The 62,829-nt window shown below is 38.6% G+C and overlaps 3 protein-coding genes and 1 pseudogene across 3 annotated transcripts; 2 read left to right on the top strand and 2 right to left on the bottom strand.

The window, feature by feature from the left end:
* Positions 1 to 9,104: 9,104 nt before the first annotated feature.
* On the bottom strand, positions 9,105 to 20,772 carry LOC137049906 (uncharacterized; annotated as a pseudogene).
* A 162-nt stretch (positions 20,773 to 20,934) lies between these two features.
* LOC137049416 (L-rhamnose-binding lectin CSL2-like) lies at positions 20,935 to 23,457 on the bottom strand. Its single transcript, XM_067427966.1, has 9 exons — positions 23,411 to 23,457; positions 23,243 to 23,316; positions 23,145 to 23,168; positions 22,992 to 23,048; positions 22,714 to 22,849; positions 22,485 to 22,594; positions 21,598 to 21,642; positions 21,258 to 21,378; positions 20,935 to 21,073 (listed from the first exon to the last, which is right to left on the bottom strand). The coding sequence occupies exons 2-9, from the start codon at positions 23,271 to 23,273 to the stop codon at positions 20,950 to 20,952; spliced, it is 648 nt and encodes a 215-aa protein (XP_067284067.1). The 5' UTR covers positions 23,274 to 23,316; positions 23,411 to 23,457; the 3' UTR covers positions 20,935 to 20,949.
* Positions 23,458 to 32,353: 8,896 nt separating this feature from the next.
* On the top strand, positions 32,354 to 40,499 carry LOC137049224 (polyunsaturated fatty acid 5-lipoxygenase-like). Its single transcript, XM_067427699.1, has 15 exons — positions 32,354 to 32,627; positions 33,729 to 33,865; positions 34,077 to 34,260; positions 34,361 to 34,439; positions 35,271 to 35,390; positions 35,504 to 35,613; positions 35,798 to 35,970; positions 36,122 to 36,268; positions 36,381 to 36,584; positions 37,473 to 37,559; positions 37,923 to 38,092; positions 38,236 to 38,348; positions 38,480 to 38,580; positions 38,668 to 38,838; positions 40,037 to 40,499. Exons 1-15 carry the CDS (start codon positions 32,498 to 32,500, stop codon positions 40,214 to 40,216), a joined length of 2,106 nt encoding a protein of 701 aa, XP_067283800.1. The 5' UTR covers positions 32,354 to 32,497; the 3' UTR covers positions 40,217 to 40,499.
* An 11,956-nt stretch (positions 40,500 to 52,455) lies between these two features.
* LOC137049324 (gastrula zinc finger protein XlCGF57.1-like) lies at positions 52,456 to 59,043 on the top strand. The gene is made up of 2 exons (XM_067427841.1): positions 52,456 to 52,604; positions 57,622 to 59,043. Exons 1-2 carry the CDS (start codon positions 52,481 to 52,483, stop codon positions 58,533 to 58,535), a joined length of 1,038 nt encoding a protein of 345 aa, XP_067283942.1. The 5' UTR covers positions 52,456 to 52,480; the 3' UTR covers positions 58,536 to 59,043.
* Positions 59,044 to 62,829: the final 3,786 nt, after the last annotated feature.

Here is a 62,829-nt window from a genome sequence, read left to right as displayed (position 1 = left end):
AAAGTGAGAAGTAGTACGTACACATCTTCCTGATTTACGTACTATTTCTCACTCTGCATGTATGTCAGCATAAAACTTTTAAACCTGAAGGTAAACTGTTAAACAAAATTGCATCTGTTAACTGGGATCTCCTTTCTTTTGTTGTATGAATGTGATGTATGAATTTTTTTCTTTTTTGTTTTGTTTTGGTTTGTCATGGCCCCCTAGTATAGCTTCTTTGGGGACCAGTTCACATGATGATTATCTTAAGTGCATATGAATATATGTATGTGTATGTGAATAAACTTGAAACTATGATAGATTGAAACTATGATAGAATTGAAATTGAAATTTGTGGTAATACCTATAGTCCTAATTAAAACTTCGTTTTAACTTTAGACTGAAATTTATTAGGTATACTTCTGGATTGGTCTATTTTATATTAGGATCTCGTTCATAAGCTCTTTTAGTTCTACTTTTGTAAGCCTTTATAAGTTGTTCTGATTCTCATTGACAGTGCTTTAATTAGCCGTACTCTAGCGCTCATTTCTTAGTGACAAAGAGGCTAGAATCATTCTTTACCACAAGTCCAAAGATACACTCCTGAACAAAATCTTAAGACTAGGGGATTCATTGCAAGTTTTACACATTTCACACTTGTGGATCATAACCGGGTTGTAAGTGCTGCTTCAAAATGCCAAAAGAAGAAACAGGAGCAAGAGACAAAAAATAGAGAGTAGGCAATTTATTGAAAACTGCATTTAAACTCAAACAGGTCGTTCATCAGCTGATCAAAAGTTTAAGACCATAGCCCAAAAATAAACGCATAACAGTACTAAAAGTGTCAAAAAAGGGCTCAGTAGTGAGTAGCCCCAACGTTCTTGTTGATCACTTCAAAAACTTGTTTCGGCATGCTTGATGCGACTGGTGGGAACGTTGCTCAATGTGGTAAAGATTGCTTCACGAAGGGTATCCACGGTCTGGAATTGACGTCCATTTTTGTAAACTTCCCTTGCCATCCATCCCCAAATGTTCTCAATGGGATTTAGATCAGGGGAACACGCAGGATGGTCCAAAAGAGCAACATTATTCTCCTGGAAGAAGTCCTTCATCAGGCGGGCTTTGTGAATTGCAGCGTTGTCCTGTTGAAAGACCCAGTCATTACCGCACAGACGGGGGCCCTCGGTCAAGAGGGAGTCCACCTGCAACAGATCCACATAGCCAGCCGCCGTTTGACGCCCCTGCACAACCTGAAGCTCCATTTTCCATTGAAGGAAAAAGCACCCCAGATCATGATGGAGCCTCCTCCACTGTACCGCGTAAAAAACATCTCAGGTGGGATCTCCTTTTTTTCTCGTCAAAGAATAAAACTTTCTTCCACTTTTCAATGTCCCATGTTTGGTGCTCCCTAGCAAATTCTAAACGGGCAAGTTTGTGTCGTGGGAGGAGACGTTTTTTTCTTCTTGATGTGCAAAAGCAAAGCGGTATCATAGACATAACCTATCGTTTACCCATTCAGACATCTGCTGAACTTCAACAGACCGGTATTCCAAACGATTAGACTATCCGTGCAGTCCCCTGTAATTTTACAACAAGGCGGTATCCATAGTCTTTTACACTATCCCGTCTAACTATTCAGACCTCTGTTGTTTATGACAGAGCGGTATCAAAGACGTAAAATTCCCATGCCTATCCATTCAGTCCTCTGTTTTATAGCAAAGCGGTATCATAGACATAACCTATCGTTTTACCCGTCAAGTCCTTCGTGTTATACTTTGATAACAGAAGCGGTATCCGTAAAACTTTCCTTTTCCAGTTTGTCCTGAGCAGTCACTCACTAATTGAACCGGTAACCGGCAAACTTCATCTGTGTGCATGCATTTACACAGATTAACCTTTGTTTACCCTGATCAGTCCGTAATATAGCCGAATCAGTAACCAGTGAACTTACCCTGTATTCATGCTTATACAGATCATGCAATTATTCTGAAATCAAAGATCCTCATTCATTCCTTCTTCAGTTCTTTAAATTTGGAGAAGCTTTTTTAGTGACTTACCACTTCCAAGTGAGCCCTGGTGATCAACACAAACATGAGAAAAAGCAAAAATTTGCTCACCTCAAGATAGTGGCCACTTGGTGTTTGTGTTGATCATTCAAGGTCATCAAGCTTGCAGTGGTTTATCATCAGCTCCAAAGCCAGTCCCATCTGGGGTGCCAATAATGTTGGAAATTTTCTTCTTGCAAAAATCATTTCCCAAAGATCATTTGATTTCAGAAAGACTTTATTCAAATTAACAAAGCCGAGTTTCCCCTGCAGGAGACCACTCCAGTTCTTTGGTTTACCTAGCATATATACATAGCTGCTTTCCCAAAATGGTAACAACCTTCAGCTAGATTTCCAGTTGGTTTCCTGACTCATACGTCACAACATTCCCAGTTCTTACTGGGGATACTAAAGCTGTGAAGTCTGATGTTCAGGATGAGAAGGACAGTGTGCCTTGTACTTCTACTGCCAGTGCTTGTGCTTTAAGCAGCAGTCAATGTGGGGATACTAAAGCTGTGAAGTCTGATGTTCAGGTTGAGACGGACAGTGTGCCTTGTACTTCTACTGCCAGTGCTTGTGCTTTAAGCAGTGTGCAGTGTGATGTTCATAGTGAGAAGGACAGTGTGGTTTGTAGTGATTGTACAACTGAGAGTACTACTAATGAGAAAGAGGGTGTAGTTGAACACAATTTTGATGACATAGACTTATATTTGGAAGAATTGGATGTCGAGAATAGATAGGGGGCTATATTTCTTTCTTCCTTTTTTTTTGAGTTTATGACCAGGTGAAAGTGTACTGGTGTCTACTGTACTTTTTAGTAGAAAAGGCTTAGTAGGTTTAGTAGAAAAGTTTTTTTGTTGTTGTTTTTTTTATACTCAGTACATTGTTAGAAATGTTTTCACTTGGAAAATAACACAAAAGGGTGATTTTGTTATATATATATATATATATATATATATATATATATATATATATATATATATATATATATATAGTATAATTTATTTTGTTATAGTTGTAAATATTTAATATTTATTCTGTTATAATGTTTTAAGCAAATGTTGTGTATTTTTTTGGCATAAAAAAACTTAATACAGTATTAGTTTCATTTTGAAAATATTTGAAAAAAAAAAAATATATATATATATATAACATTTTTTATATTAAAATGTACATTACATTGAATCTTTCTTCTATTATTATCTCTTAATTGAATTTTGTGGAATGTGTACTTTCAATTAAACAATTTTCATAATTTTTTGTATGTTTTTATTATTTATTTTAGGTAATTATGTATTGAATTATTTGATATTAGTTATACAGTGTATATGACCTTTCCTCTCTCAATGATTTCTCATATTTTCTCTGAAATGAGCCACATCATAATTAATGGCTTCTATTGTAGATTTAGGTTTTCTTTGTCACTTAAGCAGAGATAATATACATTAAAAACACTATTTTGTTCATAGTCTTTTTATTGATGTATGGATTAAATTGTATAATGTCCTCAGTGCAATGTAATCAACTTCTGCAAGAAATATATCTGCAGCGGTTAGGGCCTTAAATTGGAGTTAATAAATAAAACTAGGACAGGAAAAAATATTATCAAATTTACTGTAAATGCAGACGTAATATTGACATTAATCAAACTTATTGTTTCACTTTTGTCACACAGAAATGCACTTGTACGTAAAGCACTGAATTTGAGATAGAATGCAGTATATTTACTGCTAATAAATTTTGTCTAGGGATGGGTAGCTCGACACCCTGTGTCGACACACGTCTCGGGTTTTCGAAGCACTAGTGCTTTGAAACAGTGTTTCGGAGCATTGCTTTGAAATGAGGCTGTCACGTGACCTGTGGAAATGAAGCTTCGTTATGTCACTGACACGTCATCATGACGTGCTCAAATACAGAGCGCATCGATTGTGCTGTCCCATATCTGCTATCCATTTAGTGTGATATTCTAATTAGCTTAATAATGTAATCATTTTTACCTTGGTGCGTTGTTGCTAATTAAAGGGCTACAATTAAATACATCTGAATGAAATTGTCTGAATGTAAATTAAAACACCATGCAATTAAGCTCAACCACTGTTCCCAGAAAACTGAATAAAAGTCCTTTCTCAAAGACAAACTTATTTGCTGTTTGTAAACGCTGTCCTCAGTTGTCAACAGCTCACATTGTGTTTAATTTCAATATGGAGAATGCACGAAAGAGTCCACGTTCTCAAGTGTGGAAACACTTCAGTCTCGACACTCCTAATAAAGTATCATGCATGATATGTGACCAAACTTTATCTTATTCTAATGATACATCCTCAATGCTTCGACATCTACGCTCCAAACATCCAAATGCTCTGGCCAACGAGACTCCTACAACAGAGCACCAGTCTGCTCCAACTGAAAAAGGTCAAATTTGGGACTAAAAAATGTTATGTACTCTCCCCAAATGAGTGATAAAGTCATTAAAATGCATGAAAATTCACCCTTTTGAAGTTCAAGTTTTCATTTTCTATTCTGTTTCTTTATGTGGTGGAATATATTTATATTCAGAAATATTAACTCATCACAAATAGTGTAGCCAAAGTTTCAAAGGAACTCAACCAATCCTATTTCTAATATTCATGTCTTTCACAATGACCTTTATACACATAATTGTTACTTTTAATATCCAACTTTATGTCTCTAATAGCCTGTGTTTATGAAATGTAGGTCCTTTGCCCACCTCTGTATTTTACTTTCCATTAGTGGGGTGGGTTGATATAGGTTATGTTGGATTTTTAGGCCAACTCCAAACAAACACTTTTGTATTGCCAATGAAATATTTTTTTGTTACTTTGTTTAAACACTGCATGGGCTTAGTTTACATTACTTACTTTGACTTACACTGCCAATATGAATGAATGGTATAATTGTGCTGTGTATTATTAGGAAGGAAGAAGGAGCTTGATGAGGCCCTTGTCAACATGGTTGTGAAGGACTTGCAGCCTTTCTCCATCGTGGAAGACGAGGGATTTAGAGCATTTGTGAACAAGTTGGACCCCACCTATGTTCTGCCAACCCGGAAAACTGTTAAGACGATGGTCAGAGAGAAATACAAAGAGGTGAAGCAAAAGGCTATGGCACATCTGCAGAACCTCCCATCTGTCTGCCTCACAGCTGATATGTGGACCTCCCTCACTATGGAGTCCTATCTGGGGGTCACATGCCACTACACTAACAGCAACACAGAACTTGGGTCAGTGATGCTGGGAGTATCAAAGTTAATTAAATATACAAATAAACCTTGCCAATGAACAACATCTGAATGAATGACACTGTTGGTGTAGGAATTTTTATCGACCACCAGATGGCAGAGTAGAGCACTGTGTCAAACGCTTCGAAGCACCAAAACAGTTTGTTGTAAAAGCCTCACTGCTTCAGAAGCTTCGTTTGGCACATCCCTAGTTTCAGGCAAGGTCAAAACACATGCAGGCAGTCCAAACAAACACAACACAACAAGGCAGGGAACGCAGGCAAGAGAGTAGTTCCAGAGACAGGCAGGTAGTGATGTTACGTCTGACACCGATGCTCCGAAGCTTGCTTCAAACTCGAACGGTCCTTGAAATGAACCACTGCTTCGGAGCTTGTATCATTACGTCACTAGTCACGTGAAAATGCCTTCTGAAGCAAACAAACTGCTTCACTCCTGTAGTGAACCACCTGACTGCTATCACAGCCCAATCAGTGTTGACAGGTTTGAAACCTGCCGGCTGTATTTCTTATGTGCTTTCACACATGATACTGCCATGCTAAAAAATATATAAATAAATAAAACAAAAAAATAAATAAATAAAAAACACTTTTACTGAAATTCTATTGCATTTAATGGTTTTCATGGGAATTGTATTGGTTGTAATGGGAATTATTGTGGTCTCTGCGGGTCTCTTCTGATATGTGTTGGGTTCTATTGGTAGGGGCATCACATCCTAATGGAATATGTCCCACACATAAAGAAAAAAAAATCTGTGGTGGTTTAAATTGTAAAAGCCAACGGTTCCTATTGGTATTTTAATAGAAACCAATAGAATTTCTGTGATGGTTTCCAGCTTTTTAAAGCTGGTCTGATCTTCTGTCCTTGTCTAAATAAATACACACGCACACATCATTAATGTTTTATTATCAAGGTGTACACATGAAATTCCTCAGTATCAGTAAAATGTACCTACATAAATGAGGTTCACAGCACTAACACTGTTTCAGCTTCGATCGCCTCGGTAAACACGTAATAAACGGGGCGTGAACATAAGCCTACTTGCATTTTATGGTTGTCAGCTTTGTTGCATTACATTTACTTCACCAGAAGATAGTGCTGCAATTTCTATCTGAATGAAGCTTCGAGTAACGAACCATTTTTTACACAATTGTATCAGAAAGCAATAATGCTTTGAAACGCTTCATTTGGCCATCACTACAGGCAGGTGATCCAAAACCAAGAGACAATAAACATGGGAGACCGCTCAGAATTGCAGTGTTACACTTTACAAGACTTCACCGTGAATGGCAGAGTGAACATGGTTTATGTAGACTGAGGTGAGGATGCTAATGGCACACAGGTGTAAACAATGATGGCTGATGAGTCAGGGCAAAGGATTACGGCCGTTTCACACCGCAAGCGTGAGCGGCGCGTGAGCAGCGCGTATTTTTTTCGGCGCCCATGTTAATCAATGAGTGCATTCACACCGGGAGCAGGAGCAGCACGTGAGCGTCAAGCAGGAGCGTCGCGTGAGCAGCAGTGAAGCGGGGGTTTCGGCTGCGAGCCTATTTTTGCTGCGCTGCTGACGCTTCTGACGCTCAATTAAAGTGAAAGCACACTTTTAAAGGACAAAATAAATGTGATTTCACACAAAAAGTGCCTAAAATGCACACAGGAAGCACGTGTAGTGTATTTGAACAATAACTGGAGTATGTCAGAGAAGAAAACGAAGAATAAAAATATCTGTGGAAGATTTTAGCAATTTAAACTTGTTTTGATTATTCAGTTTGGGTGAAAGTATGGTTATGATTATAAAAAATAAAGTAAACTAGCCAGAAAATATAACAAACTTTCGTTTAGTTTAGTATTTAATACTCAGACAGGTAAAGGCTCTCGGTCTGCAGCTGCAGTCACGGTGCAAAGCGAAAGCACACTTTTTATTGGCCAAAATAAATATATCATCACAAAAGCGCTCAAAATGCAGAAAAAGAAAACGAAGAATAAAAATCATCTGTAGAAGATTTACCCATTTAAACTTGTTTTAATTATTCAGTTTGGGTGAAAGTATTATAAAAAGTAAAGTAAACTAGGCAGAAAATATAATAATTTATTTTAGTTTAGTATTTAATACTCAGACAGGTATAGGCTCTATCATTGTGGGAGCCGCTGCTGTGACGCTGCACCAACGCTTCCAGTGTGAATACTCTCGCGCGTCTGCAGCTGCTGTCACGGTGTAGTTACGCTGAAGTGCAGCTCACGCGCTGCTCACGCTTGCGGTGTGAAACAGGCGTTATGGGGAATGAAGTCCGAAATGGGGATAAATATTGAGGTGAAGGAGCCCTCTGGTGGCGAGAGGCCTGATTTGTGACGATAACATTGATCTAAATCACCAATCATTTATTCTCAGATCAAAGATATCAGACTGAAGGACCACAAACTACAGACTGCAATTGCAATTCATAACTAAATAAGTATATAAATATGATTGTTTCATTATAAATATGAGTAATATCTCTAAAGTAATAAGCACCTGAATTATAATTACCATTTGAATCTAACCAATGTTATGTCAACAAATGGAAAAGTCAGCCGCTGTTTCTCATGTTAATGATTGTGACTTTCACCCCAAACACCACACTTTTACATATTCTTCTGTTGTTGAAAAACTTTTGCTTTAATTACACTGAACAAAACTGAATATCATTAAGACCTTTGACTCAAAATATCACTTTATTATTATAAAAATATAATTTAATTTTTTTTATAAATTCTCATTAACTATTTAAATCTACAACATATATATTAAAAAAACCATCAAATATTAAATCAAATTAACACAGAATCAACTTTGTTTGTTGCCCATGATGGCGTTAAAGATCAGACACATCTCCATGTGCATCTTGAAAAGCAGATGTTTTGGAAAGTGGAAAGCCATCTAGAGCGCTTTTCCCTCCGCCTGTCTGTCAGGAAGCTGATGATCCACTGGCAGATGGAGGAGGGCACAGAAGGCTGTGGGTATCCGTGATGATGGTGTTAAAGCGGAGCTGAAGTCCAGGCTCCTTACACGAGTCCCAGGATGTGGAGCAGCCCCGTGTCGACAGCACCATCCACTGATAAGCAAACTGCAGGGGGTCCAGAGATGTCCTTCAGGCGGGCCAACATCAGCCTCTCAAATGATTTCATGAACACAGACTCGGTTCATACACCAGCGGGCTACAATTAGCCACAAAACTTAACTTTTAGGGAGAAGGAAATCATCCGCCCTAAAAATGACGACTTCTTTTTGGGTTCTTGAGCTGCTCTTTCCTCAGTATCACCCTTGCTCTTCATGTCCTTTTTGGACCTAAAGGGATTCTTCATCTGCAAACAAATGACACTCATGATTTAAAACAGTAGTGTTTAAAACAGAATTAATTTCAGCAAGTATAGGTATTAGGTAGAACATTAAACATTTATACAGAGGAGAAATTACCTTTTTAAGGATGTTTGACTTCATCATCTTTAACCTGTTCCTGAAGGTCAGCTTTGGCAGATCCTCCTGAACCGACACAGCCTGACTGTTCATCTCAATCGGTGTCAACTGTTCAGCCAGTGGAAATTTATTTTCCAGTGAGTCAAAAACTTGGCTGACCACCAACTCAGTCAGATGATCCACCACTGTCAGATCGAAATCTTCTTCTTTCATGGTGAAGGGCATCACTGGAGTATTTTCAGGGAGTTTCGCAGGTTGGGGGAATCTGGAGGACACAAGAAGACGCTGCACGAGTTCCTCCACAAAATAATGGAGAAAATCTGTAACAGTCGTTCTGACCTCCTCAGAGTCTCTCTCTGTCGGCGGAATCTCACATCTCTGGACACAGTTCATTAAATCTGTGAGCCTTTGCAGTCGTCCTGAAGCTGCGTAACTGATGTCCTGCCCGCTGACGTGACCGCTGCACTTCGACATGTAAAGAGCGGTCATCAGAGAGTCAAATAAGGTTATGGTCTTTGGCCCGTCACTGTCTGAGGGTTGATCTGACTCCAGCAGGATGAGTGACAGTCCACCCTCACGTGTCTCAAAAGTCGGCCGCAGAACTGGAACAGGCCCACTTCTCCATGTCCTGGACGCTGCAGTAGGATCCCATGCCCGAATGAGTTCCTCCACAATGTAGTCGATTACATTGCTTGTGGCCTCAACCGTACGGCTCGGTCTGAGAGCACAAGGGAGTTTGGCCTCTATTGCCGCGGGTGATGTGGCAATGCAAAACACTCAGCTTTCGGATGACCCTACTGATCAGTAATTCCCCAATATTAGAGCAGGACTCATCCGGACAGAAGTAAACGAAGCACGATGACGAGGCCGCGTTGATCTTCAGGATGTTGTTGTGCATCACCACATTCACCTGATGCCAAACTTCCTCCACCACAATGCCAGCGAGTTCACCGTCTTCACCCAGAGAGTTGCTGAAATCACATTCACCGCTGCTGAGGAGAACATCCACCGTGATCCCAAAAAGGGTTTCAAGTGGATACACAAATGGGAGCCGCTCCGTCTTCAGGATCACTGGTCCTTCTTCTGAAGGGTCCTGCTGAAGATCCTCAGTGGATGTGGATGTGGATGGCCTGTTTGGGTTCACCACTGCAGAGGTATCCATGCCCACTACACCAGATAGTTCTGACATTAAACCAGCTGCAGTTGTGGTGGCTGACGCTGCAATGGCAGTCAGCATTTGATGGATTTGCTGTCTGGAGAACTGTGTGTGTGAGGGGGGAAGCTAAATTAGTTTGTTCTAATGAACAATGTTTTTTCTTTGAGCAGATCGTTTGCTTTATTCCTAAACATGGACTTATAAATGATAAACATGTATTAATATGCAAAAGTAGACTTACAGGGTAGCTCAGTGCCGCCTGTATCACTTCCAAATTCCTGAAAAACACACAAAACCATGAATATAATATAAGACAAGTAAATGTATCTTGTTAGTTAGCTAGAAAAATAATAACTGATTTTGCTAAATATATCCACTCTATTACATATTCATTATATGTTTACTTAACCTGTTAGTGTTTATATTTAACCAACAAATTGGAGTAGAAACATAATAATTGTATTAAAAAGTATATATTTAAAGTACCTAATGTGTAGTAAGGGTATTCAAATGTTTGTATAACTGAGACTTATTTGATTGATTATTTAATATGTGATTAATTGATTTTTAAATAAGCTTTTGTTTTCCGAAAGGTTTTATGATTCCTTGTGCTGTTGTTGTGCTGAGAATTGATTAAAACATTTATTAGTTTAAAAAATAAAAGCTTTTAATTTAAGTGAACTTAGAATAATCTTCAAATAAACCCATTATAAGGGTCATTTAACTGCAGGCCTTCATATATAATCAATATACAGATAAATTATAAACTAAATATAGATGAATCCTTATTAAAGCTGCAATTTTCTCTTGCTACCTTTGTTTTTTGATAAACATTAAATGTGCACTATGTAACTTGTCTGTCCTCTAGAGGTCACCTATTCAAAACAAAGGCGTAGTTTAAAGACGCCAAGTTTGAGTATCTTGGGACATGTGGTCTTCACCTCACTGCCGGTGGGAAATAATTGGGATAGACTCTGGCAGAAATCATAGTCATGGGTGCGGTTATTAATGTTACTGTAGTATAAAGCAGAGCAGGAGCGAGTGTTGTGGACCTGAGCAAGGCCGCTGGAGCGATTGTTATTGAGATGAACACACGGTTCGTGAGCAGTGGGACTTTTATTATGCCACAGTCGACGACGCCATTTCCGTTTTTCTGGTCATGAGTATGAGGTAACGCAGCTCTGTTTGTCATGTTAGATACATTCGAGTGTGTTGAAATTGATGCTATGATGTTATTCAGTGGCTGCTGTGACACTTGTTGTTGCACACAGCTAAGAGTAAAGTGTTTCTGCAAAATAAAACCAGAAACTGAGGGAAACACAGCTGTGACGCAACTGAGAGGCGACTGCAACACACTTCCCGGCTCCTTCGTTAAAATAGCAATTTTCTCACATTTACAAATATTTGGAAACATTTGGAGTATTATAAGTACTCAACTGAACCAAATGTAAAACACAGACATAGTAGTTTTTGGATATTTTACTGCAAAAATGTTACATAGTGCAGCTTTAATGACAGAAACTGGTTTATTAGGCAGCTGTCACTCTAAGATCTTCCGCTGCCAAACATTTTGCAGATCTGACGCGTTTTCTCTCTTAACTCTTTTAGTTAATTTAAGACGTTATTTAGCTAATTTAAGTTTAAGACTCATTTAAGACTACTCTTTTAAGAATACTTGACAAAACGGGCATTTTGGCTTAATTTTGTGTTTTACTGTTTGCTCAAGCGTGAAAGAGGACTCATTAACACAATTACACAAAAACTACTTTAAGTTTCATCACTAGAATATAATAGATATCTTTATTTTTATTGTACAAATAAATAAATAGACATACCTCTCAGTCAGATTCCAGAAGAAGTTGTCGATGACTGATTGAGTAGTGACGTTCTCCGGCTGTGGTACAGAGAGTTTTGCAGCTAAACGCACCGCATAGGCCAGTTCTCTGTAATGGTCTGACTGAACTCCAGTATTACAAGCCATTGTAAACGATCATCAAACACCAAATACTGAGGAAGAATGACTTTACACCGAGACTGCAGAAAGCGATGGGCTTCAGGACTCCTGCAGCGGCAGTTATAGTGTGTTCTGACTGTGACATTACAATAGAGATGGGCTTCAGGACTCCTGCAGCGGCAGTTATAGTGTGTTCTGACTGTGACATCACAATAGCGATGGGCTCCAGGACTCCTGCAGCGTCAGTTATAGTGTGTTCTGACTGTGACATCACAATAGAGAGATCAGCACTGCTGAACATTCTAATGGAACGCTGGAGGAATGTGGCGGCACTGCTGCAGATGCCTCAGAGTCTGGGATTATTATTATATGTTCTTCTATCACTAATTGATGGAGTGTGTAGCTTTTCGTTTATTAAACAATCAGGTAGGAAGACACATCATGGCCATATTCCAGGATGACCATGTCAAGATTCATCAGTTCAAACTGTAAAATAGTTGTTGTGAGGGAGCATGAAGAATCATTTTCACACATGAATTTACAGACCTTAAAGGGTTAGTTCACCCAAATTCTGTAGTTACTCTTCTGATTGTTCATCTTCAGGGATATTAACAAATTAAGATATTTTTTGTTGAAATCCGATGGCTCAGAAAGCCCTTCATTTATACCAATGTAATTTCCTCTTTTAAGACCCATAAAAGGCACTAAAGACGTTGTTACGAAGCCCATGTCACTACGGTGGCTCTACAATCATTTTATGAAGTGATGTGAATAGTTTTTGTGTGCAAAAAACTAAATAACGACGTATAAAGTGATGGGCCGATTTCAAAACAAAGCTTCAAACCGTTATGAATCAGTGTATCGATTCATGATTCGGATCGAGTGTCAAATCACCAAACTGCTGAAATCACGTGACTTTGGCGATCCGACTCAACAATGAAGAAGGATATGCTTCTAAGTTTACTTGTCTTGGAAGACGTAATTAAGAAGAAGAAGAGAAGACGATGGTGTGTGCGGCCGCTGAACCAGAAGAGACTTGTGGATGGGGACTTTAGCACTTTTGTGCAAGAGATGCGGAGGATGGACACCGAAAAGCAGTTTCAGTATTTTCGAATGTCTGCTTTCATGTTTGACGATTTGTTACATCGAATTGTTCACAATCTTCAACACATCGAGCTCCAGTTGGTGCAGTGGAAAGGTTAGCAGTGACGTTGCGTTTCTTGGCTACAGGGTCCTCGCTTCATAGCATAGCAACAAACTACAGACTGGGCAGCCGGACTGAGTCTAAAATCATTCCTGAGGTGTCCCAGGCTATATGGAATACGATTTTCACATAATAAACATTAACTTTTCAATGACATTCAATTTATTGAGATGCACCTGTGTGTGTGTGTGTGTGTGTGTGTGTGTGTGTGTGTGTATGGGAAGTATTCAGTCCCCCTTACATTTTTCACTCTATTATAGCCATTTGCTAATTTGCATACGAACTTGCTCCTTTTTTCGTCAACTGGCTCAAAGTCTGCTATTCATTCCCAAATCCTTTAATGAACGGTTCTTTCAGTAATCCTTGTGTAGGTGCTTCCCCCGATGGCCTTGTTTCTTGTGACTGTTTTGGTGTTATTGAAATTAAATGTCCATTTTGTGTAAAATCTGACAAGTTTGACAGTGCTACAGGATTGTACTTGGACAAAGATTGTGAAGGGAAACTGGCATTAAACAGAAACCATCAGTATTTCTACCAGGTCCAAACGCAGCGTGGAGTGTGCAAACTGGAGTCTGCCTATTTTGTTGTTTGGACAAAAGAAAGATTTGCATGTTGAACACATTTTGTTTAATGAAGAGTTCTGGGACATATGTAAGAAAAGCAAGCACATTATGCCTGAACTAGTTGGCATATTCTACATTAGGCTTTCATCGACCATGGCTAATGTGTCAGCAGGCAAGGAAAAAGCTGGTGTCACTATGGCCAGGTTGAGTTTGGCCAAATGATTTTGTGTGAGAATGCAAAATGTCACATTGAGTGGTTTCACTATTCATGTGTGAATGTTCAGGCTGCTCAAAAGGAAAATAGGTTTGTTCAAACTCCCGAAAGCTACCTCAGTTTCCAGAGGTGGGTAATAACGAATTACATTTACTTGAGTACATTTTTTGGGTAACTTGTACTTTTAGAGTATATTTAAAAATGGGTACTTTTACTTTTACTCAAGTACATTTCTTGTGAAAAAACTGTACTTTTACTTCGTTACATTCGGTGGCGTTCCTCCGCTACTGTCAATGGTGATAATTAATTATATATTTTAAAATAAGTTATGACTTGTTCGCAAGTCTCGCGAAACGTTGGAGAGGCTGCTTCGCGAGAGGTGGATACGCATCACCCGCATAAAATTAGCGCGCGTTTAGTCAGAAGATGATGGCCGAAGCAGAGGGAGAAGTGTGTGAGCTACGGCAGATCACCCGTAGGTGGCCTCAAGTTCAGCCTGTTTTCAGTCCAAGATGTCAAAAAGAACAGTTTCATAATTTAATGCATGCTGTGTGCACCAAAATGAACTGACATCTAGTACAATAATTCCAGCTCCAACCTGAGAAAACAGCGGTAAGTGTAACAATGATGCCTATATTTGAACACTATTAATGGTAATTTGGTAACTATGGGCACTTTTCCTTTATTGTAATACTATTTCACAAACTGTCCGAGTGTTTTCCTCATATGCGCTCTTGTGCAAGCATTGACAAATCATTTGAATCCTCCGAACACACCTCCACAAACAAACATTCACATCTGCACATTTACATATCTTATTTTTCTCATAAAACGAGCAACCTCATTGGCAAAATGTACCTGTGGCAATGTTTTTGCAAACCACAAAATACGTACCAATACACACTGCATGAATTCCAACAGAAATGAACACTATAGGCAGAAAAACTGCATTTTTTTAGTCTATGGTTTGTAAACTAAAACATTTTGAATTTTGCGTCACAGCTCCATATTCTGCTTTTCTGATTCACCAGACTCGATAGCTCAGCTGATACATATTTGTATTTACAATGCGAAAAGCTTGAGAACGAACCCCGTGACGAACGAGTCATGATAAGAGCTCAAAGACAAGTTCTAAACACAAGCTAAAAATACTTGGACACAATTTTATTTCTGTCACATTTGCTTTTGTTAACACTTTCGGGTAGGTTTAGTGTGGGTCTACTTTAAAAACACAACGTAACAAAACATGTCAGATTCACGCAAATCTGTTCTGGAAAAAAAATAAGCTTTTAGCGCCACCCAGTGGACATTTCACTTTGAAACTGTCGCAATATATATGTATTGCTACATTCTTTGTGGTTTGCATAAACGTTGCCATAGGTACCAATGAAATCAGGCTAAAAACGAAACCAATTGAATAGCCTAATGTGACATCTTGCATTTATACACATATCTAGACAGACAACAGTCTGCAGTATATACATACATTTAAAAATGGGACTGTATTTTTAAGAATGTATATACTTATAAAAATATAAGAACAAAGTATGTTTTTAAAAAAAGCTGTGGTTAGCCCAGCACACCATTAATTTACACTGTTTAACCATTAAACACACACACACACACACACACACACACACACACACACACACACACACACACACATATATATGGAGGTGTGTGAAAGCTCTCTAAGTAGTCTGAAATTCAGGGTTTTTGGATCTTATCAATCAGATCGAAAGTAACTAGTAACTAAGTACTTGAGTAGTTTTTTCATCTAATACTTTTTTACTCTTACTCAAGTAACTATTACGATTGTTACTTTTACTTTTACTTGAGTAAATATTTCCGTAAGTACTCGTACTTTTATTCGAGTAAAGATTTTGGCTACTCTACCCACCTCTGTCAGTTTCTACCTCAGCAGTGGACTGAGTCTGGAGTAGAAACATCCAGAGCCACCGTGCACAGGCGTGTGCAGGAAATGGGCTACAGGTGCCGCATTCCCCAGGTCAAGCCACTTTTGGGCTACAGAGAAGCAGCACTGGACTGTTGCTCAGTGGTCCAAAGTACTTTTTTCGGATGAAAGCTAATTTTGCATGTTATTCGGAAATCAAGGTACCAGAGTCTGGAGGAGGACTGGGGAGAAGGAAATGCCAAAAATGCCTGAAGTCCAGTGTCAAGTACCCACAGTCAGTGATGGTCTGGGGTGCCATGTCAGCTGCTGGTGTTGGTCCACTGTGTTTTATCAAGGGCAGGGTCAATGCAGCTAGCTATCAGGAGATTTTGGAGCACTTCATGCTTCCATCTGCTGAAAAGCTTTATGGAGATGAAGATTTTGTTTTTCAGCACGACCTGGCACCTGCTCACAGTGCCAAAACCACTGGTAAATGGTTTACTGACCATGGTATTACTGTGCTCAATTGGCCTGCCAACTCTCCTGACCTGAACCCCATAGAGAATCTGTGGGATATTGTGAAGAGAAAGTTGAGAGATGCAAGACCCAACACTCTGGATGAGCTTAAGGCCGCTATCGAAGCATCCTGGGCCTCCATAACACCTCAGCAGTGCCACAGGCTGATCGCCTCCATGCCACGCCACACTGAAGCAGTCATTTCTGCAAAAGGATTCCCGACCAAGTATTGAGTGCATAACTGAACATAATTATTTGAAGGTTGACCTTTTTTGTATTAAAAACACTTTTCTTTTATTGGTCGGATGAAATATGCAATTTTTTTGAGGTTTTCATGAGCTGTATGCCAAAATCATCAGTATTAAAACAATAAAAGACCTGAAATATATCAGTTGGTGTGCAATGAATCTAAAATATATGACAGTTTAATTGTTATCATTACATTGTGGAAAATAATGAACTCTTATCACATATGCTAATTTTTTGAGAAGGACCTGTATAGAATTGTTATCTGCAGTGAACCGTTCTGTTTCACGTTATCATTTACATCTCTGATGTAGCCGAGCATAGTTACATGTTTTTCCTTAAGTACTTTAGGCACTTTTTTCACTTTTTTTGTAGTTTAAGTACTTTAGGCACTTTTTTCACACTATTTTTTGTTGTTGTTGCCGTTTTATTTAGTAGAGTACATTATCACATAATTAGTACATCATACAATAAAGTAAAAAGTTGTGGCATACCATACCCAACTCCTCTGTGTTTGTACTACACAACTAAACTATTTACAATGAAATCACAAGGATTCTTTTTTACCAACAGCCTAAAACAAGCAACTTCAGTCAAAATCAACAACTGATGGACAAAGGTTCAACAGACAAGCCCAATTTTGTCGCTATAATAAATGAACATAAGCTGATAACATCACTGTTTTCTCCAGAATTGTCGCTATAATAAATGAACATAAGCTGATAACATCACTGTTTTCTCCAGAATGACTGTACATCCAAATAAATTTTCTTGCAATATTGTCCTGTTTAACACTGAAGCTGCTTTGAAACAATCGTCATTCAAAAAAGCGCTATATAACTAAAGTTGATTGATTGATATTGTACAAAAACAATCACCTTCTCATAAAAAAAAAAGAAAGAAAAAAGGCAATTTTGATTTCCCCCAATATACAAGATTTCTAGCACACACTACCAATCACAGGTTCAACATGAATCCTAACATGAGCAATTTTCCCTGTGGTTTCTAAGTCAACTGAAGCAAGCTGTGACTTCCCACGGGTAAAGTTGGGCATTTTTACCCGAGCCATAATACAACCTAGTGTCCTTAATATCAAAGCCACGGTCAACAAGAACTAAATCACCGGTAAAATGTGGTCCAGAAAGCCAAAATTTTCAGTTATGTACGTAAAGGGGTACTTCAGCGCTGGGAAGATGAATCTATATTTAAACTGGGTCATTAATGTAGTAGAAATGTGAAATTATATTTGAATTTGGTGCCTTCTAGACCGAGAAAAGACAGAAAATGTATTTTTGTCCCATGGGGATGAAAGACTACCATTCCCAGAATGCTTCGCTGCCCTGTGAGGCCATTCCCAAAGCCACCGCTACTGGATTACTGTGACTGAGTTGGAGAAGACACTACAATTAAAAACTGAACGTGTCTGTTCAATAAAATGAGTGAGTCACCGTGCAAGTATCACAGCACTGAGCACTAACTGCAGGATTGAGATAAATGAGCTGAATGAGCTCTCGTGATGATAGCGGAGGTAATCAGGACTACACTCGCGGCATACATTCACAACCCGAGTTCAGTCTAGCGCGTTTCAGTTCATGCCTTTGTAAGCTTAACTTTCATAGAAATTAATTTGAGAAGTTAAAAGACTTACATTGCTCACCATAGCTCCGTTTAAATGAGTGCCTGTAGCTGCGAGCTCCATGAGTGCCTGTAGCTGTAGCTCCATCCCCCATGCGCGGGTTCAAAACATGAGGAAATGGCTCCCTCTGCTGGCTGTAGTCTTTAGCCTTTGGCCAAACATTCCTCCTATGATGCAAATAACGTCAATTTGTTTCATAGGAGGAATTTTTCCAGAAATAAAATGCATAAATCTCTTGTCTTAGGGGGATATGAGAGGGGAAAGCACAATCATGTGATTATACTCCAGGGTTTTTTACTGATACAAAGCCATATGCTAATCGCTGAAGTAACCCTTTAACGCTTACTCTTCCTCCCCATGCATTTGATATGTAAGAGACTGTGCCCTGAGGTGTAATACCAATCAAAAACTTGATCATGTTATGGTGCTTGTAGGATGACCATGTTTCTGCTCTAGCTTTAGGGTTAGATGGACGAGCTATAAAGACCTCAACACCTCAAATGGTCAATGATAACTTTTCCCCAAATTGTTTACTGAATTGCATAGGCATTGTTTTTACCAACTGTACTCTTTCAGGCAGGGGTGGTAAAAGTACTCAAAAGTATACTTGAGTAAAAGTATATATACCTAAATAAAAAATGACTCCAGTAAAAGTAGAAAGTCCTCCATTCAAACATCACTTGAGTAAAAGTACAAAAGTATCAGATTTAAAACGTACTTAAGTACCGAAAGTAAAAAGTAAATATTCAAATTAACTGTAAATATCAATAATTAGGCAGGTCAATTCTTTTGGGAACGATATGAAATGCTTTAATTTAACAAATGATAAGATTAGATACTGCAATTAAGAATTTTGTTAGATTTGCAATTGAAGCACCTTAACACAGTATAGGGGTTAAACTTGAAATAGACATAACATTAGCTGCATCAAACAGATGATGAGCAATATACTATTAACTAATTCAAAAGCCATAACCACAATGACATATTACTTTACAATTAGTTAGTCATGTGCCTCAACAAGTCATAACATAATACCTTTGCAAAATGTTACATATGATTAATGATTAAACAGACAACTGTGAGTCAGAATGCATGGCTTTGAATACATTAATGTACATTAGCTAATGTAATATATTATGGAATTATGTCATTTAATAGCAATTCATATATTGCTTAATCTATTAATCATACAGAATGTTCATTAGTTGCTGATGCAGTAATCATTAATAAATGGTTTAGTTCTTCATGAGGCTTACATTAACTCATTATCTGTGCTTTAGTTAGGCATGAATTAATGCATATTAGTTCACCTGTATTGTAAAGTGTTACTGATGGTTTCATAGTAAATAGCGTGCTTTTCCAAGTCTATACTCGACTGGATCATCCATGACCAACCTGACCAGTTTGGAAAGCAAGTGTAATAAATACTTGGAGTGGGCATGGGGAAATGTATTGGAGTAAAAAGTAAACGTTGCCTTTAATATTGTAGTGGAGTAAGAGATGCAAATAAAAATACTCAAGTAGGGTACAGATCCCTCCATAAAAACCTAAAGTATTTTTATGGCAGTACTTAACCACCCTTGCTTTCTGGCCATATAGCAAGTGGTTTCATCCAAAAAAGTCAAGGATATCAGTAAATACCCTAAAGCAGTGGCTAGTGACACATTGAATGTGGAAGACCGGAAGGTTGTAGAAACATTAAGGCTTACGGCCGTTTCACACCGCAAGCGTGAGCGGCGCGTGAGAAGCGCGTATTTTTTTTCGGCGCCCATGTTAATCAATGAGTGCATTCACACCGGGAGCAGGAGCAGCACGTGAGCGTCAAGCAGGAGCGTCGCGTGAGCAGCAGTGAAGCGGGGGTTTCGGCTGCGAGCCTATTTTTGCTGCGCTGCTGACGCTTCTGACGCTCAATTAAAGTGAAAGCACACTTTTAAAGGACAATAAATGTGATTTCACACAAAAAGTGCCTAAAATGCACACAGGATTGCACGTGTAGCGTATTTGAACAATAACTGGAGTATGTCAGAGAAGAAAACGAAGAATAAAAAATATCTGTGGAAGAATTTAGCAATTTAAATTTGTTTTGATTATTCAGTTTGGGTTAAAATATGGTTATGATTATAGAAAATAAAGTAAACTAGCCAGAAAATATAACAAACTTTCATTTAGTATTTAATATTCAGACAGGTAAAGGCTCTCGGTCTGCAGCTGCAGTCAAGGTGTAAAGCAAAAGCACACTTTTGATGGACAAAATATAATATAACAAAAGCGCTCAATGCACACAAGCACATGTGGTGTTTTAACAATAACTGGAGTATGTCATTAAAGAAAACGAGGAATAAAAATCATCTGTAGAAGATTTACCCATTTAAACTTGTTTTAATTATTCAGTTTGGGTGAAAGTATTATAAAAAGTAAAGTAAACTAGCCAGAAAATATAATTTATTTTAGTTTAGTATTTAATACAGATATAGGCTCTATCATTGTGGGAGCCGCTGCTGTGACGCTGCACCAACGCTTCCAGTGTGAATACTCTCGCGCGTCTGCAGCTGCAGTCACGGTGTAGTTACGCTGAAGTGCTGCTCACGCGCTGCTCACGCGCTGCTCACACTTGCGGTGCGAAACAGGCGTTAGTCTCATTCGTGTCGGCATCAGCACCTTGAATGCATTACGTGACTTCTCCACAGGGAGGGAGGCAAGGACTTAAAACACAATAACAGACCAGGTTCAAGAATTTTTAGAAACCAATTTTTTGCAGTGACAATCATGAAACCATTTGGAAAGAATCTGGATTTCTTTTTTAAATGAATTTTATTTCACTTCCCATTGTCATGTGCCATCATTACATCCACATTTACAGCTGTATGTCACTTCCAGATACTTATGGACACCCACACATGGATCAGAGAAGACAGAATTTGAAGCGTCGAGTTGACAAGACTTCCCATTGCAGCTTAAGAAAGAAAATAGAAAAGAGTCAATTAGCTCTTGAAATCTTAAGTTAATAATTTAGGTCAATGTATTAAATGTCCATTTAAGATACAGGATAATGGGATTTAGTTTGTACATGCTTTCTAAAACAGCTGAAGAGTGTGACCTAACGTCTAAAATGACTAGATGAAGAGGATCTGCTGTACCTGGAAACAAGGCTGCTGGTCTGAGGACTGTAACAGTCGCATGTGGTTGCCAATTTATGAGGGCAGGTTTCAAGATCCCGGCGGCCATAATTGGCATGATGAATAGAAAGAACACCAACTTCTGTTGATACACAAACAGACACGGATCAGAATCTCATGACTGATGGATTGCAAACATGTTAAGGTCAACCCTTTCAAAAATGGCAATGTGTGCCAACATGTACTGTAGCAGGAACATCCAGTCAAAATATTGTGGACATGAGGACCTTAAGGATTCAACAAGATGCTGTACCCGGCGGTCTCAACATATTAGAGAACATACAGTAAAAGGACAACTTACCACACTCAATGATGCTTTTTTGCCCATCACAGGTTACATTTCTCTCTACAATAGTTTGTGGGGTAGTAGAAAGAATTAACAGAACTTTGTACTCATTTGCCATGCCTTACAGTTATAAAGATCAATTTATGACAGAAAGTTACTTACTTGCTGGGATACAGTCATAAGACAAAGTCAGGTATTTATAAGTCCCAACACAAGGATCAGAGAAAACCGAGTTGACTGCAGAGACAGTACAGCTCTTCAGTCCATCACACCTGATTCATGGACAGACAAATGACAAGTAATGCTTTAATAAACTATAGACAACTCTGCATCTCCTGCTTATGAAGTAGTGCATAGAAAGATAATGGTTTATGAGCTCAGGTAAACCTACCGAGCAGATATTATATAGAGGGAGTCAGCCTTTTTGCAGTTGTTATTTGAGAGCTGATTTTCCAGTAGCGCAGACAGTGCAGTCAGTTCGCCCATAGTTGGCATTAAGGACCTTTATGAAACCAGTATCTGACATGGTTTAAATAAAAAAACTCTATGAAGCTAGAAACAAGTTAAAGTCCAGGCTCCAGATACACTCAGGATCTTGTTCCTCCTCTCACATACGCTCCTATTTGGGAAAGCTCAAAAGACTGGATTACTCACCACATTGGAGAGATGCAGACTTTCCTTCACAGGCGACCACACTTCTTTCTTCTGCAGAAAGAAGAAACATAAGATTTAGTAAAACTACTGGTTTTGCACTTGGAAGTCTTTAATGAGACTGTACATTATATATGTTAGTTGCCTTACCATGTGAAAAGATGATTATTAACAGATAACTTTGTACTCATTTGCCATGCCTTACAGTTATAAAACTGTAAAAATCCAATTTATGACAGAAAATTACTTACTTGCTGGGATACAGTCATAAGACAAAGTCAGGTATTTATAAGTCCCAACACAAGGATCAGAGAAAACCGAGTTGACTGCAGAGACAGTACAGCTCTTCAGTCCATCACACCTGATTCATGGACAGACAAATGACAAGTAATGCTTTAATAAACTATAGACAACTCTGCATCTCGTGCTTATGAAGTAGTGCATAGAAAGATAATGGTTTATGATCTTTGGTAAACCTACTGAGCAGACATTATAGAGAGGGATTCAGCCTTTTTGCAGTTGTTATTTGAGAGCTGATGAGCTGGTTTTCCAGCAGCGCAGACGGTGCAGTCAGTTCGCCCGTAGTTGGCATTAAGGACCTTTATGAAACCAGTATCTGTCATGGTTTAAAAAAAAAAAAAAATTCTATGAAGCTAGAAACAAGTTAAAGTCCAGGCTCCAGATACCCTCATGATCTCTTTCTTCCTCTCGCATGCTCTCCTATTTGGGAATAAAGCTCAAAAGACTGGATTACTCACCACATTGGAGAGATGCAGAGTTTCCTTCACAGACTTCCACGCTTTTTGCTTCCGCACCTGCAGAAAGAAGAAACAGAAGATTTAGTAAAACTACTGGTTTTGCACTTGGAAGTCTTTAATGAGACTGTACATTATATATGTTAGTTGCCTTACCATGTGGACACAGAAAGAGCAGCACTGAAAATCAAACAGAAAGAGATTGAAGTCATTTGAACTAATGCGAGTTGAATTGGTTCTAAAGCAGTACTTACAACTGATCCAGCTTAGCTTTAGCACCAACATGTTGAATGTGAGAACAAAAATCCTGGATCTCTTTTTAGAAGCTCTATAATTGAAACAAGATTCAAAAGAGCAGCTCAATCAAAAGATTTATTTTCTGACTATAATTAGAGCTTGGGTTGCGTGAACATGCGACTCACCAAACAGAAACCCTAAGAAACAAAGCTTGACATGAGACTACTGAAACATGAGGGCTATGTATACACAAGGACTAATGACATAACGATACAAACCTGAAAGCAATCAAAACCCTGAACCAATGGGAAGACACAACAGTAGAGTACTAACATTTATGAGAGGCGTTGCAGGACAAGATTGGGGTGCAGACAAACGATCATTAAAGGGTATATATGTTGGTCTCATGCAATCAGTCCTAGATTATGGATGTATTGTGCATGCATCGACATAATCTGCAACTATGTTAAAGAAATGAGATATCATGCAAGCCAAAACATTAAGACTTATTTTAGGAGCAGTTCAAAGTTAAGACCAATTGCAGCACTACAAGTGGAAGCATCAGAAATGCCACTGTATATAAGAAGAGAAAAAACTAGATATGGCATACTGGATCATCTACAGGGACAAAGAAATAATAATCCTGGAAAGGGAAAGTTGGGAAACTGAATACACTATAAAGGCTTTGCATGGAAAATAAAAGAGTGGGTTAAGGAAACTGGGTTAGACACAAAAGCTGTGTCCCAAAGTGAAGGGTGCGCACTTCGAAGGCCAGGCCAGGCCACACCTTCAAAGTGCAGGAAGGGCGAAGCGAGGGACAGGTTTACCAGGTCTGAACAACAAAACCCCTCCAATTACTAATCAAAAGTAGCGGAATAATCACAGCCACAATGGGCCAAAAGGAGAGGACGCTGGCGTTGTTCGCCGCTTCTCCACCCACAAATCATGTTAATGTACTATTAGATTTAGATTTTATTTTATTTTCTTATGTTTGTGACTAGTTTAACAGTCAGAGCTACAATTGGGACTGTTGCTGATTGCTGGCAGCCACTGAGAGGACGTAGTTCGTCGTTTCGCCGTTTTCCACCGCTTCTTTGATGTTTATGTTTGAATTGCTGCGGTTGGTTCTGGTTTGGAGGACATTTGATGTTTCTCGCCGCGACTGCTCACTGGTGGTCTCCCTTGGGCATAAGCTGCATGGTGGCTGAAGTTTGCACCGGGCTAGCGTCATCTGGGCCATCGTAATCGGCGTCCGGCATGATGTTGGGATGTTCCGCTTCTCGGCTACGCCGCTGTTCCGTCTTGCACTGCGGCCGTGGAGCGGCTTGGACTTCTGCGCCGACCCCGGTGTGTCCACAGAAGTGCCCGGAAAAATGTTCTGCCTCCTGCATGGTGCTGCGGCGATCCCCATCGTTTGAATCGTCATGAAGACCCATCATCTGGTCTTCAGCTGTCGTGCCTCGGCGATGTCATCAGGACACACTGCCGCTGGGAGAAATTTAAAACATGGAGTGGACCACAGTGTGCTGCGGAGCTAACAGAGACTTCCACCATCAGCTGTTTTCTGTTCACCATCAGCTCTGTTTCTGTTCACCATCAGCTCTGTTTCTGTTCACCATCAGCTCTGTTTCTGTTCACCATCAGCTCTGTTTCTGTTCACCATCAGCTCTGTTTCTGTTCACCATCAGCTCTGTTTTCTGTTCACCATCAGCTCTGTTTCTGTTCACCATCAGCTGTTTTCTGTTCACCATCAGCTGTTTCTGTTCACCATCAGCTCTGTTTCTGTTCACCATCAGCTCTGTTTCTGTTCACCATCAGCTCTGTTTCTGTTCACCATCAGCTCTGTTTCTGTTCACCATCAGCTGTTTTCTGTTCACCATCAGCTGTTTCTGTTCACCATCAGCTCTGTTTCTGTTCACCATCAGCTCTGTTTCTGTTCACCATCAGCTCTGTTTCTGTTCACCATCAGCTGTTTCTGTTCACCATCAGCTCTGTTTCTGTTCACCATCAGCTCTGTTTCTGTTCACCATCAGCTCTGTTTCTGTTCACCATCAGCTCTGTTTCTGTTCACCATCAGCTCTGTTTCTGTTCACCATCAGCTCTGTTTCTGTTCACCATCAGCTGTTTTCTGTTCACCATCAGCTGTTTCTGTTCACCATCAGCTCTGTTTCTGTTCACCATCAGCTCTGTTTCTGTTCACCATCAGCTCTGTTTCTGTTCACCATCAGCTGTTTCTGTTCACCATCAGCTCTGTTTCTGTTCACCATCAGCTCTGTTTCTGTTCACCATCAGCTCTGTTTCTGTTCACCATCAGCTGTTTCTGTTCACCATCAGCTCTGTTTCTGTTCACCATCAGCTCTGTTTCTGTTCACCATCAGCTCTGTTTCTGTTCACCATCAGCTCTGTTTCTGTTCACCATCAGCTCTGTTTCTGTTCACCATCAGCTGTTTCTGTTCACCATCAGCTCTGTTTCTGTTCACCATCAGCTCTGTTTCTGTTCACCATCAGCTGTTTCTGTTCACCATCAGCTCTGTTTCTGTTCACCATCAGCTGTTTCTGTTCACCATCAGCTCTGTTTCTGTTCACCATCAGCTCTGTTTCTGTTCACCATCAGCTCTGTTTCTGTTCACCATCAGCTCTGTTTCTGTTCACCATCAGCTGTTTCTGTTCACCATCAGCTCTGTTTCTGTTCACCATCAGCTCTGTTTCTGTTCACCATCAGCTCTGTTTCTGTTCACCATCAGCTCTGTTTCTGTTCACCATCAGCTCTGTTTCTGTTCACCATCAGCTGTTTCTGTTCACCATCAGCTCTGTTTCTGTTCACCATCAGCTCTGTTTCTGTTCACCATCAGCTCTGTTTCTGTTCACCATCAGCTCTGTTTCTGTTCACCATCAGCTCTGTTTCTGTTCACCATCAGCTGTTTCTGTTCACCATCAGCTCTGTTTCTGTTCACCATCAGCTCTGTTTCTGTTCACCATCAGCTCTGTTTCTGTTCACCATCAGCTCTGTTTCTGTTCACCATCAGCTGTTTTCTGTTCACCATCAGCTGTTTTCTGTTCACCATCAGCTCTGTTTCTGTTCATCATCGGCTCTGTTTCTGTTCACCATCAGCTCTGTTTCTGTTCACCATCAGCTCTGTTTCTGTTCACCATCAGCTCTGTTTCTGTTCACCATCAGCTGTTTCTGTTCACCATCAGCTCTGTTTCTGTTCACCATCAGCTCTGTTTCTGTTCACCATCAGCTCTGTTTCTGTTCACCATCAGCTCTTTCTGTTCACCATCAGCTCTTTCTGTTCACCATCAGCTGTTTCTGTTCACCATCAGCTGTTTCTGTTCACCATCAGCTCTGTTTCTGTTCACCATCAGCTCTGTTTCTGTTCACCATCAGCTCTGTTTCTGTTCACCATCAGCTCTGTTTCTGTTCACCATCAGCTCTGTTTCTGTTCACCATCAGCTCTGTTTCTGTTCACCATCAGCTCTGTTTCTGTTCACCATCAGCTGTTTTCTGTTCACCATCAGCTGTTTTCTGTTCACCATCAGCTCTGTTTCTGTTCATCATCGGCTCTGTTTCTGTTCACCATCAGCTCTGTTTCTGTTCACCATCAGCTCTGTTTCTGTTCACCATCAGCTGTTTCTGTTCACCATCAGCTCTGTTTCTGTTCACCATCAGCTCTGTTTCTGTTCACCATCAGCTCTGTTTCTGTTCACCATCAGCTGTTTTCTGTTCACCATCAGCTGTTTCTGTTCACCATCAGCTCTGTTTCTGTTCTGTTTTCTGTGTTGGTTGATTGTTTGTAGTATTCTATATTTTTACTTGTTATTCATTTTTTTTTTCCTTTGTTGCACTTTGAGATTCTTCGGAATGAAAAGTGCATTATAAATAAAATCTATTATTATATAAGTGAGATTTATTGTGTGCTATGGTTAGTTATATTTAGGCTAGATCTAAATGAGATAACTGATCAGTGACAGATAGGATAGATATAGTAGCACATTCATATAAGCTAAGTTAGAATTATAGATATAGAAATATATAGAATTATATAGAATATATTCATAGGTGATATATATTTTTATTTTATTTTATTCATTTATTTAATAGGGACCAAGCATATTCATGAACATTGTTGTATAAAAATACACCATGTAAATATGTCAGAATTAGTAAAAATAACTACTTTTCATCTGCAGTCCCTATAGGCAGATAACAAAAATAACAAAGACAGCCAACAATCATACAACATCATTCAAATTCACCCCCCCCCCCCAAAAAAAAAAACTAAACAAAAAATTACACAAATGGCAAGACATTATTGTTCATTCAAAAGTCCCTCTTTGGCTAATGTACTTTCAAGATGGAGGAGCAACATGGTGACCAGCATTCAAAACCCTCACCCGTATATATTTTCAATGGCATATTATAAACTTACCAGAATACTTTATTACTTGAAAGAAGTATTATACATTAATGAGCACATATATTTTTGAAAGAATTAAGTGTTTTAGCTAAGAATAAACTAAACAATTTACACAGTGTAGCTTTAATCAAAAAACGAAATCTCGTACTACATCTGGTGTGGGAGCATTTCCATTTGGAAACAGCACATAAAGTGAGATGTGTGTATTGTGTATTGTATTAGCCCAGAATGCAGGATCCATTAACTTAATTTTCAGTAATTTTCCCTCATTTGTATGTACTTGCTAAAAAATATTTGTTTTTAATAATTTTTTCAAAGACTGGAGAGAAATACTATGTAGGCCTAAAAAAAAAAAAAAAAAAAGTCGACCAAGTCCTTCAACAGCAGAGCAATTCATATTTTTTTTAAATAAAAATGTTATGGAACAAATGACACATTGTGGCTTTATTTCTTTTAATAATCTTATTTTTTCATGACAAAAAACAAAACAAAAAACTAAAGTTATTTACAATGAGGAGCCTACAGGTTACAAAACCAAGTAGTTGTCAGACAGATGTTAAAAACGATTTTGTTTTTTTACATAGTAGATCACAGTCAAAGTTATTTCAGATCAATACACGCCAGTGTCCACTAGATGGCGTCATGGAGACGGGTGACGGGTGTTGTTTCGAAGCTTCGGCACATTTGCTTCAACTGTTACAGTGCTTCACGAAGCCTCGGTCTGCCCATCACTCGGCGAGCGTTGTTAAATGGGCTATAGGCCTAGCAGGTGTGTGACAACTGACAGCGGACGTTTTTAAAAGGAGATTTTAAAAAAGAAGAAGAAATGGAGCAGATTTAAAAAAATATATATATATTGATATATTTACGTCCAAGTCTTTATTTAAGTAGACCTACTTATTTATATTCAACTCATCATCTTAGATACATTGTACTTATGACATGCCAGCCGTCGACCGATTCAGCCCCGCAAAGCGGACAGTGGAAATATGCCCTGATCATCCCAGAAGATGATGTCCCGCTCAGGCCTTACCAGAGTCTCTATTGTGCATTATTCCCCATCCCGGTCCAGCTCCAGCTTCTCCCGCTCAGCTCAATGAAAGAGTAGAAAAGTATTTTCTTCTGTTTTAGCTGTTAATTTCAATTTCTGTTGTTTCTGATGTTAAACGTAAAGAGCATATTGCAGGTTAGAGACTCCAGTGAGTCAGTGTATAGAAAAATAATGTATAACAAGATTTCTTTAAAATGTACTTGTAAATACGCTAATAAGGCTTTTTGAGTCGTTTTTGTGAGAAAATTTTACTTTGCCCAAACCAGAAGTGACATAACGAGAGGGAGTGCGGTGAATTTCAACGACAGGAAAACAATGGATCGCAATGACAGTTCAGACGCTAAGGAAATTATAAATGTTTATTAATACTCATATGGAAGACCACAGCCATACAGTTATGACACACAATAAGGGACAGGCCAGGATTAGACAGAACAACGATTAGAGGAGATGAATGGAGTTGTTGTGTGAGGAGAAACAGTGGAAAACAGAGCAGGTGAGAGAGTCGGCTCATAACATTATACGCTAACACTGTGCTCAGATTACAATACTTTGCAGATAATTATCATGTATCAGGCAATCGCAAAGCTGCTATTGGTCATCTAGGAGTATTGATACCAATAACAGAAACTAATAATACGTTCAGACCATCTGGCTTAAGTCACACTCGCCGTCCACATTAGACGTTAAAGCATTAAACGTTACACGGTGCGATTTTTGCTATCATACGAGCTCGCAGGCGATTTATTTCTCTTGCGTGGACATTGTTTGTGGATGCTCGTATGGTCGTGGCTTACAGCATGTGAGCGGAAAAACAAGACGAGCTGAGCATGTTTCTCGCACCTCCCGATCTCTCGATCTTTTTTAAACATACAAAATCCAAAAATTCAGGAGTCGGGAGCCGAGCCACAGACAGTATAACGTTAGTGTTATTGTGTGTTTTTCATGTGATCCTTTATTTGCTCATTCTCTTAAAATAAACCCATAACATATTTACTAAAAAAAAACAAAATTAAAATAACATTTCGTACAGCTAACATCTGCTACAGTCGCCTACGGGACCATCACACTACTTCCGCTAATTCATTAGCAGCAAGGCACGCAGTAATGGCGGCGCTGCTTTACTTCTATGTTTGGCTGGTGTATGCAAGTTATTTTGTTGGTGTTTGTGCAATTGTATCAACATGTGTTTTCTAGTTGAAAATTAGAAAACTTTCAGCTTAGTTGAGGACAATTACATGTACCTTTTATTGTTGTCTGGACAATTTCTAAAAATGTAGTTGTTCTGCTACAAAAAATAAAATAAAAAAAAAGTTGAAACGGCAATTATTTTTTACAGTGTGTTAGCTTTACTGTAAAAATGTGAGACCGTGTTGATTCTGTTGATTTGTTGATTGTTCTGCCATTAATATAAGGCGCAATGAGTTTATTATTTTAAAGTTGATGCAAGTAAAGTAAAATAAAATAATTAAGTGTTCATCTGAAGGGATAGTTCACCCAAAAATAAATTCTCTCATCATTTGCTCACCCTCAAGTTCTTCCAAACCTGTATGAATTTATTTCTTCCACTGAACACAAAAGAAGATATTTGGAAGAATGTGGGAACCAAACAGTACTCAATAAACCATTTTTTTTTTTTTTTTTTACTAATTGGTTACACACGTTTCTTCAAAATATCTTCTTTTGTGTTCAGCAGAAGAAATAAATTCATACAGGTTTGGAACAACATGAGGGCAAGTAAATGATGACAGAGTTTTATTTTTGGGTGAACCATCCTTTTAATGTAAAATGTTTTCATTTTAATCTTGTTCATTTTAATGTTTGAGTTTATTAGAACAAGCCTGTGCTTGTTGTTAATTCTATGAAATCTTTTTTTAAGATATATTACTTGGTGTAAATGCTTTTGAGTCCAAATGCACGTATATAAGTGGTATCAACATTATTTAAACTGAAATGTTTCTGTTCTTAGTTTTTAGGGTGAAAAAGATTACAATGCAATTAATTCCAATGGCATTTAAGAGTACAGATAGTTTTAAGCATATTAATAACTGTTATTGCTATGAGGGGGTCCTTGGTAAATGTTCTCCACTGTAAGCGGTCCCTGGCCCCAAAAGGTTTGAGAACCCCTCCTGTCTTAAAGCAGCATAAGCAGCAGATTATGCTAGTAGCATAAGTCTTATTGCTACTAGCATAAACTGGTTTTGGGTGGTCTAACCAGCTACCAGATACCATGTTCTGAAACACAACTTGAACTGGTTATGCTGGTTGACCAGTCTGAGCTGGTGCTGCTGGTTTTTCTACCAGGGTTTATAAACACAATGATTTACTTTCTATGGCATTGCTCAATAACACAGTAAGGAATTTCATTTACAAATACAACTGAAAGATTTTTCAGTTTCGTACAGACTTACACCCACAGCGTCATTCATCATTTCTTCAGTCTAAATGACACATGAAAAAGAGAGAAAGAAAGATCTGCACGCATTTCTCCAGCATGTGTTTTCTCATGTCTTCCACAGAAACCCACGTGCTTGAGGAATTAAAAAAATAACGGTCATTTTGTTTTACTGGCTGACTGACTAACATTCCTTTATTGATCTCTTTATTGAATAATTACTCATAATTAATATAGATATAAGATTCAGAGAGATTTGACACGCCTACCTGAAGAGAACATGAAATGTCCCTGGTTTGCACTTCCCAAATCTGGTCGCCTAATCCAGAAGTTTCAACACGATCTCATGGTCATGCGTATAAATAGTACGAGTTTGCAATCTCATGGAATGTATACACCAAAATGAGTTTTGGCGTGCGTATGGTACGCGGTTTTTCGCGTACATATGATACACACTTTATGGCGTGCATATGACACGCTCTTGGGTAGGTTTAGGGTGGTGGGGTGGGGGGTTTGTATGTATAATACGCCATAAAGTGTGTATCATATGCACGTGAAAAACGCGTACCAGAAGCACGCCAAAACTCCACGAGATTGCAAACTCGTACTATTTATACGCATTTTCGTGAGATCCGTCTCAAAGTTTTTGCTTATAGACCAAAAGAAGTAAGTCCCGCTGTGCAAACTCTACACTTCAGTGATAACCGCAGACCTAGACTGCCACAGGCAAGAATGAAATTGTTGAATAAAGTTATTTTATTTTTTTGTGCCCAAAAAGTATGTTCATCGCTTCATTAAATGAAGTCTGAACTACTGGAGTCACATTGACTATTTTACCAAGGTTTTACTTCCTTTCTGGACCTTGACAGTTTTAATCAAATTGCTGTCTATGGAGGAGTCAGATTTCATCAAAAATATCTTCATTTGTGTTCTGAAGATGAACGAAGGTCTTGCGGGTGTAGAACGACATGAGGGAGAGGAATTAATAACGTAATTTTCATTTTTGGGAGAACTAACCCTTTCAGCTAGTCTCAGGCTAAATGCATGTTTGAGCTGTTTTAACTGAAGCAACATGAAATCTGTCAGGGTCATTGTTTTGTCTCAAGATGCACACCAGTGATATTCGTTTCTAAGGCACGTTTATAAAAGCTGATTAATTAAACTAAGGCCTAATCCTGGCTTAATCTAAGCCCTTTCTGTGAAACCAGACCTTCATGTTTTGAAAACCCTAGACTGTGTTGGTGGTTGTTATTTGGTGCTGTAGAAATGTAAATGGGGGTTGTATGGGCCTCTGCCTTTAAGGCGGCATCTCTATAACTGTGACTGCCCCATTCAATAGTTTCACCAATCAAGACAGACAGAAAAACTAGGCTATATAAGAGTTACGCCTGTGGGTTTCATCCTCAGAATGCATGAAGAGATTGATGATCCAGCTTTTCTGCAAACTTACATGATGGCGACAAAAAGAGCACATCCTTTGGGGGCTGCTATGCAAACAGCTAAACTGGCACGCAATGAAATTGCAGATCATCATACAGGTATGCGAGATGTTTATATTTTGCCTTATTCTGTCCATCAGTGGTAATAATGAATTTTTGAGATAATTTTGAGTCTCTGCAATGCGTTTTGAGATTAGAGTATGACACTTTCAGTCAGAGTTTACAATCACATTGACTTTCAAAATACTAAAAAATAAGTATTTAGTGGATGGATGTTGGCAATATTTACACATAAACATTTGTACAATATGTAAAATATTGTAAACGTGTATTATTTCTCTTGTACCACTTTCTAAACAAATGTTAGATCCATAAACCTTAACCTAAACTTAACCATTTTATAGAGCATATAAAAAATATATACAAAATTAATGTGTAGGAAAATGATACTAGCATTAAAATTATATTTTGAGTGGCTAATCTAGGTGACCAGATTTTGGAAGTGCAAACCAAGGACATTTCCTAGTTGAGTGGTCAAAAAAAAATCACTGAAATTTCCTTTGTTATTATCGATTAATTAAAAAACTGGGACAGTACATTTATGAATGTTTTCATTTTTTATTGTGTGGGTTCCTTATATTATTAATTATATTATACAAATAAAATAAATAAATTAGGTCTTATTTGATTCTATAAACTATAATACAGATCTGCCAACATTGTCGCTATATGATAAATTAAAATAAGCAGATAACATCACTGTTTTCTCCAGAACGACTGTACAACCAAATCTAATTTTGTTGCAATATTTATCCTGTTTGACACTGTGAAGCTGCTTTGACACAATCGCAATTGTAAAAGTGCTGTATAAATAAAGTTGATTGATTGATTGATTGATTATTATTATTAACATAAAGCTGCAGTGCGTAACTTTTTGTGCTCTGACAGAACTTCGTGCGTCTTGTGGAAGAACATTGTATGACACATAAAACCTTTTAAACACAATGTTACAGCAGCCAGAGGATTTGAATGTTAAAAAGTAAAGGACCAAGAGGCCAGCTAAAGCAACCACTGGTCATCACCATACATAGACTTATAGGATGTGGAGCAAATAAGAGAGTCGGAAGTGAACTTATAAAGTTGTTTAAGAATTAAACTGAGGATCCAGAGATTGTATATATTAATTCTTCTTTCACGCAGGCACAACACTGACCTACAAGGTGATGTTATCTACTAATGGTGAGGAAATCAAGGATTTTTACCTGACACTGGAGTCGAAGAATCAGAGCAGTGACAAAATCCTGGTGAAAAAACCCTATTTAGGTGGTTTTAGAAAGGTAAGAACTTTTAAGAATATATTAAGATTATATACATATTTTTTTAAATGTAATGTTAAATGTAATAAATTAAAATAAAGTTGCTGATAGTTTACTCATATAGTTCAGCCTTGTGGGAAAAGTAGGATGAATCCTTCTTCACCAAAGCCTGTGTGAGTGATGTTTGTTCCTTTCCTATATAACGGGTGTCTAATAAAAGATGTTGTTACAGGAGGTCTCCTTTGACGTGTGTGTGGAGAAGGTCCTTGGAGACATTGTCCAGGTGAAACTTGAAATGGACAATTCTCAGTGGTTTTGTAGGCATATCAGAGTGAAATCTCCCTCTGGAAAGTGCTTTGAGTTCCCCTGTTATCGCTGGTTAGACCAAACTCAAGTGATTATCAGAGAAGGCAGAGGTACGTGTCAGACTCATGTTGTTCATTATTCAGTTGTTAATCAAGCATTATTATTATTATTAAATGTGTGTGATATGTATTTCTTTGTGTATTTATTTAGCTCGACTGCCTCAGGATGACACTGATTTGCTTAAAAAGCAAAGACGAGAGGAACTGGAATCTAGACAGGAAATATTCAGGTTTGATGAAACAGTTAAAAATTAAATTTGTAAGAATTCAGGGTTTTTTTTATTTAAAAAATAAAAATAAAAACTTATTTTAGGGAATTTGCCATTGTGAATGCCAGTGTTCAGATTTTCTACCCCCTGCCAAATGGCACATTAGTTGCCTCATTTGAGGTAGAACGTGTTGCGTTAGGCTTAGACAATGAAGATTTCAGTAAATCTCAATGGAAGTACAGTACTTGACCCGGATCTTAGCTTCTTGGGCACTCGGTTCTGGAAACAACTTCTTTTCTTTCTTTTAGCCGGTTACCTGAGCTGTAAATGCCATGTGACTAATCACTCTCGAAAAGCAAAACCCTTTTTGGCAACACTGACAGTTTTCTGAGAGCTTCCAAAAACAGCTCACCGTTAAAACATTATTGCCAGGGGCGGTTTCACAAACACGGCTTGAGCTAATTCCAGACTTAAATGCATATTTGAGCCATCTGAACTGAAAACAACAAATCTTAAAATATTTCTGTGCTATTGTTTAGTCTCAAGATGCAGATCAGTAATGTTTTTTTTTCTTTTCTCTAAGGCATTTTTTTAGAAAAGTGACTTAAATATCCTAATTTACCTAAGGCCTAGTCCTGGCTTAAGCTAAGCCCTGTCTGTGAAAGCAATATTTTATTGATTGAGTTTGCATGTTAAAGAAAATGAAAAAGCAAGACAACCAACAAACAAATGTCTTGTTTAAAACCGTCTCTACATATTAAATTGGGCTATGAGGGGATAAAAACACTTTACCTTTTTACAATTCTTCTTGGTGTAACTGTACAAGTAAATGTTGTCATTTTTTATTTGAAGATGGAAACAGTGGCACCGGGGCTTCCCACAGAGCATAGATGCCACACTGGCTGACCTTCCTTTAGACGTTCGGTTTGATGAGGAAAAAGACTCAAACTTCACTAAGGATTTCAGGAGAGTGTAAGTTTGGGGGAAAACGTGTCATAACCACAGTCCTTGCTGATTTGATACTGAATATTTCTCACACAATAAGTGTTCATGTCTATAAATATACTGTATGTATTCTGTTTCAGGTTTGTGAATTCCTCCTTGGACTCTTTTAAAGGTCACTTTGAGTCCTGGAACGATATAGCAGATTTTGAAAATATATTTGGAAATTATAACCTCAAGAACACTCTACTAGGTTTGGATTTTTTCTTCATTTGTCAAGAATATTTTGTTGTTATTGTAATAGTTTTTCTTCATCTAAACAAAAACTATGTATCCAAACTCAATTGTTGTGGGAAACCAACCATGTGGAGGTATTTATTTCACACCTGTAAAGCGTTTGACAGCTGACTGAGTGTTTCTCTTTGAAAACTGAACAGAGAACGTGATACAGGACTGGAATACGGATTACATGTTTGGCTATCAGTTTTTGAATGGCTGCAATCCGGTCATGATCAGGAAGTGCAAGGAACTTCCGGACAAATTTCCAGTCACACACGAGATGGTGGAGGGCTGTCTGCAGAGAGGTCTCACACTTCAAGAGGAAATAAAGGTCAGAAACATTAATACGTACATTACTTCAAGAGCTGGTCAAGACTTGCTTACTGTATTGTAACATCATTCACATCTTTTAGTTTATGTAACTTTAACTTACAAACCAAATGTTCCAAACTGTACACTAATAAATATCTCTGTCTTAACAGGCAGGAAACATCTACATAGCAGATTATGAAATATTAGAGGGAGTGCCAGCCAATAAGAAACACCCAGACTCCCCGTACTATTTGACTGCACCCATATGCCTACTATACAACAACAGACTGAACCAAATAGTGCCAATTGCCATTCAGGTATGTGTCCCATAAAGATCGGTATCAATTGAAAACATAAATTAAGTAAAACATGAAAGGGCTTTTGCTGTGAATTCACTCATTGATGTGAATGTCTGCTTGGCTGAAACAGCTCAGTCAACACTCAGGGAAAACGAGCCCAATTTTCCTCCCGAACGACGATGAGCATGATTGGATGCTTGCCAAGATGTGGGTAAAATCTTCCGACTTTAACCTACACCAGTTGGTCACCCACCTTCTCAAGACACATCTGATATCAGAGGTTTTTGAAATGGCCATGCTCAGACAGCTTTCTGCAGTCCATCCTGTATACAAGGTACCTGTCTTTCCATTCACAGTCATGATATTTAGAGTCAGTGCAAAGCTGAACAGTGCTGAAGATTGTGCTTTACATGTGTGTCAATTTCTTGATGATCGGAGACATTTTTTTCAATCATAGTTTAATGGTAACCAAAAAACCTTCAAGCCTCCCTTACGAAAAAGAGGTTTATGACTATTCTATGATGCATCTTCTAGTACAGAATCTCCTGATCAAAACACAGGTGAAGAAGAAGAAGAAATAAGTGATAGAAGATTGCTCACGCAAATGTAAAATAATGCGATCATAAAATCAAAACTGCCTACCGTTACTGAATGAAATGTTGAACCCATGCAGAGGGAACGACTGTGAAGCTTTGGCGGTGTTGAACAACTCAATCTACTCCATCTTGATAATCATTCTGAAGGCGTAGTCTTTGACGAAAATAGGTTTTTCTCACGTTTTTGTTAAAAAAATTCTCCTTTCTTCATGAAACTTACCCACATTCAAGTGTTGATCAAAAAGGATGCATGAAGCTATAGTAAAATGTTTTTAAAATGAGTTAAAGTACAGTTAAATGTATATTTACATATAAAACATTAATACATGTGAACATAGTAGTATACTGAAATGAATACTATAATAAATAAATGGTAAACTATAAGTATAATGTTATGTTAACTTAAATAGTACACTTAGAATTAACTACTAGTACGCATTAAAATTAGTATACATAAAGTATATTTTAAAATATACTTAAACATTACTTAAGTATGTTTCATAAAATTAACTTGAAGCATACTTCTTTTTCCTAAGGGATGGCACATTTCCTGTTTGAGGTTATGCTTTTTGAATACATTTCAAGATTTAATGCACACATGTAAGTGTATTGTTTGCTTCTTACAGCTACTGATACCTCATGTTCGTTTCACAATTGCAATCAACGCAGAGGCCCGTGAAAAGCTCCTCAATGAAGACGGAGTCATCAGCAAGGTAACTTTACACCTAATGTAATATATCCACAGATAAACAGCATCTTGTTAGGATCCAAAGCAATTCTATTCATTTCTGAACTTATTAGGATTAAGGATGCACGCAGTTAACAAATCTTCATCATGACAGGCCTGAGCATTACTCGACTTTCTGAATTGTGATGTTCAGTCTTCTGTTTTGTAGACTTTATTGTATTTAGTTAGCTGGTGATTACTGTAGTATGTAGTAAAAACAGCCAGAATAAAACTTCAGACATAACCTCCTAGATGATCATCACTTCAGTAAGATCAATCTGTGCTTACAGCCTAGTTAATTTCTGTAAATATTTCAGCAAAAGTTTAACTGAATTACCTGTATCTAAAGATCAGTAGCGTAAGTGGACCTGGGATTGAGGAAGTAATGAAAAGAGCCATGGACACTTTCACCTACAAGTCCCTGTGTTTCCCTGAGGCCATAAAAGCTCGAGGAATGGAAGATGCACCCAAGTACTATTACAGAGATGATGGCATGAAGATCTGGGAGGCAATAAACTGGTGAGTGGTAGGGGAACGACAGTTGAGATCCTGTACTAGTAGTGTAAAAGTACAAATTAGCCCACATACATGCCCAATGAAATTGTTTTTAAATCTGGCATCCAGAGTTTTTTTTATTCATCATCTCATTGATCTTCCTGTAGTTTTGTTTCTGACGTGGTCAAGATCTACTATGACAGTGATGAGATGGTTCAAAAAGATGTGGAGATTCAGAAATTTGTTACGGATGTTTCCTTCGGCATGAATGATTCTGACAGTGAGTACAGGTTCAACTTTAGCTGAATGTTTGTCTGTGCTTGTTTGTGTTATTGGATGTTCTTTATCCATCTTTGTATCGAGTCACCTTTAGAGGTACACAAGGTAAATGCATATTGCCACTGTTTACAGATTTCCCAAAGTCTCTGAAAACTCAAGGGGAGTTAGCCGAGTACCTGACTGCTGTGATATTCACAGCTTCAGCACAACATTCTGCTCTCAACTTTGGACAGGTGAGATAACACACTTTCATATCATCTGCAAGTGCATTAAAAAGGGTTAGTGAAAATTCTGGATAATAATAAACTTTTGCATTTCAGTTTGAGTGGTATGGCTGGATCCCAAACAGTCCTTCCACCATGCGCAAGCCGCCTCCCCAACAGAAGGGCCAAGTGGACCTGCAATACATCATGGACACTCTGCCTGACCGGGATTGTTCCAGAGAGCTTCTAGGCACAATTTGGGGCCTCACTCGGTTCCAGAGCGATGAGGTTTGACATCTCATTTTGTTATACCGTCCACCTGAAATTGTAGATGGTAGAAATCTTGTCCAAATGTATTTAAGAAAGAATGATCCTGTTAGTAGCTGAGACATCAAGGTATCCATTTAAAAAAACAGGCACATTTTAAATTCTTCTAAAAGCTGTAGGGCTGCAACTAATGATTATTTTGATAATTAATTAGTTGGTTGATTATTTTTTCGGTTAATCGGATAAAGCCCCGTTTTTTCACTGACAAAATGCACTATTCCCCATTCTGTCCTTCAAACAAACATGCCAGTGCTATGAAAACATACATAGTGAATATTCCTTACATAAATTAACCATAGTTCTACTATAAATAAAACAAACAAATAATAATAAATAAAACAGGGAAGTTATTCCATCGTAACCACAAATTAACCATCATTTTGCTTCACTCTATAGTTTAACTGGTCTTTGTGCTTATACAAATGGTAATCAATAACATCAAAACTAGTTTTTTTACTGAATATTAATAGTCTCCCTCTTGACTGCATTCTGTCTGACTCTGTCTGAAGCTTTAAAGTGTTAGTTCACCCAAAAATGAAAATTCTGTCATTAATTAATTACCCTCATGTCGTCTGACACCCGTAAGACCTCCATTCATCTTCAGACATAGATGAAGATATTTTTGTTGAAATCTGATGGCTCAGAAAGGCTTTCATTGACACCATCCTCAAGACCCATTTCATTTCCTCTCTCAAGACCCATGAGAGGCACTAAAGATGTTGTTACAAAGCCCATCTTACTCTTTCAAAACAAAGTTTTGAATCAGCGTATTGATTCATGATTCGGATCTATTCTTTATGAAAACCATTCTCGTCGCTTCATAAAATTATTGTAGAGCCACTGTAGTGAGATGGGCTTTGGTTTGATAGTTTGATAATGGTTTGATGACATACATCGGCAGGACTTATGGATCATATTTTTTTTTACTGTGCCATAATCACTGTCATATGAGCTTTTCTCTAACTGTAAAAAGCATTTGCATTGCAGAAATAAATGAATCAACAATAAAATGCTTTGCACTGTCACATTCCAGGAATACCGCATTATGAGCACGTTTCTCTGAAAACATGTTTGTGAAAATCCCCTGTGTGAGGGCCAGTTTTACATGTAAAAACAATGAAAAATGTTGTTCTCTCTGAATAATTTACTTTTTCCCCAGCTGTTCTTAGGCATGTATCCAGATGTGCACTTCACAGAGCAACCAATGAAGGAGGCCATAAAGACTTTCCGCAAGAAACTAGACGAGGTGACCCACGGCATCAAACTTCGGAATGAAGGATTAACCATGGATTACTGTTATTTGTCTCCAGACAAAATCCCCAACAGTGTTGCAATTTAAGGAAACATTTCTAGAAACATTTTGCTAGGCCTAACCATAGCGTTTATGGCAAATGAATGCTTGACATATAGGGGAGCTGGAGCCCTACTTCAAATATAAGTTTTAGTAAAACAGGAGTGGCTTGATTAAGTGTTGGGAAATAACGGATGATTGGCACTGTCAGGGTTCTGTCACTTCGGTCTAGTTCATTCTTGGTTTTGTGACAGAGCTCTGGCACTCCTGTATTTGTCTTGTCTTTGTGTGAGCATATGGCTTGTAATTTGTCTGGCCATGTGCTCTCCAGTCTTTTGTCTGCCCACCCACCTAGTTTTTTTTTTTTTTTTTGTATAAGCAATAAAAACCCTTCAATACTGCATCTGAGTCTTCGCTCCTTTCACCACCCAAACAAACCCTGATAGGGCACAGAACGGTAACAAAACAGACATTTACAGTTACACAACCACAGGTGTAGCGTGCAAACTCTAAACACCTCAGTAACACCAGGGTTGCCAACTTTTAAGTTTAGGTTGGAGTGAGATTTTTTGAGGGCGCGGGGGGGGGGGGGGGGGGGGGGTGATGCTTTTGATCTTGATTCAGTATCAGTTTATATCTAGTAGCCTATATATACTGTACATAATAATATGTTTGTTTTGGCACTAGTTTAAACATTTCTTGGGTCAAATTATATGTGCCATTCCTTAATATTCACTTGTGACTGTTTATATAAGTATCATTATTCATTAAAAAGATTAGGATGCAAGTTATTTAAGTTTTGAAATTTCACATTTAAAGAAATCTAGTGTTTGATCATCATTTCTAAATATTTATTAGAATGCAAAGACTGCAATATATTTTTGAGCAACTAGATTAGATACATGTATATTTATTAAAGAGCCATAAGGCACCTAATGGCATTACAAATAAACATTAATATTCTTTAGCCACAAAATGACTCTAATTTGCCTCTTTGAATTGAAATTCTCTATTTTAATATTAATTACTACACTAATTGTAATATACATTTTAGAAGAAATACAAATATTAGAAGAAAAATATTTTAAGTGGTCATTTATTGACAATAATTGTTGCACAGATAGTATTTAGTACCAAAAGATCTCCTCAAAATATTCAATAAATATCATTTAATGAGTATGAGTGTGACCTATTAGTAAGGAATACCTGAGGGCTAAATACAAGAATAACATTAATGTTAACAATGTTGCATCTCTATCACTCTCCATAATAAAACGATCCTGTAAATATGGCTGACTTAATAATCAATACACACTAACACTATGCTGTACTGTTTACCAAAACTTGCAGCAAACATCTATATAGTGAAACTGTTGTGTATCCGCTTAAGCCATTTAAATGCGCACAGCGCTAGAAGTATTGAGCGCTCATGGGCCACGTGACCAGCGCGCACCGCAGGGAGACGAGAGCATGCAACTCCGCTTTTCAACGCCTCTGGCTTTAACGTTATGCCACATTAGCGCCAAAACGCTATTTATTGTTTTAATTTCATTAAAACACATTAAAAAAAATTAAAGCTTATAGCTTTGTTTAATATCAAAAGCAGGTTTGGCAATTTGGCGTGAGATTGAGTTGGGCGGAGTGAGAGCGTGAGACAGAGCCTGAAAGCGTGAGTCTCACGCCAGATGCGTGAGAGTTGGCAACCCTGGTAACACACATCAGTTTAAATAGATCAGTGTGTGTGGTTTGGGTTTCAGGGATGTTTAGATGACTAGAAAAGAGTTCGCATGTTCTCTTGAACGTGTTTAGCTATTAGATCTATTTAATTACTTCAGTTTGTTTTTAAAACAAAACATATAATTTATAAGTTTAAATCAGAATCTTTGTCATTACAAAAAAGTACAACAAAATGATATGCACTCCTATTCAACACAAAATCAATCTCCCACTCCCACAATTATCCTTGCAAGAAAATATTTATCCTATGTAACATATATTGCAGCACAATTTAGGTAATTTATAAGATTATAAATGATTACAAAAGAGGCATTCCCCTCACAAAAACACTGTTAGACATTTCTGTAATTTGTACAGTTATTTACAATATATCACCCAGTATAATACTGTAAATTCTCTTTACAGTAAATAGCTGTAATTCTAGTTGCATCATGGGAATTTTCTGTGACGTCAAACACCAAATACAGTGATTCACTGTATTTTTTAAAAATAAAGTACAGTACTGTATTTACCACGGCTTCTTAGGCACAATTTGGAACGACAGGATTTGTTTAAGATTTCGATTAGGAACCATCAGTGCAGCGTTAAAAGTTTCACCCGAGGAGAGAGCTCCAGAGAACATATGAGCTGTGTCCAGACACCCTGAGAAGATTTTTTCATCCCTCGTGAGGAGAACAGCAAATAAGCAAGGTAGGTTTAAGTGATTGTACTAGACGCAGTTGTCTGCACCCCAATTTTACCTTGTCAGCATTGGTGCTAAAAACTGAGGTAAACTTAACGTTTTATTAAAAAAAATAGTTTATTGAATTATATCAGGAACCAGCAGCGTCGCAAGTTTTGCCCGAGGAGAGAGCTCACGGCCCGGACAACATAACATTAAAGCTATAGGTCATTGAGGTAAACCTAATGTTTTATTTTTAAAAAGACTTAGTGAGTTTATTGAATTAACGTTAACGATCAAATAAAGTTAAATTTCTTTCCTCTTGATGACACTATAATAAAAAACATTTTAATACCTTTCCTTTTGGTGGTGTTTTACGCTCTGTACGGCAAAATTATGTGATTTTATTTTAAGCTTTGTATCCTCCATTTGAAAGTTAAATACACAAAAATAAAGCAAATACATTTGAATGGTGTCTGGAGTGTGTGTGTTTTTCTCTACAGTGCAGCGCTCGTATTCAGAGTTAGACAGCATATTTCTCAGATACATGTGCAATTAGATTGTTTCAAAAACCAGCAACACATACAGAACGCTTAAACAAAAATACTCAAGGCCATATATTAGCACTTTACCACTGACAATATAGCTACTGTAAAGCCCTAGGAATTAAGTGTTTTGTAATATAACTTGCTAAACAGCATGACGGTGAATTTACAAACAAATGAAAAGAGACACTGTATCATTTGATTTCTTTATTAACATCATTGTTTAGCAATTATTTCTAGTAGCTGAAGGAATCGTTTCTTTCTCTCACTTCTCGGTTAAAACACGGGTGGGTGTTCATCAGCCCCTGCAAAATCAAGACAGAGATTAACATGTGATGAACCATGGTCAGTCTATAAATGCTAACGGTAACGTTACATGGACAAGCTGAGGTAATTTAAACTTGTTAACAGCAGTTTGCTATGTAACCAACAACATTTTGATAATATCAACACTGGTAAAGGAGAAATACATCGTTTTAATTTACTGAAGTTGTGTAATTATCTCATTAAACTGAAAACAGTGCTATCGGTAGCTGATTTACATTAGTCTACTAATAATGATAAAACTATAATTTTTCTGAATTGGCTGGAAAAGGACAACCTTAATTTACATCATATAAACTTCTAACAAGACAGTCGTTTACTTATATGATGTTAAACAAATACAATTTAACCACAAATAAACAAAAAGTTGTTTCTAAAGTACTTACACTTGAAAACAGCTGCATCTCCGTTTTCCGCCATTTTCAAATATAACGAGCTCCTCTCTCCCGTGGCATCATGGGATAGTAAAGTGTCCATCGTATGCGCACTTCATAATCTCGCCGGAAGTAGTAGGCCATCCGGGTACTTTTCGCATACTGTTTTTCGAATTCTATGAATTCGGACATACTACTCTGCTCACGTACTGTTTTTCGCATACTATATAGTATGGAAGTACGCGATTTCGGACGCAGCCTAAGTTTCGCTACCATTATTTTTTTCTAAAACACATCGCAACAGTATTATATCATCAAAGTGACAGTATCATCAAATGTCACTGTAATTCTTATTAACTCTTATTATCAGAACTCCATTACCAAGTCCAAAATTTAAAGGGCCAACATTTATCTGTCCCTCTTAAAAGGGGCAAAAACATTCAGGGCTACACTACATTTTCATACGTCTATTAAAGCAGCACTATATCTTTTCAACCTTCATAATATTTTTTTTAATTTTCAAGACTCTTGTGATGATACATCGACTTACAATAGGTTGAATGACACGTCTGCCATAGCCTGATGGGGTCTGTATCGTTTTTAATCGTACTTTTAAACTTCGGGTTTCAGGTAGTAATGCGAGAACAAAAAGAAGTACACAACTCGACTGCTTTACGGCATATACATCACTTCCACCAACACCCACACTTCTTTAATTCAGACGTGCGAGCCCAACTTTGTTTGTCGGATAATATAGTCATGGCCGAAGCAGCACAGACAAATAAGAAAGAAAAGGTTTTGTTGGAGGAAAGCAATAAGAGGAAATGAAAAAGTGATGGGATTAAAGGCAGGACGAGGATCAACATGTGACCAGCGTTTGCTCGTTGGCGTGAGCTGAAGGAGGCGTTCCCGACCGATGCTGTCCTGCTTGTTACGGTGAGCTACCACTCAAACATTGAACTGAAGTATCATATAGATTCTGTAAAACAGTAACCAATAGACTACTATAATGATGCTGGCTTGTAAAAGTGAGCATCGCGATCATCTGGCGTTTGAAAAAAATAAAACCCATGAAATTATATTCATATGACATGCTAAAACATATGCCACTGACTGTACCTGGGATGAAGACATTTCACACGCGCTGCCAGAAGAACAACTGCATGTGAACTCCTCCTGCAGTGTTCAGGGGAACTGTTAGTGCTGCACCAACCCGCTGGGCCACTTTTATGAAATTACTTGGCCCGCCCCGCACCGGACCACTGTATATATTTTTACAACCCGCCCCGCACCCGCGACCATTAAATAGACATACGGGGTCTGCGGGTTATGAGACGACCCACGCATCACTAGTTCAGGGCTATCAGGGTTGTCATGTCAACAAATGCACGCGCGATGGCATCCCCTGATGTAGGATGACAGAGTTTACGACAGTAGTTGAGGACATTATTTTTTCCCAACTGTAGGGGGACCCCGAGAGCAAAAGTTACCCAGTGCTGCTTTAAAGTTCAACATATAAACCTACACTATCAATGAAGTGGTGTCAAGTGGTGTTTTTATCAGCATTTTTTATTTTTATTTAGTTTGATAAACATGACAATATAACATCGCAACTACATGAAAAGAGGTTTTACTGTTATAAATAAATTATTTGTGACCATTTGTGGCCAATCGTGGATCAGCCGTGTCGTCATCAGAGCTCCTGCAGTCCCCTTCAGAATCTGCATCGGCTGCATCAGCCGACTGCTCTCAAATCGCTCTCGCGGTACTTTGTTGACATACGTCACAGTCACGTGCCGTCGGCGCTGTCTCAAGTCGGACAAAATTTCTAACTGGCATGCAGTGCTTCAAGTCAGACACCGATCGGGGTGTGCATCGCTGGATGAAGTCGAACAAGCCTAGTGATTACATTTAAATCGCATTTTTCCATTTGAAAGAGTTTTTGCATCTTGGTCTGGGTATTCTGGGAATTACATATCTTGGTGTCCCGGCCCAGATCAGACATGATGACAGAACTAACGGCTCGACCCAGAAGTCATGAGAGGTGTAGCCTACTAATCTTTCTAGGGAACAGACGTGATTAAATGTGAAGAGACTAAAGAAAGAACAATTTGGATTGGGATGTGCTGTAAATAATGTGATTCATGTCAAGATTTAAAAATCACAATATAGTTTTATTATGGTCATGTGTACAGTCAAGGGCGCCGTAAAGAGGTGGAAGGTTAGGACGATTCTAAGGGCCCAGACTGATTTAGGGCCCAGAAGAGCAGACCCCCTATTTCTTTTCTTATTTATTTTCTCTTTTTTATACATACATTAAATGTGCTTGGGCCCCTCATGCAGTAAATGTGTATTTTGTCCGTTTTGACCATAGATTTTATATTTAAAAAACTAATTTCAAAATGTCAGTCACAACCTTCTCCCCCCTCCCTCACAATGGTTCATTCCACCTGCGCGGACCGCGCTAGCGTGAGCTCTTGGTTATTGCACTTGCTATGATGAAGCGCAGACAGTGACACACGCAGGTATGTCACATCAAAAGTCGGGGCATCAAAAACGGAAAAAAGGAAAGAGAAGACAGAGAACGCCGAAGTCTACAGTATGTCACACAGTTTTTCAAAAAGAAAGGCAGCTTGCCCTATTCCTCTAACGTTATTCCAAACTTTCAGAGTTAGCCTACTTATTTTTGTTGCTACATGACCTGCTTTTATCTAGCTAAAATAATTACTGAATTATAATTTACATCCAACAATACATCTCTGATGTGCTGTCTCCGGGTTATCATGTCTCGTAGACACAGATTCAGTGGCTGCTGCACACCCTTCTCCCACGCCCCCCATCCCCGTCTCAAATGAACAAGGTGAGCCTGAGCGCGAAACAAAAAGTAATCTACACGCTTCAAAAATTACAAAATCAGTTTGCCATGTTCTGTCACGTGACAGTGCTGCTGCTACGATCAATGCTGTCTTACTTGATGTTCTTAAAGCAGCACTAGGTAACTTTTCAACCTTCATAATATATTTTCAAGACTCTTGTGATGATACATCGACTTACAATAGGTTGAATGAGTAATGCCAAGACACACCTGGCATTACTCCTGGTGTGTCTTGATTTTGAGCCCTTTTGGCCTAGCTAGTTTTATTCCTTGACTGATTTAATTATGAGTTAGTTCTAGCTGATGTTTCCTGATTGAGCAGGTGGACCCAGCTAAAGCTTGTTCATGTAAAATATATGTCAATATGTGTACAATATGTTCTGTTGTGCTTGCAATTGCAATTGAGATAATTAATGTTCTCCCTTTTATGTAAACAAGTACATCTTTCTATATTTGTTTCTTGTTTTTGTAGGCTTTGTACTCATCTTTAGACATTTTAACTATGCAATGTGCTAAATATCTTTTTTAAAGTATACAGGGCATGTTTATTGGGTTAAATTTTATCTGTAAAAATTGTAGGGGGCCCAGAAATTTTGTTTTCCATAGGGCCCAGAATTTCTGGCGGCACCCCTGTGTACAGTTGACCTTCATAACATTATTGTAGAAAGTGACCAGATGAAACTTAAAACAACAGAGGTAAAGGCTAAATCTGTGTGCTACACACTCGTCACTTTGTTGTAGTTTTGTGTAGGTAAAGATGAATTTCAGGAAGATATGTGAGGTTTTGTTAATTGAAATGTATTTTATTGCTGCACAAATCTATTGAAATCACAAATCTATCTATTGAAGTCAAGTTTATGTTTTTCAGATTTTCATGAGGTGTTTTGCATGTGATGAAAACCGGCAAAATTGCCAGAGGAAACGCTGAAACTGTGTGAAAAGTTTGTGTTTTCCTTCTTGATTGAGGTGAAGTCCGTCATCTTTGTATAGGTTTTGGATTATTCTTCCATTTTTGAGAAATGGTTTTGTAGTGTTCAGAAATAGGATATTTCTTGTTTGTGAAGTCCAGTGTTGGATCAAGCTGTTGCACTGTTTGATTGTCGCTTTCATTGTGGAGTCGTCGTTCACTCGTGGTAAAACAGCGCTGATTGCGAAATACAGAACGTGTGGATTGACCAATGAGATTCTGGCTATGAGCGTTTTCATTCGCTGGACCACAGTCGACGCAGGCGCTCCACTCGCGATGTCGTTTGTTCCGATGTGGAGAATCACTAATGTGTACTTGTGGAGTTTCTCAAAGTGTCTGATGTGTTGTTGAGCAGATCTCATGAGAGTTGTGTCTGGGTGAACCCAGCATTGAGCATTTGGGAAATAGTCCTCAATATCCCGACACATTGAGTCTGTGAGGAAGCAGACCTGTAGACCTGTGGGAGAGAAGAAATGCTGCGTTATACTGTGTTCACTATATGAGTTATGATTATATTGTAATTATTAATATTGCATGTATTAGCTGCTTACCTCGAGGTATGACGTATGTTCTTCTGTTGATTGTAGTTGTTATTGTGCTTTTTTCTAAAGAGAAATGAAGAATATTAGAGATTAAAATACGCCTGTTGGTAAACATCCATTGAGAGTTTAAACCAGTTCATTATGAAGTTACAGGTTGTTTTATTTGCTGATCAAAGCCTTTAAATGAAGAACAAACGCAGACAGCAGTATAACTCTATATCAAGTGTGTCAGCTGGAGAAAAGCTTTATTAGACGACTGTTTTTGACATATGACTAATTTATTGAGTGATTCAATGAACGTTTGCAACTGTTTATGTTCAGATATGTTAATGTGATCATATTTTTCAACAGATTTTTACTAATTTAATGCATGACGTCATAATAACGAATGTCCAACTTGGAAGTCGGATGTTCTGAGGTTGAAGGCAGTTTTTGTCTGGACATGTAATCTCAACTGTAATCTGTCTGACCCGCTCCATGTCAAATAAAACCACTTTAATTATTACACTCATATGACATTCTTCAAAATATCCTTCATTTCTGAAGAGCTGATGATTTTAATAAGGATCAAATGACTAAGTTCAGCTTTGAGAATGAAACCAACCTCTTTGCTCCTCAGTATCTTCATGCTTGACTCTGAATGTTTCTTCAATCTTCACGTCTTCATGTTTGACTCTGAATGTTTCTTCAATCTTCACGCCATCATGTTTGACTCTGAATGTTTCTTCAATCTTCAGGTCTTCCCCCTTCACTTTAATAAATGCCATCTTTATTATAGTGTATCACGTGTCTCTCAGTGGCTTCACCAGCAGTGCTGCAGTCATCAAGTGTGACTGAAGCAGAGAAACATTGTGTTTTATAGAGAATTCAGAGGGCCGTCCTTACAGGTGAAGATAAAGCAAACAAAGCATGTAAAGGATGTGAGCAGTTATAGAAACAGCTCTAATCCAATCAGCACAACTATAGCCCTGATTATCATAGACATCAGGAAGAGTCACACCTTCACCCATTTATTCACACTTAACTCAGATATTGATTAGCATCAACAATCACAGCCATTAAAGTCATGATGAGGCAGAATCACCAACAGCCATTAAAGACAAAAGGTGAAACGACACACCATGAGTTTACATTTGTATTCCCACACACCTGAAGCGAAAGAGATTCATTTTAAACATTTACCTTTCTGCTGACTTTCTAAGTTGAAATAATATCACCTAAATAATTATAATTGTCTTTTACAGTGTTTGTGTTGGATCAACCCGATCACATGTAAATGCGTATAAATACACTCCTGAACAAAATCTTAAGACCAGGGGATTCATTGCAAGTTTTACACATTTCACACTTGTGGATCATAACCGGGTTGTAAGTGCTGCTTCAAAATGCCAAAAGAAGAAACAGGAGCAAGAGACAAAAAATAGAGAATAGGCAATTTATTGAAAACTGCATTTAAACTGAAACAGGCCGTTCATCAGCTGATCATAAGTTTAAGACCATAGCCCAAAAATAAACGCACAACAGTACTAAAAGTGTCAAAAAAGGACACAGTAGTGAGTAGCTCCTACCGTTCTTGTTGATCACTTCAAAAACTTGTTTCGACATGCTTGATGCGACTGTTTCCAGGAGGCTGGTGGGAACGTTGCTCCATGTGGTGAAGATTGCTTCACAAAGGGCATCCACGGTCTGGAATTGACGTCCATTTTTGTAAACTTCCCTTGCCATCCATCCCCAAATGTTCTCAATGGGATTTAGATCAGGGGAACACGCAGGATGGTCCAATAGAGCAACGTTGTTCTCCTGGAAGAAGTCCCTCGTCAGGCGGGCTTTGTGAATTGCAGCGTTGTCCTGTTGAAAGACCCAGTCATAACCGCACAGATGGGGGCCCTCGGTCATGACGCCCCTGCACAACCTGAAGCTCCATTTTCCCATTGAAGGAAAAAGCACCCCAGATCATGATGGAGCCTCCTCCACTGGGCCACATAGAAAACATCTCAGGTGGGATCTCCTTGTCATGCCAGTAACGTTGGAAGTCATCAGGACCGTCCAGGTAAAAAATTTCTCGTCAGAGAATAAAACTTTCTTCCACTTTTCAATGTCCCATGTTTGGTGCTCCCTTGCAAATTCTAAACTGGCAAGTTTGTGTCGTGGGAGGAGACGTGGCCTTTGGAGACGTTTTTTGTTCTTGAAGCCCTTCTCTAGCAGATGACGTCTTATGGTTATTGGGCTGCAGTCAGCATCAGTAAGGGCCTTAAAATGGGTTGAGGATCGACCTGTGTCTTCACGGACAACCCGTCGGATCCTGCGGCTCAGTGCAGGTGAAATCTTTTTGGGTCTACCACTTGACTTTTTTGTCCCATAACGCTCAGGATTTTTAAAGAAATTCAAAATGACTGTCTTACTGCGTCCAACCTCAGCAGCGATGGAGTTTGTTTCGCTGGAGTTTTAAAAGTTCGTTTGTATAATACGCCATAAAGTGCGTAGCATATGCATGCGGAAAACACGCCAATATGAGTTTTTGGGTATACATATATATACTCGCACTATTTATACATTTTTGTCAAGAAGGTTTAAAACTGATTTTTTGATTTGTTTTTGTTTTTTACTTCACAGCAATTAACTTTATATTTAAAATGCACTCAAACTAACAAAACACTTAATTCATGTCTAACATCAGGCATTATTATACAATTTTTATTTGTGTGTAAAAATTCTTTACAAAACAAGATTGACATGCTCTGCTGCTTAGAATATATATATACTGCGGTTTATGTTACATGTTTCATGTTCACATTACAGTATAACATTGATTCCTAAATTTACCCTTGAATGAACTGAACTAATTCTGTGTCAACTAATTGCTTTGATATAATTTTCATTTCTGTTTTTGTGTTGTGTTAGGTTTTGCACTTAACCCTCATGTCAATTGACCCGATTGAATAAAATTCTGCAAAAATCACACTATGCAAAAAGAATAGAAGCAAGTACAAATAATTTACTTTTAATTCATTTCCAATTTTAATTTCTTGTAAAAAAATGTTTTAAAGACCTACACATGTGGGGAGTTTACAATTATAGATTTAGAACTAAAAGATCTTAATCTTTTTTCTAAAGTAATCTTGACAAAAATATTATTTCACAGCTTTCAGATTCTAGTTTTCATATTTGGTGACTGATTTACAAAAGAAATGACAGAGCAATAGATAAATAGCGATAGACTCTCCATTTGTGATGCAATATGCGCCCTGATTCTTTGGAGATTGAATTCAAATCATATTTTAACATTACTTCTCAAACTACTTCTGAATAACATATCTACTTCATAAATATAATGAAAATGATGTAAATATATGGTTCAGATTACTCAAACCATATATGGAAATTGAAGAGTGCTTACATGGTCATCAGTGGAGGTGTGACACACAGTTTACTGGTAAAACAACTTTTTTTATTTTCACAAACGTAGAAATTAAAATGTTAAACGCTGCAAGACAATTTCACTTCGTGACTAGAGTTAAAGAGCTCTGACATACACCAAAGAAGTGTTTTGTATTTTGGGTCTGTGCAGTTGCTTTTGAATAGCTGTCTATAGTTCAAATTGACCCAAGAACAGCCAGATCTTATACACTTTCCATATGCACACTTCACAACCCTTCAGCTTGTTGAAACATGCATTTTCAGGACACTGAGGAAAAGTCACAACGTTTCGAGAAAATTAACAGATACTGTAGTGTTTTAGACTAAAAAAATAAATTCTCACTAATGTTTTTACCATCTTTGGCTGACAAAATATTTTTTTATCTAATTTTTACAGTAACAAGACAAACTTTTAAACTAGTTTGGTAAAATGATTTCACCTTAGAAAGCCATCAGAAGGACAAATGTTTAAAATGAATCTCTTGTTTCAGGTGTGTGTGAATACAAATGTAAACTCATGGTGTGTCGTTTCACCTTTTGTCTTTAATGGCTGTTGGTGATTCTGCCTCATCATGACTTTAATTGCTGTGATTGTTGATGCTAATCAATATCTGAGTTAAGTTAATGGGTGAAGGTGTGACTCTTCCTGATGTCTATGATGATAATCAGGGCTATAGTTGTGCTGATTGGATTAGAGCCGGTCCTATAACTGCTCAAATCCTTTACATGCTTTGTTTGCTTTATCTTCACCTGTAAGGACGGCCTCCTGAAATCTCTATAAAACACAATGTTTCTCAGCTTGAGTCACACTTGGTGACTGCAGCACTGCTGGTGAAGCCACTGAGAGCCACGTGATAAACTATTATAAAGATGGCATTTATTAAAGAGGAGAGGAAAGACCTGAAGATTGAAGAAACATTCAGAGTCAAACATGAAGACGTGAAGATTGAAGAAACATTCAGAGTTAAGCATGAAGAAACTGAGGAGCAAACAGGTTGGTTTCATTCTCAAAGCTGAACTCAGTCATTTGATCCTTATTAAAATCATCAGCTCTTTAGAAATGAAGGATATTTTAAAGAATGTCATACGAGTGTCAAGTGGTTTTATTTGGTATGGAGCGGGTCAGACATCACATGTCCAGACAAAAACTGTGCTGGCTTCAACCTGAGAAGAACCGACTTTCAAGTTGGACATTCATTATTATGATGATGTCACACATTAAATTAGTAAACATCTGTTGTAAAAATATATTCTCACATTAACATACCTGAACATAAATGGCATAAACAGCAGCAGATATTCATTAAATCAATCAAAAAATGAGTCGTGTCAAAAACCGCTGCCTATATCAATCGTGTCAGCTGGAGATGCTGGAAATTTTGATTATTTTAAGAGGGTCATTCATTTTCAGTTTGTTCGTTGTGTGTAAATGTTTGGTCAGACATTTACACATTCATATATCTGGGATTATGGTAAATGCAAAGTTATAAACATTGTGAGGTTTGTCTATAACTGCGCTTTGCCTTCGCTTTCTGCTGATTGCTGAATGAGACTGACATGCTAAATGGCCACGAGATGACCAGCTCGTTCAATTCATTAACCAATGAGATCTCTCTCTCGTTCAGACTCAAAACAGCGACTCGGTCAGTGAAGTTCGTTCAGTAGCTTAGAATACTTTTTACTGATGCAACACAATCTATTTAAGCAATAGTCACATTTTTATTTGTTTTACAGTTTTAGAGAAGTGCATATACAAGACTCAAGCGCAATGAAGCCGTTTAATTTAAAAGAAGAAAACTGTTCAAAGATAAAAATAAATAATAGAAAAACACTTCACTTCATTACAGTGGTAAAGTGTATATTTCATTCTTTGCTGCAAATATGCCACCTACGTGAGCCGAGCTCTACCTACCTATCGCTATCAGTATCGTTCAACAACTGGTGGCTCAGTTATTTCAGGACTGAACGACATGTACCAGTTCATTCACAAACGAGATTTCTCGTTCAGAGTCAGACTCAAAGCATCTTGGTCAGTAAAGGGCGTATTCATTCACTGAAGTCAACAAATCACATGCTCCGTTACTTTTTGAAAATGAGTAAAATGGGGTTTTGAGTTATTCCATTTAGATTAATGAATGAAAACTTTCCCATTAATAAAAACAAAACAACAATATATATATTCTTTTGGAAAATTCATATTCATGTGAATGAAGTAAAACAAAGGACAAATGTAAGACGAGGTTGCAATTCATTTTAACACTTACACTGTAAAAAATGTCATTTTTAAAAAAAGTTAAGAGAATTACGATTGGATTCATCTTTACAAAGTTTTACGCCAAGATATGTGATTACCTACTTAACAGGAATTCCATCAATTTCATCAAAGTTAACACTTTTAAGTGGAAATATCTCACATTTGCTAACATTAAGATTGAGACCAGATACCTTAGAGAAATTATTTATGGTACCAATCGCTTTGCTAACCTCTGCAGCATTTTTTAAAAAGAACGTTGCGGCCAGCTGACAAATTTTGAATTAATTACCAAAAATGTTAATACCTTAAAAGAAATTCTTATTTACATAGCAAGAAAGAACCTGAGCTCATATCTCAACTCCACAACAGTGTCCAGACATTGAACAGACATGGGGATGGGCTCTTTTTCATAACCAGGCCCCGAGTTTTGCCACTGCAAGCACTACGCACAATTTCTTCAGGAATTGTACATTCTAGTTAAATTATGAAATATAAAGTAAGATGTTTAGCAAGATGTTTATTGCATATTTCATAATGTCCCAATGCAGCCCATATTATTTAATAATTAACATTTATTGTATTTATTAATTATTATGTTTAAGACTTCATATATATATATATATATATATATATATATATATATATATATATATATATATATATATATATATTAAACCATTATCCACTTCGGCTCATGATCTCTCTGCTGTCATTAGTGGTAATGAACATTTGAATAGATGATGCAGTTGACTCCCTGTCGACAGAGCATAGGGCTGATGAATTGTGTCAGAAATATCCAAATGCGTTTACTCGCGTGATCATATGCTTAAGAAAAGATAGTCATTAGTGATTGTGAATCTTTGGGTAGGCAGAGAATCAATTCAATTAAATTCGAGAATCAATCGATTGAAGAACAATTTTTGCCAATTCAGAATCATTTGATTCAATTGTGCATATTTTCATCTGCAGTTGTATGTGCATCCTTTTGTCAAAATTAACAAAGAATTATTAAAGGATTACAGGATTATTAAAATGCTTATTCAGGGTGTGAATTACACAGCGGCCTTCAGAGGTCTGAGAGTTGGCAAAACAAAACCAGCAACAGTTTACAATAAGTTATTAGTTAATATTAGTTAAAGGGATAGTTCACCCAAAAATGAAAGTTGTAATTATAATAATTTGTTAATAATTTTTAATAATAATAATTTTTTAAATAAAACAAATTAAAATAATTTGCATACCCTCATGTTGTTCCAAACCTGTGTGAGTTTCTTTGTTTTGCTGAACACAAAAGAAGATATTTGGAAAAATGTTTGTAACAAAGCAGACAGAACACCCATTCACTACCATAGTATTTTCCCCTACTATGGCAGTGAATGGTTGTTCTATCTGCTTGGTTCCAAACATGTTCTATAGGGTCATCAAAGTAAAAGTTGCTTGTTTGCCTTTTGGCCAACTTGGGTATTTCTCAGAATTCAACTTTCAAGATTCGCCATTCATTTGTCCTATAGACAAAATGAATTGAGGAGCAGTGATGGATGTCAGACACACTTATAAAGTTTAGTTGACTTTATTGTTAAACACAAGGGGTGATACTGACACACTTAAAAGAACAAACCCTTTCTAGTGGCTTACTCACTGGCAACTAACAGGGCCTAATGTTAAGAGCTGACACTAACTAAACTTTAAAATTCATTGCTCAGTCTGTGCCAGGTGGTTGCTAAGGTATTCTGGGTGGTTGCTAGGGCATTGCTAGGCAGTTGCTAAGGTGTTCTGGTTGGTTGATAGGCGGTTGCTAGGCAGTTGCTAAGGTATTCTGGGCGGTTGCTACGGTGCGCTGGTTGGTTGCTAGGTGTTTAGTAATGTATTATGGGTGGTTGCTAAGGTTTTATGGGTAATTGCTAAGGTGGTTACTATGGTGTTGCTAGGCAGTTGGTAGTTGTCACAGATGGTTACTATGGAGTTTTTATAGAGTTCTTAGCATGTTCTTAGCCTGATTTAACACTTAGCTAATCACTATTAGTATGTAACTATTTACTGCTAGCATGTTGCAAGTTCTGTTTGTTAGCATGAGAGGAAAAACCCAACCCCATATCTCTATGATGTTCTGATGTACAGTGGGTACGGAAAGTATTCATTTTTCTCTTTTTGTTATATTGCATCGATTTGTTAAAATCATTTAAGTTCTTTTTTCCCCCTCATTAATGTACACACAGCACCCCATATTGACAGTAAAAATACAGAATTGTTGACATTTTTGCAGATTTATTAAAAAAAAAGAAAAACTGAAATATCACATGGTCCGTATTCAGACCCTTTGCTCAGCATTGTCTAATAAAGCACCATTTTGATCTATTATAGCCATAATATAGTATAGCCATCTAATATAGAGTAATTTTGGGAAAGATGCTACAAGGTTTTCAAATCTGGATTTGGGGATCCTCTGCCATTCCTCTTTGCAGAGCGTCTCCAGTTCTGTCAGGTTAGATGGTAAACGTTGGTGGACAGCCATTTTCAGGTCTCTCCAGAGATGCTCAATTGGGTTTAAGTCAGGGCTCTGGCTGGGCCATTCAAGAACAGTCACAGAGTTGTTGTGAATCCATTCCTTCGTTATTTTAGCTGTGTGGGTTAGGTTCATTGTCTTGTTGGAAGGTGGATCTTCGGCCCAGTCGGAGGTCTGGAGCACTCTGGAGAAGGTTTTTCGTCCAGGATATCCCTGTACTTGGTCGCATTCATCTTTACCTCGATTGCAACCAGTCGTCCTGTCCCTGCAACTGAAAAACACTCCCACAGCATGATGCTGCTGCCACCATGCTTCACTGTTGGGACTGTATTGGACAGGTGATGAGCAGTGCCTGATTTTCTCCACACATACCGCTTAGAATTAAGGCCAAAAAGTTCTATCTTGGTCTCATCAGACCAGAGAATCTTATTTCTCACCATCTTGGAGTCCTTCAGGTGTTTTTTTTTTTAGCAAACTCCATGCAGGCTTTCATGTGTCTTGCACTGAGGAAAGGCTTCCGTCGGGCCACTCTGCCATAAAGCCCCGACTGGTGGAGGGCTGCAGTGATGGTTGACTTTCTACAACTTTCTCCCATCTGTGTAGCTCAGCCACAGTAATCTTTGGGTTCATCTTTACCTCTCTCAACAAGGCTCTTCTCCCCATGGTCAGTTTGGCCAGACGGCCAGCTCTAAGAAGGGTTCTGGTCATCCCAAACGTCTTCCGTTTAAGGATTATGGAGGCCACTGTGCTCTTAGGAACCTTAAGTGCAGCAGATATTTTTTTTTGTAATCTTGGCCAGATTTGTGCCTTGTCACAATTCTGTCTCTGAGGTCTTCAGGCCGCTCCTATGATCTCATGATTCTCACTTGCATATATGTGCAACAAATGACTATACTACTATATGTATAAATATATGTTAAAATATTTGCTTCTTTATATCAATGAAATATTGTTCCACATTACTTGGGGCTTCCATAATTATTTCTTTGTCTTTTTTGAGTTTTAATATAGTTACTTATTTGTATGTACCGAAAGAAATCACTTGATGATAACATAAATGTTTTTTTTTAAGCTCAGAGAATGAATGAAAATGTGGGTCCTCCACACTCTGTCCCATTTTCCCTCCCAGTGCGATGCCCATGGGCAAATAAACTAGTGGCATGTTGGTTTTGATACTTTGTCTAAATGTTTCATTGTCTGTTGCTTTGTGCCATTAAACTGTTGTTAATTTGCCTTTGTCTCTTTTTGCCTTAGAGCTGACGGTGCTGAAAGAGGAGACTGAAGAACTGAATGAAATGGAAGAGAAAGATCAATTTAAGAATGATTATTTCATAACAGAGGAAAAACCTTTTAGTTGCTCACAGGCTGAAAGTACTTTGTCACAAAAAAAGGCTACAAATAAGGGAACTACAAGTAATTACACCTGCCAACAGTGTGGAAAGAGTTTAGGAAGTAAAGCAAGCCTTAACCTACACATGAGAGTTCACACTGGAGAGAAGCCTTACACCTGCCAACAGTGTGGAAAGAGTTACAAACATAAAGTAAACCTTAAACGACACATGAGCGTTCACTCTGGAGAGAAACCCCACACATGCCCTCAATGTGGAAAGAGTTTTAGTACAAAACAAAACTTTGAAGACCACATGAGGATTCACACTGGAGAGACGCCGTTCACCTGTCAACAGTGTGGAAAAGGTTTCAACCAAAAAGGAATCCTTAACGTACACATGATAGTTCACTCTGGAGAGAAGCCTTACACCTGCCAACAGTGTGGAAAGAGTTTCAAACGAAAATTAAACCTTAACATACACATGAAAGTTCACACTGGAGAGAAACATTACACCTGCCCTCAGTGTGGAAAGAGTTTCAGTATAAAACAAGTCTTTGAAGACCACATAAGAATTCACACGGGAGAGAAGCCGTTCACCTGCCAACAGTGTGGAAAAAGTTTCAAACAAAAAGGAAGCGTTAACCAACACATGAAAGTTCACACTGAAGAGAAGCCTTACATCTGCCAACAGTGTGGAAAATGTTTCAAAATAAAAGGAAACCTTAACCTACACATGATAGTTCACACTAGAGAGAAACCTTTCACCTGCCAACAATGTGGAGACTGTTTCAAACTAAAAGGACACCTTAACAGGCACATGAGAATTCACACTAGATAGAAGCCGTTTACACGTGCTCACTGTGGGAAAGGTTTTAGGAATGACATAGCCCTTAAGTACAACATGATCATTCATGTATGAGAAACTGTTTTTATATGTTGTCTGCGTGGAATGAATTTCACAGAAAGGAATCGTATCGTGTTTGAGAGACTGAATAATGTGTTGATTATTTTTATGGTATTAAATCAACTTAGAGGTCTAAATTCCCAAATAATGTCCAGTGACTTGAGCAGAGTAAAGAAGCCAGAGTCCGAATAAAAACCCAATGTATTAATGAATGCCGAATGAAGAATGAACTAGTCACTATTGTACATGTCAAAAGAAGTATACATCTGTATCAACTATAATAAATAACCAGACTGGAAACGAGAACGATTGCTAAATGAACATGATAAGCGTTTGCCTGTTTGTGTTTTGCTTGAAAATTTTAAACCCATATTTTTAACCATCTGAGGAGCTTTGAGCGCTCTCTCCAGTCCCAGTATAGTGTTATCATTTCAGCCTGAGAAATAAAGAGCTCTTGAATGAAAAACAGGACTTTGTCACTTTGTCCTGTCTTGTGTGCACATGTGGGTTTTGTTATTTTGAGGATGTGCTCCTGTCCAACATGACATCATGACTTCGCGTAAACATACACACCACTTTCTAAAGCTAAGTGCCATGTTATCTGTACACATTTTGAGCGATCCGCATGTGTGTCTACGGCGTGTGATTCCGCCAACCTGAACTCACAGAATTAATATTTATAGCCTAATTTTATATTTTGGAGCAACTAACTCCACTCCTACCCTAAACCAACCCACTCTCAACAATATAAAACACGTAACAGGCAAATAAATGTACAGTCACATGTATTTATTGCAAAAACGGACCAAAAACCAGTATAAAAGTATTAACTTGTGTTGAATTCCAAGTCTTCTGAAGTCATACGATATCTTCATGTGAAGAACAGAGTTGATCTTTAATGTTTTAGTCGTTGAAATGATGATCGCGCCACTTTGCGAACAGAACACACACGCACTCGTTCATATTTCTGATTCAAATGATACACGAGACGACAATGATGAGAATGATGCAATCGGTCACGAGACACACGACAGCCAATGCTGTCAAACCTGACCTGACGTTTCTTCCGGGCGGTAATATTTGAAATGTATTATTAATCTTTGGCGGATGGACTCGACGTTCTGATCGCTTTTGGGGATTTTCTTCTCACAAATCAATCGTTTGGTCTCGGAACACTTGGAGTATTTGTACTTTCTGAATAAATTGTGCCTGCAGTCGTATCTGCCTGTTATCCTGTTTTTTATAATACACAAATGGGTAGGTTTAGGGGCTGTGTGTGTATGATGGGTAGGTTTAGGGGCTGTGTGTGTATGATGGGTAGGTTTAGGGGCTGTGTGTGTGTGATGGGTAGGTTTAGGGGCTGTGTGTGTGTGATGGGTAGGTTTAGGGGCTGTGTGTGTATGATGGGTAGGTTTAGGGGCTGTGTGTGTGTGATGGGTAGGTTTAGGGGCTGTGTGTGTGTGATGGGTAGGTTTAGGGGCTGTGTGTGTATGATGGGTAGGTTTAGGGGCTGTGTGTGTGATGGGTAGGTTTAGGGGCTGTGTGTGTGATGGGCAGGTTTAGGGGCTGTGTGTATGATGGGTAGGTTTAGGGGCTGTGTGTGTGATGGGTAGGTTTAGGGGCTGTGTGTATGATGGGTAGGTTTAGGGGCTGTGTGTGTGATGGGTAGGTTTAGGGGCTGTGTGTGTGATGGGTAGGTTTAGGGGCTGTGTGTGTATGATGGGTAGGTTTAGGGGCTGTGTGTGTGATGGGTAGGTTTAGGGGCTGTGTGTGTATGATGGGTAGGTTTAGGGGCTGTGTGTGTGATGGGTAGGTTTAGGGGCTGTGTGTGTATGATGGGTAGGTTTAGGGGCTGTGTGTGTGATGGGTAGGTTTAGGGGCTGTGTGTGTATGATGGGTAGGTTTAGGGAAGAGTTTGAGTTACGCGTTCATGTCGTTCAAATGTGTCTGAATGTGTGTGTTTGTAATAAATTATGTCTTTTTGGAAATGTAAAAATGCAGAATGTTTCTTGTGATGGGTAGATTTAGGGGCTGTGTGTGTGTGATGGGTAGGTTTAGGGGCTGTGTGTGTGTGATGGGTAGGTTTAGGGGCTGTGTGTGTGTGATGGGTAGGTTTAGGGGCTGTGTGTGTGTGATGGGTAGGTTTAGGGGCTGTGTGTGTGATGGGTAGGTTTAGGGGCTGTGTGTGTGTGATGGGTAGATTTAGGGGCTGTGTGTGTGTGATGGGTAGATTTAGGGGCTGTGTGTGTGTGATGGGTAGGTTTAGGGGCTGTGTGTGTGATGGGTAGGTTTAGGGGCTATGTGTGTGTGATGGGCAGGTTTAGGGGCTATGTGTGTGTGATGGGCAGGTTTAGGGGCTGTGTGTGTGTGTGTGTGTGTGATGGGTAGGTTTAGGGGCTGTGTGTGTGTGTGTGTGTGTGTGATGGGTAGGTTAGGGGCTGTGTGTGTGTGTGTGATGGGTAGGTTTAGTTCTGCCAGAAAGACTCGGAAGAATTAATGCTGTAACAATAACATTTATTTAGGAGCTCAGCAAGCAATCAAGTTCTTTGGCGTAGGCCCCATTTGTAATTCGCATTCCGAGGGTACGGAATCTGCGTATCCTGCCTGATTACAGAGGCAGGGGCGCAGCTCACCCCCCGCGAAGTACGAAAGGGGGCCATCTGGTGGTGGTGGGGTGGATGGAGGGAGAGACATCCTGAAGTCTTCAGGGTAGAGGGGAGATCCCTTCTGGTGGTGTTGAGGATGATATGAAAGCCTGGCTGGTTGTGTGTGTGTGTGTGTGTGTGTGTGGGGGTCCCATCTTGGTGGTGGTGGGGAGGATGGTGGTGCTGAAGCGGTAGTATCTGCGAACTCAAACATGAGTAAGTACAACCTTTATATGCTCCGGTAAAGGATGTGATTGGATAGATGAGAAGGTAATTAGTGACGTAACGATTGAGTCTTCCTGGCAGAACTTGCGCTTGACTTCATTTCTGCCAGAAAGACTCGGAAGAATTAATGCTGTAACAATAACATTTATTTAGGAGCTCAGCAAGCAATCAAGTTCTTTGGCGTAGGCCCCATTTGTAATTCGCATTCCGAGGGTACGGAATCTGCGTATCCTGCCTGATTACAGAGGCAGGGGCGCAGCTCACCCCCAAAGATAGGTGGAAGGAGGATCCACCGTGAACGGGGCCCACCCCCAAAGAACGGTTTATGAAGTATACTCACGGGTCCTTATTCCTGAAGTTCCTAATGGAGAGAAAGAAGAGAAAAACAATTAGATTTTAGACCATATACTATTTTGAGTTAAGTTTCGAAACCGCCGGCAAGCGTATTCCCTGGCGCCAGATTCACAGCTACGGTGATGTATTGAAATATAGGCCGGAGGCCATCTTTTGATAGAACACGTGGGCCACAGGCCATCTTTTGATAAGACACATGGGCCACAGGCCGTCTTTTGATCCGACACATGGGCCACAGGCCGTCTTTTGATCGGACACGTGGGCCACAGGCCGTCTTTTGATAGGACACATGGGCCACAGGCCGTCTTTTGATCGGACACATGGGCCACAGGCCGTCTTTTGATAGGACACATGGGCCACGGTCCATCTTTTGATAGGACACATGGGCCACGGGCCATCTTTTGATAGGACACATGGCCGCAGCCATTTTTTGATAGGACGCATGTCCAACGGCCAACATCTGATAGGACGCATGGCCACAACCATCTTATGATAGGACGCATGTCCAACGGCCAACTTCTGATAGGACGCATGGCCACGAACCATCTTTTGATAGGACATATGTACCACAGACCATCTTTAATATAGTGTAAGACCACTGAAACATAACATCCTGCCAATTCGGCTCGGAACACCACCACCAGTAGTTAAATAGGAATTTACCATTATTGGAGAGCTTGCTGAGCTTCGAGGATGATTTTTGAATCAGTTTTCATACAGACTTGAAAGCAAAAGAAGACAATCTGCCCAGGATTTTAATGGCTGCTGTAGAGATGCCGCACTCGGCTGCTGGAGTGACTGCCCCGATCCTAAAGAATGTCTGGTATGGAGGAAAGACTGCAACTTATAAGGACAGATGAGAGGTGTGGGTCTAAAACCCAGCCTGAGAGAGAGGAGCGCCATTGTGAAAATATAAACCTTAGCCAAACATTAAGATAAAAGATCATGGATGTAAGGGAAGAATACTTACCGTATAATATTTAATTAAAGGACTTTGATAATAA

Source organism: Pseudorasbora parva, chromosome 20 (genome assembly GCF_024679245.1).
Source record: "Pseudorasbora parva isolate DD20220531a chromosome 20, ASM2467924v1, whole genome shotgun sequence".
Lineage (NCBI taxonomy): Eukaryota > Metazoa > Chordata > Actinopteri > Cypriniformes > Gobionidae > Pseudorasbora > Pseudorasbora parva.
The sequence above is the reverse complement of the archived record's forward strand: the minus strand, read 5'-3'. Positions and strand labels throughout refer to the sequence as shown.

Bases quoted from the DNA above. Each gene is read 5' to 3' on its own strand.
- LOC137049224 (XM_067427699.1), top strand. From the start codon at position 32,498: ATGCATGAAGAGATTGATGATCCAGCTTTTCTGCAAACTTACATGATG. The intron at 35,614-35,797 runs GTTTGGATTTTT...AAAACTGAACAG, and splicing joins CCTCAAGAACACTCTACTAG to AGAACGTGATACAGGACTGG. The intron at 38,349-38,479 runs GTGAGTACAGGT...CACTGTTTACAG, and splicing joins CGGCATGAATGATTCTGACA to ATTTCCCAAAGTCTCTGAAA.
- LOC137049416 (XM_067427966.1), bottom strand. From the start codon at position 23,273: ATGTTGGTGCTAAAGCTAAGCTGGATCAGTT. The intron at 23,169-23,242 runs GTAAGTACTGCT...TTTGATTTTCAG, and splicing joins AAAGCTAAGCTGGATCAGTT to TGCTGCTCTTTCTGTGTCCA. The intron at 23,049-23,144 runs GTAAGGCAACTA...TTCTTTCTGCAG, and splicing joins GCTCTTTCTGTGTCCACATG to GTGCGGAAGCAAAAAGCGTG.
- LOC137049324 (XM_067427841.1), top strand. From the start codon at position 52,481: ATGGCATTTATTAAAGAGGAGAGGAAAGACCTGAAGATTGAAGAAACA. The intron at 52,605-57,621 runs GTTGGTTTCATT...TTTTTGCCTTAG, and splicing joins AGAAACTGAGGAGCAAACAG to AGCTGACGGTGCTGAAAGAG.